At 43.0% G+C, this 71,700-nt stretch overlaps 1 protein-coding gene across 6 annotated transcripts; it reads left to right on the top strand.

The window, feature by feature from the left end:
* The first annotated feature begins 26,828 nt into the window (after positions 1-26,828).
* ZNF217 (zinc finger protein 217) lies at positions 26,829-65,461 on the top strand. 6 transcript variants are annotated; one of them, XM_057529395.1, is made up of 7 exons: positions 26,829-26,847; positions 37,141-37,220; positions 51,523-53,290; positions 57,158-57,274; positions 58,165-59,691; positions 61,171-61,302; positions 63,276-65,461. In XM_057529395.1, the coding sequence occupies exons 3-6, from the start codon at positions 51,898-51,900 to the stop codon at positions 61,278-61,280; spliced, it is 3,147 nt and encodes a 1,048-aa protein (XP_057385378.1). In that variant the 5' UTR covers positions 26,829-26,847; positions 37,141-37,220; positions 51,523-51,897; the 3' UTR covers positions 61,281-61,302; positions 63,276-65,461. The 6 variants fall into 6 exon arrangements, with proteins under 6 accessions (XP_057385378.1, XP_057385379.1, XP_057385382.1 ...); XM_057529396.1 differs by lacking the exons at positions 26,829-26,847; positions 37,141-37,220 and adding an exon at positions 40,502-40,697; XM_057529394.1 differs by lacking the exons at positions 26,829-26,847; positions 37,141-37,220 and adding an exon at positions 40,800-41,034.
* The last annotated feature ends 6,239 nt before the right edge of the window (positions 65,462-71,700 follow it).

Raw genomic sequence — 71,700 nt, 5'->3', positions numbered from 1 at the left:
CAGTAGTTGTGGCTCACGGGCTTAGTTGCTCCACGGCATGTGGGATCGTCCTGGACCAGGGCTTGAACCCAGTCCCCTGCATTGGCAGGTGGATTCTTAACCACTGTGCCACCAGGGAAGTCAGAGATTTTTTTTTTTTAATATTAAAAACTATCTGTCATCTGTCATTGGATTTTATGATTATTTAATCTGTGTTTCTATAAAGTGACCTTCCTCCAGAGTAGACTTCTTCACTAGACACTAGGCCCATGAAAAAAGTTTTAATGTCTTTTTTTTAAATTTTTTTTTTCCTTTTTTTTTTTTTATTTTATAGCTACTTTATTTATTTATTATTTATTTTTGGCTGTGTTGGGTCTTCGGTTCGTGCGAGGGCTTTCTCCAGTTGCGGCAAGTGGGGGCCACTCTTCATCGCGGTGCGGGGACCGCTCTTCATCGCGGTGCGCGGGCCTCTCACCATCGCGGCCCCCCCCGCTGCGGGGCACAGGCTCCAGACGCGCAGGCTCAGCAGTTGTGGCTCACGGGCCCAGCCGCTCCGCGGCACGTGGGATCCTCCCAGACCAGGGCTCGAACCCGCGTCCCCCGCATTAGCAGGCAGACTCTCAACCACTGCGCCACCAGGGAAGCCCCAATGTCTTTTAAAATCAGAAGAAACAAGTGACCTTTTAGGTTGAAGAAAATGTTTTAATATTTAATATTAATGTATTTATTTTTATATCAAAGCAGTCATAAAATATAATTTTTCTTTTTTTTGGCCACGCCACGCGGCATGCAAGATCTTGGTTCCCTGATCAGGGATCAAACCCGTGCCCCCTGCAATGGAAGCTTGGAGTCTTAACCAGTGGACCATCAGGGAAGTCCCTAATTTATTTTATTTTTTTTGGGAGGAAAGAACCCACGAAAGTCATATTGTGGCCCTGCCTAGTTTTAGCGTATTTGTTCAAAACATGTGGATCAAAAAGAATGACATAATGCCATTAGCAGCAACATGGTTGGAACTAGAGATTATCATACTAAGTAAGTCAGACAAAGACAAATATCATATGATATCACTTATATGTGGAATCTAAAATTTAAAAAAAAATGATACAAATGAACTTATTTACAAAACAGAAATAGACTCACAGACATAGAAAACAAACTTACAGTTACCACAGGGGAAAGTGGGGAGGAGGGATAAATTAGGAATTTGGGATTAACAGATACACACTACTATATATAAAATAGATAAACAACAAGGACCTACTGTATAGCACAGGGAACTGTGTTCAGTATCTTATAATAACCTATAATGGAAAACAATCTGAATCCCTTTGCTGTACACCTGAAACACTGTAAATCAACTATACTTCAATTAAAAAATTTAAAAACTCCCAAAAAACCACATGGGTCAAATCTGGTTGCTTCCGTGCAGAATATGTGGCATAAAAGTAGCAACTTGAATCTCAGTGTGTAAGATGTTCAGATGGTTTTCCATTAATAATGACCAATTTTCAATTTTGAAATGTAACCTAATAAAGGAAGATGAGAAATAGTTCACATCACTTTTCATAAAGAATGATGAACTTCTGGGTCTGTCCATCATCGGCCTTCACCAAAACATTGAGAGGGAAATAAAATACATACTTTTCATTTTTTACATTCCCCTTTGTCTTATTTTCATTGTGTGGCATCTTTTTGTAGGTAATAGGTGTGTTCCGTGTTCACCTCTCCCACACATTGCTTTAATGTGATATTTTTTGTTTAAAAATTTATTTCATTAAAAAATTTTTAAGGTATATTTTATTTTATTTTAACAGTTTTGGATTTATTCTGAACATTTTGGATTTTATCCATCCATTCATCCAACAAATTTAAGTGCAAGCACATTTTAAGTGCAAAAAGTTTCAGTGCAAAACGAGAAGACAGCAGCCTGGGAAGGACCATTTGGAAGGAGATGGACAGATGAGGATGATGAAAAATCATAAATTTGCAGGTTTCTTTTAAAAATTAAATATGGAGGATGAGTTCCCAGGATCAATTATTTGTAGTTGGACAGAGGAAAAAGAGAAAGGGAACAGAGCTGCTGGGAGGAGGCCGAGCTGGAAGTAGGAACACCTGAAGGCAGAGCTGAGCTGTGGAGCTGCTTCGTGCAGGTAACTTGCTTAATGACCTGCCTTCTTCCCGGGTGTTAGAACACTTTCGGTTACAGTATTGTGGTGAATCATTTCCTTCCAAGGCTCAGGGTGATCTGTCACACTAGCGCCTTCAATAGATTTTAACACATAGGAGCAGAAAAGTTTCCTTGTTCCAGAAATGCAAAACAAATTACAAAAGAAAGATGTTCCTTCTTTTTTTCTTTTTCTTTTTTTTTTAATTTTTATTTTATATTGGAGTATAGTTGATTAACAATGTTGTGTTAGTTTCAGGTGTACAGCAAAGTGATTCAGTTATACATATACATGTATCTATTTTTTCTTTCAGGCTTTTTTTTTTTTAATATATATGTTTACCTACTTTTCTTTTTTTAATTAATTAATTAATTTATTTATTTATTTATGGCTGTGTTGGGTCTTCGTTTCTGTGCGAGGGCTTTCTCTAGTTGTGGCAAGCGGGAGCCACTCTTCATCGCGGTGCGCGAGCCTCTCACTGTCGCGGCCTCTCGTTGCGGAGCACAGGCTCCAGACGCGCAGGCTCAGTAGTTGTGGCTCACGGGCCCAGTTGCTCCGCGGCATGTGGGATCTTCCCAGACCAGGGCTCGAACCCGTGTCCCCTGCATCGGCAGGCAGATTCTCAACCACTGCGCCACCAGGAAAGCCCTATCTATCCTTTTTCAAATTCTTTTCAAAGCTTATTACAGAATATTGAGCAGAGTTCCCTGTGCTATATAGTAGGTCCTTGTTGGTTATCTATTTTAAATATAGCAAGAAATAAACGTTCTTTAAAAAAAAACAAATCCACATAAAGGTGTAATGACTGGGAGGGGAAATTATGTATGGGAAAACAAATCTCAAAAAAAAAAAAAGAAGCTTGTCAAAGAAAAGAGGTTTCTCTTTCCTTGTCTAATTTATAACAGTGACATTCCTTTCTGAAGTCAGGAACCGGGGCGGCGCTGGGTATGTTTTCCTTTGCTGTGTCTGCAGGATTTCACTGGGGACAGAGTGAGTCAGGAATAGGGATGGTGTGAAAACACTGGTCCTTGTCTATTACTGCTTGCACTACAGGAGTTTTTGGTTGCCAAATCAATACCTTGGTTGTCCTTGAAAACCCCTGTAGGTCTGTTTTTAATAGCTTGCTACCTGGGTGAAATTACACTGATTACTTCACAAAGCTTCACCTTTGATCTAGTGATCTATTTAGGGATGTGTGACAGGGAGAGCCTGAGAGATCATTAACAAATTAAAAGAAGAAGGAAGGGAAAACTACAAGTTACAGAAATACAGGAAGTCTGAGGTTTGTCAGTTGTTGAAACATTTCATATTGTCTTCTAAGAGTCACAGAGCTCTGAGGGCTTTCTTTGGATGACAAAATACTGACATTTAAAAGCAACAACAACAGCAAAATCACACACACACTGTTCAAATTCAACAACAGTGGACAGATTCCAAGTTAATGACTGGTGGCTGGCATTGTTTTCCACTTCACTATCTTAAGAGATACGAACACTTAAAAATGTTTCTCTTTCCCATTTATACGGTAATGAAATGAAAAGTTATCTTCACAAGTTTTGCACTCATTAAAAGTGTGCCTTTTAAGCTTTTATTATAATTTTTCAATTAATAGACTATTTTTCAGAGTAGTTGTAAGTATACAGAAAAAAACTTATAGAACAGAAAGTTTCCATATACTCTCCTCCTGTCCCCCATACAATTTCCCTATTATTAACATCTTGCCTTAGGGTGCTACATTTGGTACAATTGATGAACCAATATTGATATCTGATTATTAACTAAAGTCCATTGCTTACATTAAGGTTCATTCTTTATGTTGTACAGTTCTATGCATTTTGAAAAATGCATAGTGACCTGTATCCACTATCACAGCATCATACAAAACAGTTTCACTGCCGTAAAAATCCCCCTTTCTGTTCCAGCAAGCAGCCTTCTAAATTTTGTACTTTCAACATAACTGCTATTTTTTCTCTTTTTTTCCTTCTCCAAGTGACATAGAAGAGAGCTGATTCTCCTTTTTGGGAGAGACCCACAGAAAGTCACTTTGTTTGGCTGCAACTTGCATTTACCTGGAAAATCTCCTCTCCTGGTGTTGGTGTTTTTGCCCATGCAGGAAAATACCAAAATACCAACGCCTGCCTTGCCAGGTACCCAAGAGGAAGCCCCTTTCCCCGAAATAGTAGAACAAACAAGGAGCTGGAAAGGGGTCCTGCCCCTCCCCTGAACTCACCTTATTTTATATCTGCACATACTGATTATCTTATATATTAAGCTGCTCAAACACAAGATTGTTTCCCGCCCGTCTCTTGAAGATGTGACATCTTGCTCCCAATCCCTTCTGTTACTGCATGCATGTCTAGTGTCGAGCTTGACTTCTAAACTGAAAGATTAGGTGGTATATTGCTGGGTGTTTGGGTAGAGTATGCAGAATATAAAAGGCAGAAAATTATCATTCCTTATCCATTCCTTTATTTAGTATTCAACAAATCTTTGAGTGCCTACCATGTGTCAGGCTCTGCCCAAGGACAAGACGCAGTTCCTGCCCTCAGGGAGCTTACAGTCTCATAGGAGAAGACAAATACTGACTATAGGAATTTACAGACAGAAAGACAAAACAGGGTGGTGGGGTGATGAGTAGGGAGCTATTTGGTTAGGTGAGTCAGGGAAGGTTCCTTGCAGAGCTGGTATTTAATGGAGCTGTAAATGAAGTGGGCTAGCAAGCATGCAAAAGTCTGCAAATAGAGTGTTCCAGGCACAAGGGGGAGCAGATAAGAGGCCTAGAAGAACGATGCAGTTAGAGCTGATAGGACTGGAGGAGGAGAAAGCTGATAGGAGTAGCAGTCAGAAAGGTTTGATTGACACTGTAGGAACTTAGGATTTTATTATGAAAAACGTGAGAGCCCACGGGGGAGGCTGTCTGTGGGGTGGGGATGCGGGGCATCCAGCAAGTTCTATTTTATCTCTTCTGTCTTTCCCCGTTGCCTCAGTGATCTCATCCAGATCTCACTGTATCCATACCATGATGACACCCAAATAGGTATCTCGAACCCGAGCCTTCCCCCTGCCTCCCACCTCCCAGATCCAGCTCTTCTCTTGACAACTTCCCTTGAATGTCTAAAACCATCTCAGGGAGTTCCCTGGCGGTCCAGTGGTTAGGACTTTGCGATTTCACTGCCGAGGGCCTGGTTTGATCCCTGGTCCGGGAACTAAGTTCCCGCAAGCCAAGAGATGAGGCCAGTAAATAAATAAATAAATACAAGATACAAATGAACAAAACCATCTCAAATTTAGCATCACCCAAGCGGAGCCCTTCATCTTTCCCCACTCAACCTACTTCTCCCACAGTCTTACCCAGCTCTGTTAAAGAAAATTCCAGGCTTCTGTTGCCTCAGGCCAAAAACCCGAGCGTTATCCCTGACTGCTCCTTTCACTCAGCTACTGTTTCTAACCCAGAGCAAATCCTGTCGACTCTACCTTCAAAATTTATTAAGGATCCACTAGATAAATCTCAGCAATTCTCTCACTTCTTTGGTTCAGCCCCTCATTATCTCTTTCGTGGGTTATTAGAATGACCTCGTAACTGTTTTCGCTGTTTCCATTCTTGCCCCACCCCATTCCACTTTATTCTTAAAATAGGGAAATCTGTTAAAATACAGCAGACCACATCACCCTTTACCACAGAACTGCCGTAGCTCCCATATCGCTCAGGCCTGGAGACAGAGTCCTTACGGTGGACTGCACGTGATGTGGACCCGTGCTTTCTGACCTCATCCACTCTGCTCCAGTCACAATGAGTCCCTTGTCCTGCCAAGAGCACATCAGCCGTGACCCTACCTCAGGGCCTTTGCATGTGCTGTGGCATCTACTTGGCTGTTCCTTCAGAGAAACGTGTGAGGGAGAAATGTTGCTCCTTCACCTACTTCAGGTCTTTCTCCTTTTCTGTAAAAAAGCCAGAGAGTCAATATTTGGGCCCTGTGGGCCACATGGGCTCTTTGGCAATACTCAACCCTTTGTCGTGCACCAGCGACCATAGACGATAAACAAACGAGCAGAGCTGTGAGCCAATAAAACTTTATTTATGGACACTGAAATGGAATTTCCTATGATTTTCATGTGTTCCCAAATGTTGTTCTTCTTTTGATTTTTATTCCAACAAGTTAAAAGTGGAAGAGCCGTTCTTAGCTCACAGCTGTACAAAAACAGGCAGTGGGCTGGATTTGGCCCTCAGTTCATGGTGCATTGACCCTGCCTTAGAGATTACTTCCCTGGCCATCCTCCCCAAAATGATATGAGCACACACACACACACACTCTCTCTCTCTCCCTTTTTTTCATATCCTTCTCTCTTACTAGCTTATCACCATCTGATTTTCTCTATATTTAACTTACTATCTTGTTTATTATTACTATTTTTTAATCTCTCCTCCCAAACCTCCACCCGTAAGCTCTATGAGGGCAGGGGTCTTTGTCTGTTTTGTGCACTGATGTGTCCCGACGTCCCTAACATCCCTGGCATGTACAGGGAGCTCAGCATGAAGCCGTTTGCTGAGTGAGTGGCCCCTGGCAGCAAAGACTGCAGGGATGTGGGCGGTTTGAACTCTCAGGCCTCATCTCCAGGAGCAGGGGGAGCGAAGGCTGCGCTTGTTAAGCACAGGCTCTGCGCAGGCAGCGGGCTGCAGGCTTCCTCTGGGCCAGATGTGGAATACCTTCCAGCTGAGGGTAGGGTTTGGCGGGGGAGACCAGATGTTTGCGGACGATGATGCAGGGCAGTGGGCAGGGATGGACTTTGGTTCCCAGACCTGGGTCTGCCTTAGAATAAACTGACAGAGTTTTCCAGAAATTGAGTCTCTCGGGCCACACGCTACACTCACCAAAGTCAGAATCCCTTGAGAGATTAAATCCAGACTCCACCAAATACTGACCAAATGACCTTGGACGAGTTACTTAAACTTTCTGAGTGTTTACTGCAACACGGGGATCATAATTACCTCATGGAATTGTCACGAGGATTCCATGAGCTCATGTAAGCGAATCGGTCAGCACGGTGCTTGGCACACTGTTTGCAATACATAGCAGCTATTATTTACTTTGTGTGAGAAAGGCATTCTCATGGGGGAATAAATAATGAAATATAGATGAGTAAAAAGAAGGCAGAAAATAAGGTCATTCTACTTCCCCAAACTAACTACTGGTAAGATTTTCTGGTGAACATCCTTCCAGATTTTGATCTCTCTGTGTGCTTTTTAACACAATACCGAGAATTGGGTTGTCTGTCCTCTTAAATGGCACCGAGGAATCAACCCTGAATCTGATCAAGGTTCTAAGTCTTGACTCCTGGCTTACGGGGAGTTCAGAGAACAAAGACACATGTTAAATGAGATGGGGGTTGGAATCAGCAGAGTTTAAACTGTGGGGATGCCTACAGGACAAACACCCCAGTTTCTTCAGCAGATAAATCGCAGGGGGAAAGATGGGTCAGGAGCATCCTACAGAGCAGTGCTGTCCAACGGAACTTTCTGTGATGACGGAAGTGTTCTGTATCTGCACTGGTAGGCACTAGCCACATGTGGCTATTACACACTTGAAACGTGGCTTGCATGGCCAAAGGACTGAATTTTTAATTTTAATTTAAATAGCCACCCGTGGCTGGTGGCTACTGCACTGAACTGCGCAGCTATAGATTGAAAGGGACTGAAAGGCATGTCCGCCGACTGTATTGCAAAGACTTAGGTTGGATTCTTAGTCAAACAAATGAACTTTCAAGAAAAGAAATCTATGAGACCACTAAAACACTGACAGGCATCTTTGGTGATGTTAAAAGACATTGCTAATTGTGTAAGGCGTGATAATGTTATTGCGGTTATGCTTTTTAAGGAAGTCCTTATCTTTTAGAGATACTAAAATACCAATAGATGAAATTATATGATATCTAGAATTTTCATCACCGTAACATGACCGAGGGAGTGATGTGTAGATGATACAAGAAGTTCCTGAGTTGGAAGCCGTATAATGGATAGATGGGGGCGCATTATTCTCTTTTCTCTACTTTGGTATTTCCTTGAAATTGTCCATAATAAGAAAACTTTTGTAAAAACTGCTTAATCAACCAGTAGTATGTGTATGTCTTTCTTCCTCAGGGAATTCCGCTTTAAGTGAACACTGACATTTATAAATGAAAAGCCATCCATTCTAAAATTATTATTATTGGGCTTCCCTGGTGGCGCAGTGGTTGAGAATCTGCCTGCCAATGCAGGGGACGCGGGTTCGAGCCCTGGTCTGGGAAGATCCCACATGCCACGGAGCGACTAGGCCCGTGAGCCACAACTACTGAGCCTGCGCGTCTGGAGCCTGTGCTCTGCAACGAAAGGCCACGATAGTGAGGCCCGCGCACCGCGATGAAGAGTGGCCCCCACTTGCCACAACTAGAGAAAGCCCTCGCACAGAAACGAAGACCCAACACAGCCATAAATAAATAAATAAATAAACAAACAAACAAAAGTAAAAAAAAAACACATGTAAAATTATTATTATTAGAGTTTTAAGTAGAAGATAAAGCAGTGCTTTTTACAAAAATCACAGCTAAGTCCATGTTACCAGCTTCCTTCAAGGGGCCTGGAATCACTCCCATTCTTTGTGGTATTCACATATCAAACAGAATTGGCAGGACAGAGACCCTAGTTGCCTCCATATCTGTATCCCCTTCTCCCTCAGCAGTAAAATCTCCAGCTTTTAGTTGGCACGTGGCCACCCAGATAAAAGAGTATGTTTCCCAGCCTCCTTTACACCTGAGGGTAGTTGTGTGACTACATTCTGACCAATAGTTTTTAAGGGGAAGTGGTATACATGACTTCCTGGAAGTGTCTTTAAAGAGGCATGTCTCCTTTTCTGACCTCCCCTCTATTCTTCCTGCTTGTTGGAATGTGGTCTGATGGCTGGAGCTTGAGCAGCCACAGTGGATCTTGAGTCAGAAGCTACATGAAAGAATGGCAGAAGAGTAAGACAGAAAGAGCCCAATTCCTGACATGACGGAGTGCCACACAGCCCTAGACTACCTCCAAATTTACTTTTCATGAAGCAGAAATAAACTCTTGTGTTTTTCTGTTATGCACCACTAATTCTGATCCTAATTAATGTAGTTGCTAAATTTTATTTTTTCAGTTCCCTAATATTGAGTATTTACTCCATATGTTGTATCATGTTAATTGCTGTGAGAGAAACAAGTTAAAAGTTGTAGATTCAATTTAGTTGAGAGAAAGATACACAAAATATAAGATGATTAATTAAGACACGATTAAATAATAATTACTAGTAAGCATATATTGAGTACTGATTATGTGCCAGACATTGTTGTAAGCACGTTACGTATATTAGCTAATTTAGTCCTCACAACAAGATTGAGAGTTATTATCATTCCCACTTACAGTTGAGAAAACAGAAGCCCAGAGAGGTTAAGTAAGTTGTCCAAGGTCAGACAGCTTATAAGTTGGGAGATAGGACGGACAGATGGTATTGATTAGGAAGCTTACAGAAGGAGAGAAAGGGCTAGAGTCAGCTGGCAAATTTTTGTAAAGAAGACAAGCTCTTGATTCATTCAACAAATGTTTATCGAGTGCTTGCTGTTGGTCAGACACCATTCAGGCTGAGAATGGAGCAGACCTGGGGCCTAAATTCTAGAAGCTGTGAAGAATGAGTAAGTTGTGTTTTGGAGGCAAGGCTGCCATGTTACACAACTCCAAGACACTGCTCTATGAATGGTGCCCCCTGGAGTTGTGTAAAGCCACAGCAGTGACCCTGAATTTGAGGCTCACAGGTTGAATGTGGCCACAGACGCATTTTGGCTGGTGTACGTATCTATTTATTTATTTATTTAAAATTTATTTATTTATTTATTTATTTGTGGCTGCATTGGGTCTTCTTTGCTGTGTGCAGGCTTTCTCTAGCTGCGGCAAGCGGGGACCATCCTTCATTGGGGTGCACGGGCTTCTCATTGCGGGGGCTTTTCTTCTTGTGGAGCACGGGCTCTAGGCTCACGGGCTTCAGTAGTTGTGGCACGCAGCCTCAGTAGTTGTGGCTCACGGGCTCTAGAGCGCAGGCTCAGTAGTTGTGGCGCACGGGCTTAGTTGCTCCACGGCATGTGGGGTCTTCCCAGACCAGGGCTTGAACCCGTGTCCCCTGCAATGGCAGGCGGATTCTTAACCACTGTGCCACCAGGGAAGTCCTGGTGTGTGGTATTTAGAAAGTTGAGAGACTTCACATAAAAACTCAGATATCTGGTTCCTTTTGGAAAAGTGGAATATTCATCAATATTAGACCAGCATTTCTACACCTCGACATTCGGTGGATGCTGAATAGGGTTGCCTCCTTCGGATCCCTCCCTTTTATGAGAGGAGAATGGTTACAAGAGGCCCCTGCGTGACATGATGTGACAGTCAATTTCATGTGTCTTGTGCTGCAAGCATGGAGTGGGATGAGAGATGAAAATCACAGTATTCACAGTTTTACTTCTCCCCTCTCCTCTCAGTTGCCAGAACAGAGTCAGTATTTTGAAACTAAAAGCTTCTCGAATATTCTTAGAATCTGACAGAAAGCTTTTGAGAGCTTTCCAAATTGTAGCGCTAGTAATGACAACTTGGCTATCCTGCCTAGCTATCAAATCTCAGCATCGGGGAAACCAAGGAAACTTCTGGAAGACAAAGAAGTTGGTTCATTCTATATGCAGAAGATGTGAATGTTTTCTTCTCCCTTTTTCAGAGGAACCCCCAGTCCCTAACAAACAAAAATCTAGATGCTTATTAGCATTAAAAATATAATAATTAAAAGTAGATACTTATGTACACTTTGCAAATCGATAAGACAAAAATCAATATATCTGAAAGTTTTATCTCCTCTTGAATGCAAACTAGGAATCAGGCAAAGGGTGGGGCGGGGGTGGGGTGGGAGAAACACACCCATGTTTTTCTTTGTTGTCTGTAAGCCCAGCATTCACTGGCCCCTGCCTCAGTTCACACTATTCTTCCCCATGCCAGAATTTCTCTAACCCTATTGTCATCTTTTAGTTCCTCACATTTTTGTGCTCTTTCCTACCCCAGGGCCTTTGCATATTCTGTTCCCTTTGCTTAGAATCTCTTCCTTTTACTAACTTCTCCGTGCTTATTCCTCCCTACACTGCTTTTAATATAGTTGATTTCTACTTACCCTACAGGTCTCAACTCAACTGTCCCTTCTACCTGGAAGCCTTAACCAACTTTCACCACCTCCAGGGCCAGGTCCCTTGTGTATATATATATATATTCCCATAGTGACAGGGCCAAATCATGGCTGTTCTGAGCCCAGGGTATTTTTGTCTTTGTGGGCCACTTCCTCCGTAAAAGGATATTAAAGATTGTATTTTGTAACTGCGAATACATAAATGAATAAAGATGAATATAATCCAGGCTGGATTTATTATGATATATTCACGATTATTATATTCTTTTTTTCTTCTGGCTTTAAAAGAAATGAAAATAAAAACATTTTTGTGGGCTCCTAAAAGTATCATGGGTCCCAGGTACTGTACCCCCTCTTCCACATAGAGAAGCTGGCCTTCATGGCACAGTGTAATTTTTCTACTGGGCACGTATTCCAACTGTTGTTAGTTTCTGCAAGGTGCAGATGAAGAACATCTACATCTGGGGAATTCCCTGGCGGTCCAGTGGTTAGGGCTCCGTGCTTCTACTGCTGGGGGCCCTGGTCGGGGAACTAGGATCTGCAAGCTGTGCGACCAAAAAAAAAAACGAAAACAAAACAAACAAAAACAAAACAAAGAACACCTATATCTGAATCCCCTGGAGTGACACTCAGAGTGTGAGACTTCTAGTGTCCCAGGGAAGGACTGGCCAAGGGGCTAAGGCCACCCTGCATTTTTAATCAAGCCTCTGATCATTCTAATGCTTACAAATGGCTGAGATCCACTAGAATTCACTGTTCAATGTCGGTTTACCTGGCTAAAACTTTGACTCCAGTTAGGACCATTTTGTGTGTGTGCAGTTCTGCATTTCTGCACCAGCATGGGTCCAGGCACATAGTAGGTGCTCAATAAGTTTTCAATGAATAAGGGGAAGAAAAAAAAGAAATGTACCTGGATGTATGTCGCAAGCCTCCCATTTTGTCATGGTTGTAGGAAAGTAACTATATTTTCAAGGACCTTGTGTATCTTATATATCAATGTACCCCTTTCCCCTAAAATGTTGCTTGGTAGAGTAGGTCTACAGTAGATGTATGTTGTTGAATGGTCATCCATGGGTGCAAAATTTTCATATATTGCACACTTCCATGATTTTACCCAGATTACAGATTAGTCATTTCATAAAAGTCTCTTTTTTTTTTTTTGGCCGCATCTTGTGGCATGCAGGATCTTAGTTCCCCGACCAGGGCTCTAACTGGTGCCCCCTGCATTGGGAGCATGGAGTCTTAACCACTGGACTGCCAGGGAAGTCCCATAAATCTCTTTTTTTATCTATTTGAATTCGAGATTCGTAATGCCAAAGACATAAGAAATCCATGGATTTTACATAGGTGATTCATTTGGCTGAATTTTTTTACTGTATTTTCTTTTAGTTGAGGTTTGGGTGAATGGAAAACATCCTGTCTAAGGTGGAGAGAAAGAAGGCTACTTCATAGAGAGAAGGGATTGGCATAGCCTTTTGCATTCATGATGTTTGGCTTTAGCAGTATAACTTTCTTACACGCAATAAGAACTTAAAAGTTCACTGAACTCTTTAATACAATGAAGTCATTTCAACTTTCTCTTGTGGGGTTTACTTTGAGTTCACTTTAAGATGAGAGCCTTCAGGTCTTTTCATTATCCACAGAATGGAGAGCTTAATTAAATTATACTTGTCAGAGCATTTTTATGTGTTCTTTAGTGGTTAGCAACTTGATAATAATGATAAGTTTTAATGACCCGTATAAGTTCTGTATATTTCAGTTGTGTCCCAGGGATAGCTTTTCTTCCTCTTGTTAAAATTGCACTGCAATATCCAAAGAGTGTGTGCTGCATTTAAAAACATGTGTGTGTCGGACTTCCCTGGCGGTCCATTGCCCTTCCAATGCAGGGGGTGTGGGTTCCATCCCTGGTCAGGGAACTAAGATCCCACGTGTCCATGCAGCGCTGCCAAAATAAAATTAAAAAAAAAAAAAAAATGGTGTGTGTGTGTGTGTGTGTGTGTGTATAAAAACAGAGGCCTTTTATTTTCTCACTTCCCCTTTAGAAGGAGGAAGAGATAAATCATGAGAACAGGACTGATATTAGGAATTCGGTCCAAAAAAGGAAGGTTCCAGCGAATGCTGTGAAGTCCATGTAGGTAAAACTCGACTTAAGATGCCTTCTATTTCATCATAAGTGATAAGGCAGTTCAGAATGAGGGCTTTGAAGACTTGTGAGTTATCCAAGAAAAATGATACTTGTTTTCTACTTCTGGTTTATTTTATTGATATCCAAACTTGTTTCATAAAACATGACATATTTCCCATATTACATGTTTAAAGATTGAAGAATATTTCTTGTATATTTAAAAATGTACAAGAAATATTTATATACATATATTTCTAATATGTGTTTAAAATATATGAAAGCTGAAAGAAAACTTTTATTTGTGGACATCCGAGTAACTAGAAAATATAAGCAAAATACATTTTTTCTCAAGCATTATGGCTAGATCAAATTCGTTGTTTGCTTGGTTGTATTTGTTTTTTCTTTTTGGTTTGTTTCTAGTTTGCTTGTTGATACCGGTTGTTTTGTTTTGTTTTCTTTTCTTTAAGATAGTAGAGTCCTTCAGCTAGTGAATAAAATTCTCCATGTTTTAACATTTTATGGTTTGTTTTATAAGCATTTAAAATGAATTGAAATGCATCTGCTGGTTCAAAGCTAAGGTATCTAGCGCTTACTCTTCAAGGCATGTCTTATTTTCTAGCTGATCTGACTTAGCTAAGGAACCACACCTTGTTGGTGTTGCAGCAAATGATTTGACTCAAGGGTTTAGAGGAAATATTAACGGGTAGAAATAAAGTGTTGCTGCAGATCAATGCCACACCCCTTCTCTTTCTCAGTGGGTCCCAGCTGTCTATTGAATCCGAGTCTCTGCAGTGAGATTTCCCCGACTTTCACCTACACTCCTGTGACTTTAGGGAAAAAATCTGCCTCTGGGACAAAGGTCAATGAGCTAGTTTCATTGAAGGTTTGCAGGCTGCATTAATGTCTGGAGGCAGCAAAGAATAATGGGTCTGATCATGGCGCCTAGCTGTGCAGTCTAGGGCAGGTGAGTTAACATTTCTGTGCCTTTTTCCTCCTCTGTAAAATGGCATCTGCCTTACAGGGCTGTAGTAAGGATTCACTGAGTGAAGAGATATAAAACGCTTAGAATAGCACTTTGAGACGTGGTGAGCAAGATATACAAATGTTTGCCATTATTGCGATGTGCGTTGGTGATAACCCCCCTCCCCCCAACGGCTACAGCCCAGCAAATAAGAGTCTGCTCAGGAGGGAGGGGGCTGGAACCGCTGGGGGAAAGTCATTTACTGAAAGAACAAAGTTTTCTTTTATGTATTTTGAAAATGGAATCCTTCACAGAAGACAGCTCTTCTGCATAGTAAAAATGCCAGTGAAGAAGAGAAAATGCTGGTTTCTCCCAGCCTGTGGCACCAGGGAGGAGGGACTTTTAGAGCCAAAGGGACTTTTAGCTGAGTAATAAAGCAATATTCCTCAGGAACACCACCCTCGTCCTTCTCCCGGTGATTGTAAAACTCTGTAACAGAATGTTCAAGGTCTTCTAGGTATTTTACAAAAATCACTTGAGAAAGACTGCTCCTGAACCATCAATTTTTAACCAGTGCTTACCAGGCATATTCTAAATAAGTGATACCCAAACAACTGTTTAATGGTTCATCATGAAACTCTGCAATTGTTTTTTCTACTGGTGTTAGCAATAAACATCCATTATGAGAATTACAACATGTGAGTTACACAAAAACGATAAGATAGTTTTTAAAACTAATTTTTTTCCCCTAAATAACAACAAAAAAATCACTGTGAAAAAAATGTGAAAAATAAACACTCATACACAGAGGAAATTAAAAATTACCGGTGATTATTAATAACATCTTAGTGGATGAGAATGGGTTTTTAAAAAAATCCCTCACATGTGGTGCAGAATCTGGGATTTTTTTTAGACGTCGGGATAAAATAAGACCAAAATAAATTCAAGGAGAAAAAGAGGAAGCCATTCTACACGAATACCAGAATGGAGACCACTTCCTTCTCAAATAGGTACATCCCCCTTTGCGAAAAATGACCAGGATCTTCAAAGTAGGGAGGAGAAACAAGAATATCCCTTGGGAATTCTAGGAGTTGAAAAGCACAGGCTTAATGTAAAAGCAACAAGCACAGGAGCTGACAGAGTCTGGATGTACAGAAGGAACATGCAGACTCAGGTTACAGGGGACAGGGTGTGCCGTGGGAAGGCCAGTACTCTTTGCCAGAAGTCCTGGATTTAAGTTTGAGCTGTGCAACTGACTAACTTTGTGACCTTAGGAAGGTCACGGTCTCTCGGAACCACGGTTTCCTAATCTGTGAAATGGGACCATACACTTCCTCTTTCTCCCTTGCCGAGTCATATTAAGATAATGTGTCTGTGAGATCCTTTCAGTAGTACAATGCAAACATGCTGTTCCTGAGGCACAATTCCAAGCTTTTCTGTATTGTTTGGATCAAAACATTATTTCCTTGTCTGCATTACTTACCTACATGGACTTACAGTTGTTTGTAAAGATGAAATGAGCTGCTTCCCCAGAGGCTGTTCAGAAACCTGGGTGGTTGAATTCTTTGCAAATTTATCTAAAGTCATGTTTTTAAAAATAGGTACCTAGAAATACGCTTCCTCAGCTGTCCCGAGGTTAAAACCACCTCACTCACAGTTTATTCCTGACTCGGAACATTTGCTGACTGTTTTTGGACACCGGTTAATGGCCTAAGCTTAAGCACTCTTGATAAATGGATCAAGAAGTCAGTGTTTCCTCGCCAAACACATTCTCATCCTGTACCCCATCTCTGGCCAAATTCTTAGGGCTCCGGCCATAAATATGTAATGCCTCCTAGGAACACGGGCCTGCCTATCTGTGGGCCCACGCCCATCTGCTGTTCCACGTGAAACTTGGAGACAGGCCAGGGTATGGCCAAATAATGACTGTGCCAGAATGAGTTAATCACAGGCCCTCCAGAGCAGGGCGGACAGAGACCCCTCCATGCTGGACCCAGGCGGGCTGGGGACGCGCTTCCGAGCCTGCCATTCTGGTGGAACAGTAACCCTTCCGGGCAGCAGGAGCCTTCGTGAAATTACTGCAGTGTTGAGCTAATTGGGTGCCGGCTCTCTGGATTTAGGCCACGGTTACTGGTTGGCTTTTCTGAGCCTGCTTTTGGCAAGGTGGGAAAGGAGGAGAAAAAAAAAATGGTGTAAGCAAGTTTCGAAATCTTAGATCATTTCATGAATGACTCAGTGTTTCCTTTTGGAAAAGTGCAATAATTGACGTTCATTAATAAGTTAGCTACAAAAAAAAATAGTTCTAAATATTGAGGAGCCTTTTGGGCTATCTGAACACAGCCATCCTCCAATCTTCATTTTTATAGCTTCCAGAGGAATCTCATTCACTTGATAACGTGTACTTGTTGAAAAATAAACTGTCACATACTTCCTTCTTCAGGCTTCCTGTTCTTTCTGAGAAAAGCATTGAGGTTGTCTTTTTCTCTCTTTCTTTCCTTTTTTTTTTTTTGATTTGAAAATGCAAAATATAATGTATCAAATTAACACGTACAGTTTAAACTTACATAATGTTATGTGTCAATTATACCTCAATCGAGCTGGAAAAAATATTCAAAATATAAAGCTATTACCCTTCTTTACAAGACTAGTTCTATTCAGACAAGAAGAGAATAGCAACTTCTTTATCTCGTCACAGAATGAGCAGGTCATACAGTATATTTCTTTAGTGTATGAAATAAATAATGAAGTATGTTTCAAATATTATCTTTAATTCATTTGGGCATATTTCAGTTTTAGAATTAAAAAAACAAAACAACAAAAACCTCTCTTTCTGTCTCTCTCTGGACAGAAAAAATCCTGAAGTTGTAACGCAGAAGACACCCATTTTTCCGGCATTAGTACTGTAGAATCCAGCTAAAGAGCTATAAACCCTGAGGATGTCTCCAATGACTCATTACTGGAATAAATGTTTCTAATGTTGAAGGTATGCAAATAGAGCTTAATCGGCGAAGGAAGACTCTGCAATTCAATAAATAAGGTTGAGAATGTTACTGTGGTTACCGTGGACTCTATTTGCATACAGGCTTATCTTGTTTTTAAAGCAGTGGGGAAAAAAAAGAGGAGGGAGAGAAAAATCCCAACTTTCACCACAGGTTCTCAAAGTACAATCTTATAAGGCACCACAGTTCAGGCCCCATTAACAAGCAAAAGAAAGAAAAAAAAAAAATGCTTAGTGTGGAAGAATCCAAAACCCATTAGAAACATTTTCTAGAATGTAGAAGGCAAACAAGACACTAGCCTCAGGTCATCTTACCGAGAAAATTACACAATCAAACTTTTTGTCACTCACGTCTGTGTTAGATCGGGGCGGATTCCGTGACTGCTCTGGTCTCAGGAGTCTGCCCTGCTCAGGCTGTGGGCTCATCACTACGTGTGTCCTTGGCTAGCGCTCCAAGCCAGACAGAGGCTCACATTGAAATAGAATAGAAAAAAGACAAAAAAGGAGAGGGGCCCCATAGCGGATTCTCACGCTATATATCAAATCACAAATCTTGCCTCGTTTAATACTGTGAATTAAGCTGGAATCACTCGTCCTCCTTTTGCAAGAAAAGCTCAAACTGTACATTTTTTAAAAATTAATTAATTAATTTTTATTTTTGGCTGAGTTGGGTCTTTGTTGCTGCGCTGCGCATGGGCTTTCTCTAGTTGCGGAGAGCGGGGGCTACTCTTCGTTGTGGTGCGCGGGTTTCTCATTGCGGTGGCTTCTCTTGCTGCGGAGCACGGGCTCTAGGCCCGTGGGCTCAGTTGTTGTGGCTCGCAGGGGCTTCGTTGCTCCGTCGCATGTGGGATCTTCCCGGACCAGGGATCGAACCCGTGTCCCCTGCATTGGCAGGCGGATTCTTAACCACCGACCACCGCGCCACCAGGGAAGCCCAGACTGTGCATCTTTGTACCTCCGTGTGAGCACATCTGATTCACTTTGGGCTCCAGAAGAAACTGCGCTCCCATGCGATAGCTCGTCCGTGTGTGGTGGAAGTATTTCAAGGAAATAGACTGGGCAAAGTCCACACTGACTCAGGAAGGGAATGGATTTAAAGCTTCAAAACTTGTCTAAATTACTCATCCCCCCGGTGGAGGAGCAGGAGGGAACGGGCAAAGCGCATCACAGGCAGATGCCCTGCTGGCGTGTGGCGCCCACGACAGACAGCATCTTACACTGTGGACGCCAGCAAATCCGACATCCGTTTTGCCTTCCAGGAGGGGATTCACCGTCTTCCAGGTCCGACGTGCTGGAGAAATGCTGAAAACGCTTAGAGTAGAAACAAATACACATGCTCTAAAGATTCATTTTATAACCATCTTTACGTGTTTGTATTTTATATAATTAGATCATCTAGCTTTGGGGGCGTTGTCAAGGCTGCTCTGACAATTAACTCACGGACAGGACGGAACAGGTGTCCTATTTTTAGTTACTGCGCACCACCCCTCCCCAATGAAGTCTGATTCTGAAGTGGAAAGTGAGAAAAGGGCGCAGTGGTTAAGAACCTTAGGCACGGAGAAACAGAGATGGTGTGCCTTTATTTAAGGAGCTTGGTCCCTTAAGATTGTAATACAGCCATAAGTTTTACTGGACTTTGAAAAAATCTACGGTCGTATTTTTCTACCATGCTAATACCTGCCTCTCATATCAAATTCCAGAGGTACAAAGGGGACACAGAGAAAAAGCCTATCCCCTGCCCACTATGCTCCCCCCGCCTCCAACCCTTCCCAGGTCCCCTCCCTAGAGGTCTCCACTATGACCAGGGTGAAGATTTTTTAAAGGAGATAATTACCCTGTCAATTTGGTTCTCCTTTACAATGTGAATACCTCTTTTGTGGTCTTTATTCCTGGATAGCTTGCTCTGAAATATCTTAAGATACAAAGGGAAAAAAGAGTTTCAGTGGTATGATAGTCTTTACCTATTAGGGTTTTAATTCAGCTGTCAGTGAAACCTTTTTCTTTTTTCTTTCTTTTCTGTTTCACTTTTCGGAGATATTCTGCACCATTCTGCTGACAGAAAGACCAAAAGGAGTTGGGGTCAGGGGTGTGGTGGAGGAGTGCATAGCATTTGTGTTTTATAAATATTTATATGAGAAAGAAAACAAGGCGTGATTTAAGAAGCTGACATGTTTAACACATGAGAAAAATCATCGTTGTAAAGGATCAGGTGAAGAAAAGCAGAATAAAACCAAGTACTATGCCATTTTTTAAAAGCTGCCAGGAAACATACCAATTTAGGAACCATGGTTGTTTCTGAGGGTCATGTGTTGGGTTTATGGGTGTTTTCTTCAGTTTTCAAATTTTCTGTAGTGAACATTAAGTCCTTCTAATCATAAACATTAAAAAGTGTCTCTTAAGCATTCTATATTGTGCCTAGAATGTATCCTCTGGTCTTTCCTCAGTGATACTGTAAATTGTGTAAACTCTTATAATTAAAATATGGCAGGTGCATAGACCTAATAACAATATTCTTCTGCTTATTGTGGACTTATCCTGAATAATTCTGATTCATCTACTGTGGCCTCTACTGTATCCTATTTACATTTGTTCAACATATATTATGTATAGTTTAACCATATAGATAACATTTCAGCAACTATCCCTACAGTTTGGAAGTTGGTATTTTTAACACTATGCAGGATATTCTGTATCAGGTCAATAAATAGAAATTAAACTTGAATATTGAGGATCTGGTCAGCTTTTCTTAAAGAGTTGGTCTTGACACCTACAACAAGCCTGAGAATGGATTACAGACACTATAAAGATCTCTGGCGGTAGCTTCTTGGCTTGATCAGCTTAATGATTCATTTATATTGTAATGTTATTTTTCAGTTGTATGCCTGTGTGTGCTTAAAGTAAAAAGGACAAAAATAAGTTTGAGGGGGAAAATACATTTTAATTGCTTTCAAATGTTCCAGTAAACTCAAACCCATATACTCTTGCTCAAGAATTTCTTTGCCAGATTATTACGTACTTGCTTGCCAAATCTCTCTAGTTTTCTCTTATTTTCTTCATCTTAGGAACCAAAGAAGATATTATGCTGGCTGGTCAGAAAATGTAAATATTTTCAAAAAACTAAAACATTCAAATGTCATAGGAAAGAGTAAAAAAAAAAAAAAAAAAAAAAAAAATCAGATCTCTACTCCTAAAAACAACTAATAGTAAGAATCAGAAAATAGCAAAACCAATCTTAAGCCCCCAAGAAGAAAGAATATATAATTTTTTCACATTCATGTTTAATTTTGTTATCTTCAACTGTAGTTCCTACTGCAAACATCCCAATAAACGGCCAGTCTCTATGACTAAGGAAATACTCCAACTTATGATCCACCGATAAGGCGAAGAAGTATCAACAAGTCCAGGAGGTCGCCTGAGTCGCTGTCTAACAGATGGTAGCACCAGCAGCAGGCCCAGCTAAATGACAAGGAGCCGTGGTTGTGCCCAAACCATTGCAAGTTTGCTAAGATTATTTCAGCCCATCGAACAACTCCAGGTGGGCACCAGGCACACTGGATTCTGTGTGACCGGAATACAATAGAATATACGTGAATGGTGGGTGCCCGTTGTTCAAAGAAGTTTTGAATTATTACAGGTTGAAATTCCAGTGTTTCTCTGATGAATTTACAGTATTTAGCTGCATCCTTGAAAACTCAGAAAGACATAAAATCTTTCATAACTTGGAGAAATAAAGAGGAGGGCACACACAGAGATGGAAAGAGACAAAACTTGAGAGTGAATTCAGATATCATCTTTTTTCACAAGCAAAAACTCAGATATAAATAATATCCCTAAAATGTTTATAAGAACAGTTTTATTTCAGTCTTGATTTCTTTTTTTTTTTTATTTAATTAATTAATTAATTTATTTTTGGCTGTGTTGGGTCTTTGTTCCTGTGCAAGGGCTTTCTCTAGTTGCAGCGAGCGGGGGCCACTCTTCATCGCGGTGCGCGGGCCTCTCACTGTCGCGGCCTCTCTTGTTGCGGAGCACAGGCTCCAGACGCACAGGCTCAGTAGTTGTGGCACACAGGCTTAGGTGCTCTGTGGCATGTGGTATCTTCCCGGACCAGGGCTCGAACCCATGTCCCCTGCATTGGCAGGCAGATTCTCAACCACTGTGCCACCAGGGAAGCCCCAGTCTTGATTTCTTTGAGGGTGAACGGAGACAGCTTCTTGGGTTCAGGATTCTCTTACAAAATGCTGTTTTCTTTCTTTGTTTGGGTTTTTTTTTGGCTGCGCCTTGCGGCATGTGGGAATCCTAGTTCCCTGACCAGGGATCGAACCTGTGTCCCCTGCATTGGAAGTGCGGAATCTCAACCACTGGACCACCAGGGAAGTCTCCAAAGTACTATGTTTATTGTATTTATTTTTAAAAAATTATTTATGTATTTATTTTTATCTTTTGCTGCGTTGGGTCTTCGTGGCTGTGCGCGGGCTTTTCTCTAGTTGTGGCGAGCGGGGGCTACTCTTTGTTGCGGTGCGTGGGCTTCTCATTGTGGTGGCTTCTCTTGTCGCAGAGCACGGGCTCTAGGTGCGCAGGCTTCAGTAGTTGTGGCATGAGGGCTCAGTAGTTGTGGCACACGGGCTTAGTTGCTCTGCAGCATGTGGGATCTTCCTGGACCAGGGCTCGAACCCGTGTCCCCTGCATTGGCAGGCGGATTCTTAACCGCTGCGCCACCAGGGAAGTCCAAGTACTATGTTTATAAATGGTTATTTTCAAGACAAAATATCTATGACATCTTGATGTCTCCAAAAAGGCAATATTGGACTTCCCTGGTGGTCCAGTGGTTAAGACTCCGCACTTCCACTGCAGGGGGCACAGGTTCCATCCCTGGTGGGGGAAGTTCCGCGTGCTGCGTAGTACGGCCACAAAAAGACAGTATCATGCTCATGGGGCACTTTTCTTGCACCCTCCTAGTGTCTTGTGATATAAGTAGGGAAACTGAGTCAGGGATAGAGTCAAACTGTAGCTCTTATATGATCCAAGAACAGCAAAAGCCCAAAGTCTGTTTAATTTAATCCAGTGCCCTTGGCTCTCAGCTCTACTTGACATCCTTGTTACTTAAAGCACATGAATTTTAAAGAACAGTTTTCATCATAATTATCATGTAGTGTTAGAAGTAATTCATTACTCTCTGGGGTCAGAAGGAAAGGCTTTCATTCTTAAGAGACCCAATCAAAGGTTACTTTACTCACTAAACAGCCTCAGACGTTCTCAAATGCCAGAGGATGTCTTCAGAAGAAATAAAATTCCTAAGTAGGCCTTCTTTGCTCCCTCTTAGACCCCTAAGAAGGCAGGTTTGCCACTAAGGCAAACACCTGCTTTATCTTGTAGCCTAAGACTATGAGCTTTTCTTATCTGTCTTCTTATTTACTGCTAAGGTACTTAATTAAAAACTAAATATAAATCTATCAACCTGATGGGCAAAAAGAAGGAGTCTTTGAAAAGACACAGATTAAGGAAGAGAAGTCTGAAATAGAAAAATGGAATATTGTGTCATAGAGCAGATTTAGGATCCCTCAGACTGCAAAATAATGTTTTCCAAATAGTTTTTAAGTGTCTGTCAAATCTATCAATTACCTGCTTTGGGTTATTTTAGATTTCTTCAAAACCTCTGAAGTTCAAAGTAAAGAATGGTGACAATGGTTAAATCCAGCATCTACAAGGAGACTGTTTCCAGGGAATTTGACATTTCAATTAAGGTTGCAACGGTGATGCCCCTCCTTTTCAAAGATGATCAAGTATGTCACCTTGGAAAACCATGTCACCTTGTTTGGAACCCTCCCTCATGCTCCTGCTCCCTCTAAGAGATCTGCTAGAGAACTTTAATACAAACCAGAAACTTAATTTAAGTAAATGGTACTAAAAAAGAAACTTCTGGCCCAGTACTTCGAATCTTTGGACTATTAATAACCAAGAGAACTGTATTTTCAAGTTGGTGTATTGTTCATCTATTCTGCTCCCAACTTTGATCTCAATATTTACAGGGTGTCTGTGAAGTCTGGAAACAAAGAAGGAAATGCATAATATCATCATGAACCTCTTCAATCTGCAAAAAATTAGAATACAACAGAATAGACTAATAGAATGGTATAATCGAATAAAACAAAACAAAAAAACAGAGTAAAGTAAATTAATAAAGTAAATGAAATAACACTATCTAATGTTTCCAGACTTTATGGAAATCCTCCCCGTGAACTTGTGGGGTGTGTTGAGCCATGAGTAGCTTGGCGAAATGGGAAACTCCACTGCAGGAAGTGGTGCTTTTCTGATGCTGCTAATTAAGGAATGTGGAACCCTTCCTTCTGAGTCAGCTTGGCGGTATGTGGATCTCTGTGCTGCTTGCTGCTTACATGATTATTGCATGAAACTTTGGAAATAAAACCAGAGTATCTCACCACTTAACACTTAAGAGGCAGGAGGTGGTATGTGTGTGTGTGTTTTTTAAATGGTTCCTAATCTTTAAAATGGTTCGCTGCAGCTGGCCTTGTTATCAGCTGATCATATTTACAGCATAGTCTCAGACAGTGGTGCAACCCACAGAGAGGATTTGGACCATTTATGAGCTCGCATTTTAAGGTACCTAGGTTTATCAGAGCATTCTGAGGATTCACTACTATTACACAGCAATAAAAACATCTCATGGGACTGTCAACTCTTTTTAATTTCTTTTTGGTAAAACAAATGTTAATTTATTTTATTTCAAAGGTAATACAGGCATATAAGAGAAAATATTTCGAGAAAAATAGGAGGTAGAAAAAGGTCATGCATATCCCATGATCAAAAAACAACCATTTAAAAAACTTTAATAGAAATTTTGAAATGAACATAAGAATAGAGAGAATAGTGAAGCCCCCATGGCCAACCTCAGTTCTGCAGTTTCAAGATGTAAACCACATTTGCTTCAATTCTCCTTTTTAAAGTTTGCTAAATATTATAAACTCCAACATACCAGGCCATTCGTCTCCTATACTCTTCAATATATATCTCTAAAAAATATGTAAATTTTTTCCTAGTAACTCAAAATGCCATTATCACAGCAAATGAATGAACAATAAGTCCTCAGTATCACATGATGCACAGTCCGTACTAAAATTTCTGTGATAAGAAAACCAATTTCAACAGTTTTACATATGCTTATATGCTCTTTTTGCTTACTAATAAAAAGACATAGTTTATTAAAAATATGATTTTGCATCTTGATTTTTTTTCCATTTGCTGTTTTAACTATTTCCCAATGGCATTATTTTTTAAAACTTTCTAATTTCAAAATGGCTATGTGCAAAAGTGGGGCATAATTTGGATGATTAGCTATTATTCCTCTGTGTGTTTCCACATGTATGTGGAGAGAGAGGGTGTGTGTGTGTTTTTCTTCCCCTTATATTAAGTCTTGTTGCCATGAATGTCTTTGTTCATAACACCTTTTCCTTGATTAGGGTTATTTCCTTGGGATTGATTTCAGGAGTGTTATTGCTGCACCCAAATGTATGAACATTTGTAAGGCCCTTGACTTGTCTCACTGAGTTGTTTACAAAAGGACTGTACCAATTTACACTTCCACTTACAAAGGATGAGAGAGCCTCTATTAAAATGTTTAAAGGCAGTGCTTTTCAGAGCTCTTATAAATCATTGGCTAAGGCTAGCTCATGTGTCATATGGTCATAGCCATCTCAAAATAAATAAATACACATTTTCTATAGCCATAAAAACCTGGCAAGCGCAGACTGCCAAACAACCACAAACTAACTTTGATTAAACAAGGAAACCGGTCTGCTTGTTGAAAATGTGGTAATGAGATAGTTTCCACCCAGCCGGGAAGCCCAGTCGTGGAGGGGGAGGGGAGCCTGCATTTCTTCTTGCCTCTCTACCCATCCTGGAGAAGGTAGAAATGAACAGGTCAGCAATCTCTTCCTCTACGTTTTTTTTTTTTTTAAGCTGAGTGTTTTATTTGTGTCCATATGGCTGAGTTGATGATGCAAAAATACGATTGAAAGCGGGTTGAAAACTAGCAGAAAACTTCTGGTGGCAGGCGTTTCCTGTAAACGCAGCCCCATGGTACAGGGTAACAGAGGATTAAGGCAGAGCCATTTTAGCTTGGATTCCAAATTCTACTTTGTTTCCTTGGGGACACGTTGTTGTTCTTATTCCTTGACTTTGGATACAACTGCTTCAGAAACTGTTTATTTCTGTTCATAGCCTTCTTTTCTTTAAAGGACATAGCATATCAGTTACAAATCATTATAGCAAATTCAATTGTATTTGTTCGGAGAAATTTATGTGACAGAGTTTTTGGTTTTTTTTTTTTGAAAGTAGGGAGAAAGAAAAACTATCTCGTTACTGTTGTGTTTGTGGGGGAGGAAAAAAAAAAGAAGGAACTTGGTAAGAAAATACTTAGCAAGATGGTCTTTAAAAGCCCAGGATCTGAATCTTTAATTCTTTGCTTTTTCTTTTCTTTTTTTTTTTTTGAAAAAGTTCAGGAAAGATAGTCCTATTATCCTCATTTGCTTTTATACTGTTTTCATCCCACTCAACGTAGCTGAAGCTGTTCCTCAAAGCAAGTGGGAACAAAACATAATCTCTTAAAATATTTTTAAGAGGACATGCAGGCTTGGTATTTGTAAAAATATGTCAACAAAATGTGCTAACGACGTTTGAAAAAAAGTTGTCAAAGAGGCCAAGGAGATTAGTTAAGTAGAAGGGCTGATTTAGGACAGGGAGAGGGATGGCTAATGTCGTTTTGGCTGACATTTACTGAGTCAGTTTTAAGGTTTTTAAGGTCTCATCACCATCAGCCCATTTAACCCTTAAAGGCGCCTGATGCATTGGGGACTATTATTCCCATTTTACAGGTGAGGTAGAGAGGCTAAATCATCGGGCTGAGGTCCCCTAGCAGCTGAGCAGTGGAGTAGGATTTGGATCCAGGAAGCCTCTGGAGACTGTATTTTATTCAGTTCCGGTTTCTGGGAAAACTTGCTGTGTTCGTGTTGGGAGCTGCTGAAAGTGAAGTGGTGAAGTAGCTGGTTTGGGATTAACTATGCTCCAGAAATTTAGGGCAACTGTCTTATCTTTAGTCTAGACTCAGGGATTTTTTTTGGTCACCCTATGCCTGTCAAGGGTATGGCTCTGACCTTAATCTCCTCTCCAGCACTTCTCCCAAATCCCAATATCCTATTGGAGGGCGTGGCTTGAGAGGGCACACCTAAAGTCAGGAGATTCTTCTGTTCCACATCCTTTCCTGCTGCCACTAACCTCTGACCTCCTCCTTCAGGGGTTGCTCAGGCCTTGCTTGACCTTCAGTTTGGAGAAGATGCCCAAGGAACACTGAAAGGTGGGTTGTCTCTGAAACTTCCTGGAGGATCACCCAGATTGAGGTATGTATCTTTTTTTCCAGGGAATTCCACTTACTTAGTCTACCTTGGGTGGGCGCTCAGATGATTGAAAGTGACTCAGGTCTGGAGAGGACAAATCCCTCACCTCTATAAACACACTTCTCTTCTCCAACCCATGAATAAGTACCCTGGCAGGGTCCTGCAGTGGGTGAGCTTCTGTGACCATGGGCAATAATCTTCATAATAATAGTGTGTCTTAATTAAATGTTTACCATGTGCCAAAGTCTCTGCAAAACATTTTACAGGTGAGGATTTATTTATTCCTCTTAAATACACTTGTCAGTGAGTATTCTTACCTCCATCTGTAAAATGGGGAGAACAGAGGCAAAGAGAGCTCAAGTGAGGTGGCAAAGGCGGCACAGCTGGGTAGTCCAGAGTCTTGGTTTGAACCCAGTTTTATGAGCTCAGCCCTTTAACCACTATCCATATGACTGCTCGGAGTTGCAGGTTTCCAATCTGGGCGAAGGGGGTACTGACTCTGCCTGGGTATCCAGTAATGGTGCATACAATGTGCTTGGCCTGTAATAAGTACTTAATCAATGATCCCTATTATTACCCTCTAGTCTCCTAAGGCCAAGGTCAACAACTTAGGGTAAAAAAGAATGGCATGTGGCAGCATGGGGTTTGGAATTAGACGGGGTGAGAATTTCACTTTATTTTTGTTGTAGCACCTCAAGGAAGTTAGAGAAGTTAGTAAGTCAGAAAGCAAGTTAACCTCTGATGGCTATAGTTTCCTCATCTGGCAAATGAATTTAAATATACTTAAATTTATATATATATTTACATAAATATAGATAGGTTATCAGGAGAACTAAGTAACAGCTTGATTGGATACATTAGGTGTGGAGTCAAGACTCTGGCACATAGCAGGGGCTCAATAAATTATTTTATTTCTCCCTTCTTATCCTTTTTATCTCTTCTATTGCTATTGTCCTCGTTTTTGTTGTTGTTATTGTAAAAGTAGCCTGAAAATATGAACACACTTAAATATCCGAGTGATTTCAGCAAAGGAGACTATCTGCTTTACTACTTTAGAAGTGCTCTTAATTTTATCATCTGTTTAATAAGCCTCTTAATACCCCAGCCAGGTCATCATTCCTCTGCTCAAGCCATTCCGTGGCCCTCAGGCTCATTCAGATAAAATCCTGTCTCTACAAAGTCCCAAAGGCCCCAGGCACTTTATATGCATCCCCCGCATTCTCATTTTCTGATTCGTCTCTTCTTACTTCACGCCAGCCACTCGGCCACCGTGCTAGCTGCCTTGTAGTTCCTTGAGTCACTGGATACACACTTCAAGGTATTTGCAGGCCAACCTTTTAGCCTCTTTCCCCAGAACCCCACATGGCTCCCACTGGAACCCTATTCAGATCTTTACTCAGATGTCTCCACCTATGAAGTCAACCTGCAGTAGACTTTTTTTTTTTTTTTCTTTTGGCCACTTCTTGGCATGCGGAACTTCCCTGACCAGGTATCGAACCCGCGCCCCCTGCAGAGGAAGCTTGGTCTTAACCACTGGTCTGCCAGGGAAGGCCCAGACTAGCCTATTTAATATCCCCCCGCCTCCCACACCTACCCCTTCCATTTCCTGACCCCTTCGCTCCCCTTATTTTTCTCCATAGTACTTAATTAACACACTAGAATGTTAAATGTTAACTTTGTGAGGATAGGCGTTTTGATTGGTTTGCTTTCCTGCGGCATTCCCAGCACCTAGAACAGTGCCTGGTACACAGTAGGTGCTTAATAAATGTTTGTTGAGTAAGAGAGTAAATGCATGAGTGAATGAAAGAATTCAGGGAGCATATTTATTTAATTAAATAGAACAGCTAAATATTGAGACACTTCCTGTGTGCCAGCAACTGTGACATGGAGGAAACTGGCCTTCCCTTCAAGGAGCCTGTGATTTATTCAGGTGGGCTGAGCATAACCCAGCAAATGTCACAAAGGAGGGGTGAGCAAACAGTGACTGAACAAAGAGAGGGTGTGGCATTTGGCGTGGTCCTTGGGGGATGGGCAGGATGGCTACAGATTGACTTTTGCACATACATGGCACATGTATTTGGAGAGATTCAAAGTGACAGTGGGACGGGAAGCCATCACAGAGCAAGGAGATAGGTAAGCAGAGAATGGTTTATCAAATGTTTATCAGAAGGCAGTAGATGGAGATACTAAACATTTTATTCCCTGTTTTTTTTTTATTTCTCAGTGTATTCAACACAGTTTGGAATTTCTTTTTAGTAGGCATATGAGTATGCTTTACATGTAAAGAAATTAAAATATTTAGCTATCACCAAACTGTCCTGGATCCTTGCCCACACTTGAGAATTAACCAGCTTTTATTTGTGTATTTCTATATATATATTTCTTATTTATTTATTGAGATATAACTGACATATAACATTATATTAGTTTCAGGTGGTACAATATAATGATTCAGTATTTGTATATATTGAGAAATTATAAAAAAGAGTAATTACTGTAATTACTGTACTGTAATTATATGCTTTTCTGTTTATTTATGTTTTGATTTGTTTAATGTCTATTTCTCCGATTAAAATGTAAGCTCCATGAAGGTAGGAATGCAATTTGTTTTGTATCTCATTCTTTAGTTACTATCTAGCCAAGTGCCTGGGACAGAGGAGTGCTCCCAAATAAATATTTATGGAATGAATCTGGCTGAAAGCTTGGCTGGGGCCGTAGTTTTGTATCCTAAGAGAGGGAGGTATGGCTTCTTTCGGTAAAATTGGAGATTTTTGCACGGGACAGTGGCAGGATGGTTATTTGTGGGGTTCGGGAAAAAGTATTCTGGGTTAGGAGGAAGACAGGTACAGGAGGACTGGTTAGGAGATTACTGCACAGATCAGAATGAAACAAGAAACAAGGACTGTGGAAATAAGAAGGAAAAGGGTGCATTGAGAGATTTTGAGACGATAGCATCTGTAAGATTTGCTAGCTGCTGAGCTCTGACAGGCAGTGTGAAGGAAGGCATGGATGTTTGAGACCTAGTCTAGGATATTTTCATCTTATAAACCTATATTGCTTCCCAACTCTGTGAAAAGCACTCTGCTAATTGCTGTTGGGATATACTTTGCATGACCTTTCTCCCCTACCTTCAAAGGAGATTTGCAGACTGTTGGGGAAGACAGGCCGAGTACTCAGGGACACCAGGAACGCCAGGGAGTGACTGAGGTGGGAGGGGACTAGCCCCGGGGCAATGGAGTAAAATATGGCTGTTCCAGAATGGGGGGAGGGGAGGCACATTGGGTGAGGAGGTTTCAACCTTGCCCTGGAGCCGCACACAGCTGACTGGTGAACATTCAGGAAATAGGGTGTCAAGCCATGTGCATCAGTGCTGATTTTTATTCATTTATTTATTTATTTATTTATTTATTTATTTAAATAAGTACCTGATTATTTTTTATTTCATTTTTAAAAAATATTTATTTATTTATTTATTTATTTTTGGCCGTGTTGGGTCTTCGTTTCTGTGCGAGGGCTTTCTCTAGTTGCGGCAAGCGGGGGCCACTCTTCATCGCAGTGCGCGGGCCTCTCACTATCGCGGCCTCTCTCCTTGCGGAGCACAGGCTCCAGACGTGCAGGCTCAGTAGTTGTGGCTCACGGCCCCAGTTGCTCCGCGGCATGTGGGATCTTCCCAGACCAGGGCTCGAACCCGTGTGCCCTGCATTGGCAGGCAGACTCTCAACCACTGCGCCACCAGGAAGCCCTATTTATTTATTTTTAATTTATTTATTTTATTTATTTTTGGCTGCATTGGGTCTTCGTTGCTGCGCGGGGGCTTTCTCTAGTGGCGGTGAGCAGGGTCTACTCTTTGTTGCGGTGCGCGGGCTTCTCAGTGCGGTGGCTTCTCCTGTTGCAGAGCACGGGCTCTAGGTGCACGGGCTTCAGTAGTTGTGGCACGCGGGCTCAGTAGTTGTGGCTCGTGGGCTCTAGAGTGCAGGCTCAGTAGTTGTGGCACACAGGCTTAGTTGCTCCGCGGCATGTGGGATCTTCCCGGACCAGAGCTCGAACCCATGTCCCCTGCATTGGCAGGCGGATTCTTAACCACTGCGCCACCAGGGAAGCCCCAGTGTTGATTTTTAGAGGTGAGGAAATTTAGGTTGGTGACAGAGTTGAGGTTTGACGTTGGGTTCAAATGGCCCATTGGCCTTAGTCTGGAAGATAGGGAATCAAACTGTTAGCTGTGTGACCTCAGTCAGCCTACTTAATTCTTCTGAGCCTCAGTTTACTCTTTTTTAAGGAAAGGCAGTAATGACTCGAGGGGTCACGATTGATCAGATTACAGCTGGTGCCAGGCACGGCGATCCGTGACTGCTTTGATTCTGTGATCCTACCCTTGGCACAAGGAGAGGAAAATGGGGGCTTGAAGTAAGAGAACTGTAACTTCTTCATGTTTGCTGTGGCCTCTTTGTTTAACCAGGATGAGATCCTTCAGGAGATAATCTCTCAAGGAAGAAACACTTGAAGTTCAATAGTTCTTTCGGTTTTACTACTATTTTTTTTCCCCCGTTGGCATCCCATTGCTTTTGGAATAAAGTCCAAAGTCTTCACAGGGCCCACCAGATCCTGCCAGAAATTTTGTCTTTATTTTCAGAGACGTTGGGAGTTTGGGGCAGGGCCCTGATGTGATCACACTTGACTTTTGAAAAGATCAGTGCAGATTGTGAAGAGCTCAGTGTGACAGAGATGTGATCATCTGCATCTCTCCTGGATTGGCAGCTGCCAATCAGGGAGCATGTTTATTTAATTAAATAGAACAGCTAAATATTGAGACACTTCCTGTGTGCCAGCAACTGTGACACGGAGGAAACTGGCCTTCCCTTCAAGGAGCCTGTGATTTATTCAGGTGGGCTGAGCATAACCCAGCAAATGTCACAAAGGAGGGGTGAGCAAACAGTGACTGAACGAAGAGAGGGTGTGGCATTTGGCGTGGTCCTTGGGGGATGGGCAGGATGGCTACAGATTGACTTTTGCACATACATGGCACATGTATTTGGAGAGATTCAAAGTGACAGTGGGACGGGAAGCCATCACAGAGCAAGGAGATAGGTAAGCAGAGAATGGTTTATCAAATGTTTATCAGAAGGCAGTAGATGGAGATACTAAACATTTTATTCCCTGTTTTTTTTTATTTCCCAGTGTATTCAACACAGTTTGGAATTTCATTTTAGTAGGCATATGAGTATGCTTTACTCTGCAAGCTCAGAATCCACTTTCCTCACAGCTGTATCCCTGGTATGTGGGAAAAATGCTGGGCCCATTACTAGGTGAATGTAATGAGATAGTAGATGGCAGGCACCTGGCACACAGCATTCATCCTCATTTTGCATCCGGTATTTTAATGAGCAGCTACTATGTTAAAGGCGTGGTTCAAGGTCCTGGGGATACACCATGAGGTGTTGGGGTGAGGCTTGGCCGGTGTCTGCACAGGAAAGGAGGCCATTGTGATGAAGGACAGTGAGGGAGGGGGGAAGGGGGGGAGAGGAGCCGAGGTGGAGACCTAGGCAGGGGACCCGGGTATGAGGAAGGTTGTGTATCTGTAGGTAAGGACAGAGGCCTTAGAGGCAGGTGCTGGATTTAGACGCCTGGCTCTGCTGCTTATTGCCAGCTACTTAATCTCTTTGTGCCCACGTTCTTTGTCTATAAAAATGGAAAAATATAGGCCCTGCCTCGCAGGGTCGTTAGGTGGATTAAATGAGTTACAAAATGAAAAGCACACATGAACTCAATCAACGTTAGAGCTTATCAGCTAAGCCTTTCAGCACGCTGGCCCTGTTTCTGGCATAGAAGTTTTTTGAACTGTCAGTGGTTTAGTCCACCCAACCCATCCCAAGGCAGAGAAATGCAGGAGGCTCTGCTGGGTGTGAGTTTGGACAAGTCCCCACTCTTGATGGAGTTAACAGTCTGATTCAGACCAAAAAATGAAAGAAAATAAAATTCCTAACCAACCAATTATATAAACCATTCACTACACCAGTTATCTCATCCAAAAGGGAGAGAAAAGTGAGTTCAAAGACTCTGAATGCTCTTTTAGCAAAGTGCGGGACCTCTTGGGTTTCAGGTCTGATGTAAAGGTCATCAGGGGAGCTGAGTTCCAGGTGTACCCAAAGGTGAGTCCAGACACAAGCAGAACCCCCTGCCGAGTTGACACTCAGCAGTCAAGACAAGAGTCATGGTAAAAACGACCCTTTGCTGTTATACAGCACGGAGCTTCCCCGTGGTATGACAGGGGGCAACCCCACTATCCAGTGAGGCAGGTCGAACAGAGCTTGGAAGCCTCATTTTACAGATGAGAAAACTGAGCCAAGACCCCAGTGACTGGCCTGAACACCCAAACTTCAGGTCCCTTTTGGCTGGATCTCACTGCGGCTGAGTTCTATGCATTAGTATTATTTCTATATTCATTTGTCTTGAACACATTTATTGATCGCTGCAATAGACAGACATCATACTAAGACTTGGAGATACAGCAGAGAACAAATCACAGTATCATGTATTTCTATGGAGTTTAGACTCTAGTGGGAGGAGGACAGGCAGAAATAATTACTATAATGTGTGATGAGTATAATTGCATTGGTTTGAGCTCGGGGGGTACCTGGCAGGGGTGCATGATCCAATGTCGGTGGCTGACCCAGCTCTCTACCCACTCTTTTCTTGGCTGACCCAGCTCTCTACCCACTCACTCTTTCTTCTCCATCTACATTCCCTTCCTGGAGAGTCTCATGCAATTCTATGATCTTATGTATTCATTAGTGGTGGAGGACTATGGGAGAAGGTCTGAGGTTGAAATCTAGAAATAATTTCTGGACGTCTAAATGGAGCTGGAGTAGACAGCTGGAAATATATTTTGGGGTTTGAGGGGAGAGGTCTGGGTGGGAAATATATAAATTTAGGAGCCTTATAGATGGTATTTTGAGCCATTGGACTGAATGAAATACTTAGGGAATGAGTAGGAAAAAGACCAGGCTCCAGCACTGGGCCCTGGGGCACTTCAGCGTCTGGAGGTCAGGGGAAGAGAACCAGCAGAGGGGACAGAGAAGGAGCAGCCAGTGAGGATTGGTGGAAATCAGGAAAGCGCAGTGTCCCAAATCAGGGGGAAAAGTGTGTCAAGGAAGAGGAAAGGGCTGACTGTATCGAGGGCTGCAGATATGGCAAATAAAATGAGAGCAGAGAATTGACCATCTTTGATATCCTACTGCTACCAGAGTCAAAAACGAGTCCTTGGGACTTCCCTGGTGGTCCAGTGGTTAAGACTCTGCGCTTCCACTGCAGGGGGCACGGATTCTATCCCTGGTCTGGGAACTGAGATACCACATGCCTTGTGATGCGGCCAAAAAAACAAACAAAAAAACCCAGTCCTTGCCTCTGTCTTTACAAGGTCCTGCCCTATTATTTCCTTGCTCCCCTGTCCTCACCCGCTGGGCCCCGATGCGCTGGCCTCCTTGCAGTGCTTTCCCCGGGTCAGCCTGTCTTCTGCCCTGTCTTCTGCCTTCTCACCTTGTGCTCCCTGCCTTAGTGTGCTTTGCCACCCGACTTCCTGGAGGTCTCTGCTCCTCAGGGAGCCCCAGTCCAAAAAACAGCAGGCACCTTCCCCTCGCCACTGAGCCTGTGTGTTGTCTGCCTCCCTCTAGAAGGTAAGCTCCAAAAACGGAAAGAACTTCGTTTGCTTTGCTTACTGTAAGCTCTAGCTCCGGTGCCTAGAACAATGCCAGGCCTGCAAAACTCTGGGCTTACAAGCTTTACACAGTGTGCCTCAATTTTCCCAAGAGTCTTATGAAAACAAATACTATTTATATAAGTAATATAATTATATTATTATATAGTTCTTCCAGTTTTATTGAGATATGATTAACATATAGCATTGTATAAGTTTAAGGTATACAATGTAGTAATTTGGTATATGTATACATTTCGAAATGATGACCACAATACATTTAATTAACATGAATCATTTCACATAGTTACAAATATTTTTTTTCCTTGTGATGAGAACTTTTAAGATCTACTTTCTTCTACAAGAATATATTGATATTATACAGCACAGGGAATATAGCCAACAATATAATACATTTTTTTTTAAATTTAAAAATTAAAAAATTTTTTTTGGCCACGCCACATGACATGGGATCTTAGTTCCTTGACCAGGGATGGAACCCATGCCCACTGCATTGGAAACACAGAGTCTTAACCACTGGACCACCAGGGAAGTCCTTATAATAACCTTAGAGTACAATCTACAAAAATTTTGAATCACTATGTCATATACCTGAAACTAATATAATATTGTAATACTGTAAATCAACTATACTTTTTTTTGGGGGGCCACACCAAGAGGCTTGCAGGATCTTAGTGCCCTGACCAGGGATTGAACCCACCTTAGTGAAAGTGCTGAGTCCTAACCACTGGACCGCCAGGGAAGTCCCTAAATCAACTATACTTCAATTAAAAAAAAAAAAAAAAATTACCTCACCCTTCCCTGCCTCCTCCATCTTCTTCTTCATCACACCATTTTATGGATCAGGAATTGAAACCCATGGAGATTAAATAGTATTCTAGGATTAATGCAGCTGTCAAGAGGTTGGAGCAGGAATGTTTGAGCCCAAGATTGGATTATTGGAGAGAAGACCTTCCAACACCTTGTCAGAGGGCCTCCCCCCAGAGAGCCCAGAGTTTAAACCTCTCAGGAGGAATAGAAGCTGATTTCCTGAAAGACTGGAGAGATAGAACTAGGCAAAGGGAAACACAGGGCTGGAGCCTCCGGGTCAGAGAGAAGGCCTTGTGGCTGGAGCTTAGAGCTCTATGCAGAGGGCTTGCCAAGACTTGAGGCTGGAGACTTAGGCAGGGGCCAGATCTACAGGGTTGGCAGGCAGGCTCTGGAGTTTGTTCTTTTTCCTGAGGCAATAGGAAGCCATTAAGCAGGGTGGTGACACGATCTGATTTACACTGTAAAAGATCTCTTGGGCTATGGGTGAAGAACATAACCAAGGCAAACCTAGAAAGGAAGAAGCTTGGAGACACCTTGGTCTATTTGGAGGAGTGAGAAATCGTGGTGCTGTGGAGTAGCCTTGTGTTAGGGATTTGAGATGTATTACGATAGAAATTATAGGCCCTGCTGATGGATTAAAGGTGTGTGTGTGTGTGTTTGTGTGTGTGTGTGTTTGTGTGTGTGAGAGACGGGGGTGGGGCTGGAGATGAAATATCATAGTTTGACTTCCAGGTTTTGGCTTACATGGGTGGATGGAAGATGGTTCCATTTACTGAGATGATGATGAAAATTGCATTTCAATAGATGTTAGTTACTTTCCTCTTCCATCACCTCCCCCTCACCCCACAGCTCCCCATTTGGAATATTAGATGAGAACAAAAGCTTTAAAGAGGTGCTCCAAAAGTTACGTCGTGACCCATGTAATTTATTTTTATTCTAGTTTTATTGCGAAGTATTCAACATATGCCATTGCGTAAGGTTAGGGCGTACGGCATAATGATTGACTTTTCACAATCACGAAATGATGACCATAGTAAGTTTAGTGAGGATCCATCATCTCATATAGACACAAAATAAAAAAAAAACAAACAACTTTTTCTCCTTGTGATGAGTACTCAGGATTTACTCTCTTAACGTTCATATATAAAATACAGCTGTGTTAATTATACTAATCATGTTGCATATTGCATCCCTAGTACTTTATATATATATATTTTTAATTGAGGTATAGTTGATGTACAATGTTATATAAGTTTCAGGTGTACAACATAGTGATTCACAAATTTTAAAGGTCCATTTACAGTTACTATAAAATACTGGCTCTATTCCCTGTGTTTACAGTATATCCTTGTAGCTTATTTATTTTATACATAGTAGTTTGCATCTCTTAATCCCCTCCCCCTATCTTGCCCCTCCCCCTCTTCCCTTTGCCTACTGGTAACCACCAGTTTGTTCTCTATATCTGAGTGTTTCTTTTTTGTTATATTCTCTAGTTTCTTTTATTTGTGACCCGTGTAATTTTTAAAGAAAGTTTACAGTGACATTTTGAGTGGAGTCAGCCTTGGAAAACCATCCAGGATATTGGAGAAGATGCACAGAAGTTGTGCTTGTAAAGTGGGGCAGGGTACTCACCAAACTTGCCAATGGGGCAGACACAGCCATGATTGGTTAGTCAAGCTGGGATTGCATCTAAACCTCTATTTATACTGAGCCTTATTCTTGGCCCCTCCCTTTTTTGGTTTGCTTATAAAAACCAGCAATCACATCTCTTCCAGTATTGTTCTGAGTCAGGTGGACCGGCCAACTCAGGGAGAGAAAGCCTCCTGGTTCCAGACCCTGCCTCTACTTCTGCAAGGTAATTTCTGCTATTTATTTTTATCATGTATTATTATGATGTTTTGTAGGGCGTTTAAAATTGTGAGATGACTTGAATGGGATGAAGAAACTTAATAGGAAAGAGAGAAGTTTGGTGTTCCCTGGAGTCGCTGGTGATCCCTACTTCATTTAGTGCATTCTGTCCTGTTAAAAGAGCTGCCCTTCTTCATTTCCTTCTCAAATGTCCCTTGTAGTTTGCAGAGCTGGCAGGTTTGCCTAACTTTTTCATTTTCTTTTCCTGCTAACTCCTCACTGCAGTTTTTCAGGTTTTCCTGCTCTGAACACTGAATTCTTTTAAGTCTGTGTTGGCTCCGTTTCAGCTCCAGGGATTTACATACAGTTTCCAAATCGTTTCTCTATAATAGTTCCACAGTAAAATAAATACTTGCGAAAATAAGAAGATCATAACGGCACCCTCCTCTGCTAATGAAGGCTAATTCTCAAAAGATGATTCCAATGAATGTTAAATATAGCAAATTAGAAGGGTTTTTTGTTGTTAGATCTGAGAATGCGGTGGCAGGCAGGAGCTGGAGAGAAAATCAGAAGTTAACTAAAGCCAGAGGGCTCCTATCACTGGGATTAGATCAGAGATAATGGTGCGATTTTATAAGCATACACTGGGAAATATATCTTAAGGAGGGCTGGTCTGTTTGGATAATTGTGAAAAATGAGGTGTAGGTGATGTGCGTCGCATTAAAAAGAGGTGAAGTGGGGTCTTTCGCTCTCTCCCCGAATAACGTGTGCCGAGCATGAGCTCACATTTGAAGGGACATTTCTGGTTCCATTGTTTGTGTCGCCTGCGTCTCTGCAGCACCTGACTCCTTTAGAGATAGTCTAGCTGGGGGGGGGCGTGGGGGGGGAAACAGGATTATGCGTGGGCGGAGCTAAGTATATGGAGACCAACGTTCGATTTTCGATTTTCATTTCATACGATAATAGTGAGTTCCTGGCTTTACTACAAAACCGAATGTTCCTGGCGTCCTCCTGTTGCTTTTGGAGTTTTCATTCTTAATTGTTTTAACTATACACGCTTTCCAAGTAAATCTTAAGTGTGGGTCTCCACCTTCTAAGGGGCCGAATGTGTCCCACAGACGCCCTTACAGCGCATTCAGATCACTCTATGTCCATTTAAAAACACAGTATGTGTTTGCAACCCAGCACTCAGCCATTGGCAGAATTTTTCAACGACTTCCCAGTTTTGTTGGCACGTCTCCAGGAATAAGGTTCTTTGTAATTCTTTGCTCAAACGTTAAGATTGCCTATAAAACGCTTAGCGGATAGATCAGTTAATAAAATTACTTTCAATTTGAAAATCTACAAGGTAATACGGTTTTTTTGTTGTTGTTCTATTTTTTATTTTTTGCCGGGCGGGGGCGGGGGGAGGAGAGAGAAACAGTAACTAACAAACCATATGATGCTATTATGCTCACAAAGTGGTAGTTTTGTGAGGGCATAGGGAAAAGTACCATTTTTTGCTCAGAAAATAATTCAGTAGCAACAAGGTCTGAGAGCCAGGAGCCTCATTGTTCTTAGTGAAACGATTATTTGTCAAAACATTTGATTGTTTCCCTATTCCGACTGAAAAGTTAGGACTTTTCTTTTTGCTCAATTTTGACACTAGGATTTTTAACTATCAGTGCTATTGTGTTTACAGCTTTCAAGGTTTCAGAGTTCAAAGGTTATCTATTAACATGTAGAGTGAGGCTACACTTATGTGAAGACTCAATTTGGTTTCACTTGTTCATAGTTTCTTTGTTTTGTAGCAGTGCCCGAAGTCATTTGTTTTGGTAAGTTAAATGAAGTTTCTTGTTTAGGAAGAGTGTGTCTATGGACTGTATTTTGGTATGTGACTATAAGACTTTAAAAAATATTTTAAAGAAAGATATTCATCTTCCCTGAGAAAAGGAACTCTAGTACTAGAAGTGATCAATATCAGTGTACTTGAGTGAGGAAAAAAAAAAGTTCTGGCTTAAGAATCTACTTTTGGAACTGCTAATTAATTAAGTGTGAGTAAGTAATTGGTTCACTTCCTTTTTAAAAAAGACTAACCAGACCATATGTGGGGTTAGTAGTTATATATAAAATGACAGCAAAACATCACACTTGGCAAATTCTTCCCCTTTGCTGAGAAACTGTCTCTCAAGTTCCATTTCCTACTTATTAAGGATTGCACTGCTCACCAGCGGAGCATTTATGTAGGGCTTTTTTTGTCCTGATTTATTAAATATATACTTTAAGGGCCTTTCTTGATATGTTTTAAGTTTTTCCATTTTGGATACACCGAAGGCCAATAAAAAAAAGAAACACAACAAGACAAACTTGGCTATTTTGTGGTGACTTAACGTAGCACCCTTTACTTTTGCATTCGTTTGCATCTTGGGGCAGAGAACTTGGTGGATGTGATTGTTGCTTCTTTGGTTCTTCCTTGGGGCTTACTTAAAATGGGGGAATATCACTGACCTTCGGAATCATAACCTTTTCATTTTTAGTGAGCAAATAAAAAGAATAGTTGGGAAACGCTTTCAATTAAGGGGAGGGGGAAGTTCCCCCCCCCCCGCCCCCCAGTTTTAAGCCTGGTTTCATCCACGTGGATTTCTATCAAAGCCAAGTGGATTCTTGGCATCTAGGCCAAGTTTAGAAACCTCAAGTTATAGCAGCGCAAGCTCAGCCCTTTCAGAAAAATAGTAACAAAAGTAGCTTTACGAAGATACTAATTTAAAAAATATTTTAATCATCTTATCTTATCGACCTTTCTCATGCTTGAAGAAAATCTGAAAAAATGTTGTTTGTGCACAGTTGCCTTCTAACCTACCCAAATGGGGGTAAAGGCTTTTCGTTTGTTGGTAATGCTGGATGACCCAGGAGTTCGGGCGACCAGCCCCTCCCCTAGCCTGGGCACACCTTGCATGGGAGGGGGAAGCGGCGAGGCAGAGGCCTGGAACTGCGCTTGCGCGCTGCCCTCGTGGCCCCCTCCCCGCGTACCTGTCACTGGAACCGCCGGGGCGCGCGCGGGCCACGTTAAGCCGGATGGCGGGAGGGGGGAGATGTGGGGGTGGTGAAAGGCGCGCGCGTGCGCGGGAGTGGCAGGGCGAGAACAGGGAGTGCGCGCGCTCGACCGTTCGCTCGCGTCCGGGAGGCGGGGGTCCGTGGCGGTGGGCGGGGCAGGGGCGCGCCTGCGCAGATCACGTGGATGCGGGGGCGTGGCCGAGGGCGTGGCCGGGCGGCCGGTGAAGGCAGGAGGCGGGGCGTCTCCGAGCGGCCGGGCTGAGGGAGGGCGCAACAGCTGCTCCCTGAGCACTTTCTGACCCAACAGTCCCCCTGCGCCTGACGCGCCGCGCCCCGGCGGCTCTAGGGACCCCCCGCGCCTGCACTGTCCTCGCGCGGACGAGTAGGGGGCGCCCGCGCCTTTGACCCCCGTGAGCACCCCCGCCCCGCTCACCTTAGCCCCGCGCCCGAGGTGAGCCCGGCCCCCAAATCCTCCGGGTGGGGGTGGGGGACGCTCCTTTTGGGGGGTCTTCAAGGCGCCAAGCCCCGAGGCGCCCTGGGGGATGGCCTCGCCTCTCGCGCAGTGGCCCCCAGTCTCTTTTGGGGGGCCGGTGCGGGCGCGGAATCCGGGAGGTGTCCGCACAAAAGGCCGAGAGAAACTCCTCGTCGCCTCCCCTCCCTCTTGCCTTCCCCGCCCCCTCCCCTCCTCGCCTGCTCCCTCCTCATTCAAACCTCGGCTCGCTCGTGTGGTGTCAGTTCAGTCCCGGCCGCCGCTGAGCGAGGAAATGGCCGAGGAGCCGGAGCCGCAGGTAAAGGGGGCGCGCCCCCCGCCCGCGCGGGGCCCCAGGGGGCTCCTCGTCTCGCCCCTCTGGCGTCCCCCGAGCCCGCCCTCGAGTTTCCCGTGCTCGTTATCTCGCCCTCTCCCCGAACGGTTCCCCCGCCTCGCCGGCCTCCCCCCATTCCTACTCTCTATTCCGCTCCTCTAGGGCGCCCCCTCCCCTCCCGGCTTCTGAGCGATTCCAGTGGCGAGAAGGTGTCGGGCGAGCCCCCGGTATGCACAGACTGTGTTTGACCATCACACTCACTATGGGAAACAGTCTAGATGGCTTGGGGGCGGAGGAGTGCCCCCTTCCCTGGGTCGGGAGCCAGGGGCCCGCCGGAGGGAGCTCGGGGGCTGCGTGGGGGGTTGCGTGGGGGGCTGTTCCTGAAAAGTTGGGTGGCTCCGTCGGGCAGGTCTCCCCGTTTGCCCACTCTGCCGTGGGGCGCGGGCGGAGGGGAGCGGGCCGGCGCGGGGTCCCCTGCTATGGCCCGAGAGGGGCCGGGGCAAGTTGGAAACAGCCAAAACAATGCGTCCTAACAGGCGTCCCCCGCAAACAATGGCCGGGACCGTCCGCACGGGCCGGGCGGAGGGCGCGTCTACAGGGGCCGAGGGAGGGGCTTGGCCTCGCCGCGGACCCGGCCACGCACCCCAGCCAGCCCCCCGGGCGCCCCCAAATACGTCCCCGGGAGCCCCGGTCCTCTGCCCATCCCTGAGCAGGCGGTGCACCGGGCTGCGTTTCCTGGATGTGTGATAAGGTGTTTTTTTTTCCCCCCCCTTTAATTTTAAAATATTTTTTTTAACTTTTTTTTTTTAATAACCCTTAAATGCTTTAAGAATATGTTTATCACTCAATTCTAGTGGGAGACGTAAAGCCAGCTGGAAGCAGAACTAGGAACTCTGAAGGGCAGGAGGGATTGAAATGTTAGCCTAAAAGTGTTTCTTTTTTTTTTTTAAAAGGGAAGTTTCTATCAGGAGGCGCTGAGGGGCGAGACCGCTCAGTTTCAGATGTAGAGCTCTCTTCACTCTTGATTTGGCCCCAAAATGCGAGCCGCACGGGATGGGGAGGGAGAGGGGGAAGAGGGCGCTGCTGGGGGCCCCGGGAGGCTGGATTATGGGATGGCCCGGGCGGTCTTGCTCCGAGGGGGCCAGAACTGGCCTGCGGGGTGCGCAGGCCGCGGTACCTGCGCCCCGGGGATCGGAACAGAAGTTCAAGTCCCGGGTTGGAACCCACATTTTAGGATTCAGGGTAGGGCCACCGAGAACGGGAAGCCACATTCTTGGGCGGGTGGGTGGGGGTGGGGTGGGCGGGGGGGCAGTTTCCCCCCAGGGCTTAGTAAAGAGAGCAGGAGAGGGCCACCAGTGGCCACTTCTGGGACCCCAAGCAGCCTGTTAACACTTGGAGCAGTGTAAACTTTCTTTTCTCTCATTTTGTTGCTTTTTCCAAGAAAAGGATAGTCACTTCAGAGTTTGAGGCTTTGCTGTGTTGTTCCCCTTTGAAATTCCTTGAGCCTCAATTTATCTTTCTGAATCAGCCTATAGGGCTTGGAGCGTTAAGCTTGAACATTCCTTAACGTGTATTAAAGACAAGGCGGGTACAGTGGTTCTTTGGCCGGTCTGGGGTCCTATGTTATTGACCGCCGTGCAAACTAGCAGGTTTCCTAGTTTTCTAGATCGTTTGGAATCATTAAGGTGTATGTTTTAAGAAGCCTAGGTCTGATTTAGTTCAGGTTGATTCAATTATGTCTTCATCGCTTTTGAGTTGGTTGAATGAGTTGACATGAGATTAAGCCCAACAAAAGAAAAGGCAGGGTAACAGCAGCTGCCAGCCAGGCCTGGCCACTAGGTAGGGGTCCTTAGGAGGCCTTTACCTTCTCTTTTGTATGTGTCAAGAAGTACATTTAAAATGTTTTCGACTGTACTTCCCCCCCCCCCCCGGAATGAATGGACTGTCTTGATTGATACCAAATAAGACTTAAAATAGTGAATTTTGTAATACTTTGAGAATGAGTAATAGATCTAGATTTTCTAAAAAGCCTTCAGCGCAGTAATGACAAGTGTAGAGCAATAACCTAATTGCTTTTTGTCTGAAAAATATAACAGTCAAACCACTAGTTTGTGCTTGCTTAGTTAATGTGTGCTAAGAACTTTTAAGGTGTGTCCTTAATGGTAGATGACTTTTTCTGAGAAGTCCTGTTTATTTTAGATACTGTTTTGTTTAGTATTCTAAAAACTGTAGTAGTGTGTGCGCGCGCGCGCGTGAGTGCGTGCGTGTGTGTGTGTGTGTGTGTGTGTGTGTGTGTGTGTGTTTTAATCCTGGTGTTTTAGTGGAAGTCGACCCCCACCCCACATTGCTGCCATTTTAAATCAGTTATATGAGTCCTGAATTCCAGAGGCAGGGACTTACTTAAAAATTCAGTTGTCAATAGCTACAGGCCAAATTTATCATTTATTTGGCTTGTTTGGTAGAATAGGGTTAATAATCCGATTGTTTGGAATTTTAATTATTTGGCGAGATGAGGGAGGTTGCTCCTGTAGAATTGCACATTGATTTGCGTGCTGGAGGAGGGAGTAGGGGAAGATTATGATTTTTCTAGGTAAAGGACACAGACTTTTTTCTTTCGTGTCCAACTTCTTTCAGTCCTTCTATCTTCACAACACCGTCTAACACTGCCGTTTGACCTTTGCTGTGTGTTTTTGTTTTTAATAACTTGTGAGATCGAAGTTTAGTAGTTGTCTTGGGTTCATATTATTCCCTTTCACTTCTTAATCAAAAAAAGGAACTAATACACCACTTAGATAAAACTTGTAGAAAATGTTTTGCTCCTTTGTCCTGAAGAATCGATTTAGATAACAGCTTGATTTTTTTTTTTTTTTTTTTCCCCAAGTAGGGGAGGAAGAGGGAGGGGTGAAGGTTTTGACTTTCCCAGTAAAGGTTTAAGGTGGAGGTTGGTCTGCCTTCTCTTAATAATCCTCCATTTTTGGCAGTGGAACTTCAGGGAGGAATAGCAGCCCCTGTTTTAATAAAAACCCCTTCCAGTGATCCTTTTCAAGAGGAAATCTGGAAATAAGACTCAGTCATCAAGTCACTTACAAACTGATGAAATAATTAAGGAATATAATGGCCTGGCAAGGACAGAGTCCCTCTGTCTCCTCATTTCAGATAAATGCTAATCACTTCTCTCTCTTTTAACAACATTTATGATGAAATGGCCTGTTTTTGCCACAGCAGGGTTGCTTTGCCAACCCAGAGCACTCTTAATTCTGATACGCTTGATTAGAGCCTCAGGGGTCCCAAAAGATGTGCTGTTTTCCCACTTTGTAAAATTACATTCTTTTCTCACAGTTGTCCCAAACATGATATTGGTTGATAAGAACTTTTAAGTAGTTTTCATGAGTCTTTACTGCTTACAGTCTACTAGTTTAAAAAAAAGATAGACTTTTATCTCTCAAGACTATAAATGGACCTTTTTTATGTTTTACATGAAGCTTTGTTTCCATTTGCTCAAAAAAAAAAAAAAAAAAAGAAAAAAAGTCAATTCAGATCATTCCAGTTCACAGATGCCACTATGGCCTGTAAGGGTTTTCTAGGTTGCTGGGTATGACTTGTTTTAAATGGTTCATTTCTAATTTCAGTTTAATTGTGTAATAGTGTGTTTAATAGATGAATTGGAAAGGTGAGGTCAAAGAACTGAACAATGGCTATGTATTTTCAAGCTTCAGAATTACACAGTAAGAATGAAACACATGAGACAGTTAGATAAACTGAGGAGTATTCATTCCCGTAGAATAAAATAAATGTAAGGAGATTTTAAGTTAAATGACTTTATTTGGAATATACTGAGTAGTTTTCAAATTGTTGAGGTGTGCTGCAAAAAAAAAAAAAAAAAAAAAACCTGGAAGGTATTTACAGAACAGCCACTGAAGTGGACTTAGAGGAATCCAATCATATTAAATATTCTAAATAGTGAAGAGTTTAGTTACAGCATGTAAATGAAAGTCGTGACAGTGGAAGAGTCTTGATTTGTATGCCTCATCTTCAGATCTTTGGGGGAGGGGTGCTGCCTAGTTTAAATGCACATGGAAGAAAGAATGAGTTACACAAAGACAGCAGGAAATTTCTTAAATCTGGGGGAGGGAAGCTTGATCATCATAGCTGAATGGCCTCATTTGGGGGCAGTATAAAACCTTCTGAAATGTTGGTGAAATGTTGACTTTCGGCAGTAAGGTGATCTGGATGATTTTTCTCCAACTGATACTATGGTTAGGCAAATTTGCAGTGGTATGTAGGGCAAAGGGTTGGGAATTGAGACCATGAGGGCAGATAGAAATCTGACTTTGAGGAAGTCGGAGGACAGGGACCATCCTTTCCTAAAATCGGCAGCTATTGATAAGTAAGCTCAATTCTTGTATAAATCTATCTTCCCAGTAAATAGAGGGGCAGCCCCTGTCAGCCAGGTGCCACCACACGTTGCTCATTTACGCTTTGGGTTGGAATGCTCATTAGAACACTTTATATTTGAACATTTGTGGACGGACTCTTCTGAACATCCTCATAACTTCCTGCCCAGGGTAACAACATAACTGAGTTACTGGAAATTTGGGGCCAGTTTGGTAATTTTGTGATAAAGTTGAGAAATAAAATTACTAAACCCAAAAAGACAGCTGAATAAGTTGTATGAGAGAATTAGTTTAATTCTTTAGCCTTTGTCCTCGAGCTTTACCAGAGTTGCTCTTGGCCTGCAGGTCCTCCACTTGCTATGGGAGAGCAACCCTGGAGTGAGCTGCTAGTTTTTTAATGGGTTTGTGTAATGTTTTGTGTGTTGGTGTTCATTAGTTTCTAGTGTGTCGGGGAACCTTCTGAATTTAAAATACAGTTCTATGGACTGGAAATGGAGAGTTCACATACGTTTTGTTCCTGAGTCAGTATTAGGAAGAACACTTTTTATATTTCCTACCTGTAACAAATCAGGATAACCTCAGAACAGTTCAGTTATACCAGAAGAAGTGTTTTTGTGTTTTTTAAATTAGTGGATAAGTTCTTTTCAGTTCAGTATATAAGTCTGCTGAGTAGTGACTGTATTAATTGAAGGGAGACTTTTTTTTTTTTTTTTTTGAAAGCAAATAGGTGATTTGAAAGAGCCAGACATACAGCTTTAGTATTTACTCAACAGAGATGGGGAGGGGAATATTTAAATGTGGCTAAAGAAAGATCTCATGCCTTAAAAGGCATTGCCCTTGTTTATATATAATCTGAAGTTGGTTAAATTGGCTATAATTAAGAACACTCACCATTAGGCACTGTGGAAAAAGAGGTGTAGTTGTGTAGGGTAATGGGTAATATAATGGTTATAGTGATTCGTATATCTGTGTGTGTGTGTGTGTTATATACACACAGATATACAAATATATATACACACACGTGTGTGTGTGTGTGTGTGTGTGTGCAGTGTTTTCTTTGTAGATAGTTAAAGAATACAGGTAGTTTTTTTTTTAGTTCGTTGAAATCTCTCTGAAGTTAGTCCTGTCCAAAATCTTTGCAAAATACTTAAGGTAGTACTGGTTAAGTGGTAATAATAGAAACTCACTGATAGCAGTGCTTAATCTTGCTTAAGTAAAATTTAAAAAATTTCCCTTATAATTCTTTTTTTCACGTCAAGATGGAATTTTTAAAAGCCAGTTTACAGGCCACAGTATCTTAATATTGATAATACTGAAACTAAAACTTAATATGTGGTGCTTTAAGTTCATATTAAGATCATTTATCAAGCTTAATTAATTTAGGAGGAATCAGGCAGAGTTCTTAATCATGACGCTGAAATATGCTAGTAGGAATATATTTTTATCCTACTTTGGTCTCTAATCCCATGTAGCACCAAGCACCTACACAGAATTTCAAGAAAATGAGCCTTTATCCCATCGGATCTTCCCAAGCTTTGCCTTTGAACAATCATTTGCTTTCAAATAGATTGTAATGTTGAATGTAAACTTTGAATATTTTAGTCTTTCTCTCTCGCTGAACTTTTAAACATCTTTCCGCAGCGATGTTAGGAAAGATGGGCTGGCCGGCTGCTCAGTGGGTGTGACCTTGGTGATTTCCTTGCAATAGTGTTGAAGGATTTAAAGTTGTAGGTTTTGATTGCCACTGTAGATTACTGTGTAGAGCTCTCTTCACTTGTCAGATTAAGGAAAAAACAGTATGTGCAAAATAGAGAAGGAAAACCTATAGAAAAACCGGCAGTTTCCTAACCACATCTTGGAGATAATTTTGAAGTTTAAAGGATACAAATGAATTGGCTGGAGACTAGTAGTTTGTTTAGACTGAATGTTTTAGTGATCATTTATTTGGACGCTTAGGTAACTTGGGTGGTGGTAGGGGGAGTAGATTTGTAGGAATACTGCAAATTACTTGACTATAAATAGAATTTTTAAGTGTTTTTGACAGGTTTTGAGGACCCTGAATACCTTATTGCTCCATACTGTGGTAATAAATATTCCATGCCAAGACATGTCAGATAACCTGTTCAGCCGAAGTAGGGATGTGGGGTCTCTAAAGGCGACAGTTTGAGTACAGCTGTACATTAAGAACAGTATTTCCAAGTTACATTGTCAGCAAGGTGGCATTCACCTCTAATTTACTGTGCTTAAGCACAAATTATGGTGCTTTTCATTAAGCGTTGTATACTGGGTAGTATCAATATTTGCTAATTTCAAGGTCGATAGGTATTGGCAGAATTCATAGGAAATTTACTCACAGATGAATATCTGCTTTAAAAAGAGATAAATGACCTAAAGAACACCAGACTTATATTCCAGGTGGTTGTAGCAGTATGGTGTCTATTCTTGTCAAAGCTTATGTTGTGGTGAATTAAAAAAAAGTATCTACTTAAGTGATCACAATATAAATTAAACCCTAGTATTCACTCAGAATATTAGGTTATACTGAATAACCTCTTGCCTTAGGTGCCTTAGGTGTGTCTGGCTGATGGTCAAGTGCTGTCATTAACCTGAGTAAAGGTTAAGAAAACTTGTTTTAGACGTTGAAAAACATTTTTGCTGAGTGCCTTTCAATAAGCTTCGCCTGTTCAGAATGCTCACTTTTCTGCAAACTAAAAGCAGTTAGACTGTAGGTGTTGGTTTATAACATCTTCCCTACCCCCTCCATCTCCAGTTCCTTGTCGAGACAAGACAATTCACTTTATCAGCAGTGCCACTGGCGTACTGTTGGCGTCCGTGTGCTCCATACGTGAAACGCCGAAAGTGCTGGGGAGCCTGTGTGTGCACACTTCCCTCAGTTGGGATGGTGACCTGTTGCTGTGTTACCAGTAATTAGGTTACGATGTCTGGTTTCCTTAAGTTCTGTTATTATTAAAGTCTTTATTATTGCAGGCACTCTATAAAGATTTTTGATTTTTGTTGAGCAGACTGATTTTGTGTGTAGTTATTGATTTATAGTTTAAGGAAGTGTTTTGTCTGCATTTAGTTTTCTAAGTCGAGTTGAGGGTATTTGCTCAGAGAGATGTCCCTAGCAGGCCCTGCATTTTGGGTTTGGTAGGTCCATAAGGAGAGTGGTTATAAAGCCAAGTGATGCAGTTTTGCTTCTACTAGTTAACTTTATGGTATGATTATATATGATTCATTTTTTATTATACTCTTAACATTGCAGAAAATGGCAATTAGATGGCAGCCACAGATAGCCGTGTAGAAGTCTTGATGAACATTCAAGTTAATTTTAATATGAAGTCAGTTACGGTTGGTGACTGTGGCCAAAAATACACGTACTCATTCTCTACCTGTACTGATTTATGTGGTGTTTCTTGAGAGCCTCACCCTGTGCCAGGGACTCTTTCTAGGCACTGGGGGGCAGCAGTGAGCCGGGCCAACAGGGTCTCTGCCCCTGGGATCTTACTTTAAAGGAATGGCCCATAGTTTTTGTATCTTTTGGGAGAATAGTAAGGATTGCTTGTGACCCTAGTGCTGGGGACAGCTGGGCACAGTTAATGACCATCAGAATCTGTCCCAGAAGCTTCCTTGGAGGAAGAAGTCCTTGGGTTTTGCCTGGGAGGGTCTTCTTCCCCATCTGACTGCACCCGAAGATTCCCTGGCCTGGGACATCCTTCCCTCCCTCCTATTCACCCTCTTGGGCAAAACTGAAGCTCTTCTTTCTCCTAAGGTTTTTCCCACTACCCTCCTTTACCAATCCTTTAGGTCTTGTGTTGGAAGCTGATGATGACTTACTTAACCCAGATATTTAACATTTCAGAGATAGAGTTGAAACTGAACTGTCTTTCTAAGACAGGAATTTCCAGTATATGCTGTTACCCCACGTGGGAAATAATAGGGATGTACACACATCATGTTTAATCCAGATACTGAGTTTAGGATTGGTGTCTTTTGGGGAAAGATTATTTATAGAAAAGTGGAGTTCCCCCAAACTTAAAAATGTCACAGACTAGTCAAATTTCTTAAAAAAAAAAAATAATAATAATGTTGAGGTCTGACCTGGGGGACTTTGATTTTGCCAAATTAGGACATTAAAAAAAAAAAAAAAAGCCTGCTATTGCCACTCTTTCGTTTTATGAAAAGGGTATTTTGGCACCACAAAGTAGAAAGGACCTCAAATAAAGGACAATCTTTATTCAAATTGGAATTAATTCACATAGCTTTGTGCTCATTGAGCAGTTTTTCTATTTCTCATTCAGCTGTTGGCCAGTGGAAACAGTGTTGTCGGGTTTGAGAACTGCTTTTCTAGAGTGTGTGCTGTTACTTTCTTCAGTTAAAATATTACCTGGGACACTAGCACTCAGTAAATATTTGTTGAATGAGTAAATGACTACACAGAAACCTGAATTATCAATCACAGATCCAAATATCATTTAACATCTTGATTAGCATAATCATTAAATATTCTTTTGAGTATGTCTATCCACAAATGTAGATCTAACCCCAGGACCACAGAGTTTTGGAACCCGGCAAGTGGTCCTGTAATTTAAGCACCCTCATTAAGTAGACGGAGAAAGGTGAGGTACGTGGTGGTGCCAGCTTCCAGGCTGTGACTTGGCTGGGACTGGAACTCGGGTCTCTGGAGAGTTCTGTTCTGTCCTGCCCAGCAGCCGGTAGGCAGCCCATGTGTTCATCCTGCCCTGTGATTGCAGTAAAAGACTAAGAAATTAAGAGAAAACACTTGAGTCCATTCTTTCTGTACCCTAAACTTTGATCTGCAGTCTTATTTAGAAAAGCTTCATGTTAAAGATGTAGTTTACTCAAAACTAAAGATAACAGGGAGTATGAGAATTTTCTTTCTCTGAGCGTAAAGAAGTGGAAGAAATGTTTCCTCCTCTTCTGAGCCTACAGGCCCTTGCTCTTTGAGGAAGTGGAGAGAAGGAAAGTTGTGTGCTTTTTTTAATATAACGTTGACTGTGGTGGGAATAGTTTGCATGTCTTTTTGTTTTCTTGGGTAGAATTAACTGACTTCAGTTAAGGGGGGTTGGGACTATTTAAAAACAATTCCTGTGCTTGCGGTAAAGGTGGAGGGCGTTGGCTTTAGAGGTTAATTCTTCTCCAAGAGTGAAAATTAGCTTCTAAATCGGACCCTGTAGAGTTAAATCAACTCATGCATTTTTTACCTGGCTAGTGCATATGTGAAAGGTGGATTAGAAATGAGAGGATCTATTTTCTGTTGAAACACTAAGCCATGTTGAACCAGCTATGTTGAGGATTTTATTTTAAATGTGTACATTCACAGAGTAGCTTTGTGTATGTATTTCCTTATTTGTTGTTTGGACAAGGAAGCCCTACCCTGCCTGACGCTGTTAAAAGCAAACTGGGATTTGGGCAGTGGAATGAGGGCCAGAATATCCAGTGAACCAAAATACATCAATATCAAGGTTCTGCTTGGCCAGGAGGAGCAACGGTTCTGAAATGTGTTTCTTGAATGGGGATTTTAGGAAAGGTTCCCATTTTCTTGTGCTTATGTTGTTGACTTAGGTATGGCTAATCTTTGAGTGTGCTTTTAGGCATTTGTGTTTCTTGTATGTTTTGTCTGTAAGACAGTTTGAAGCTCTGGCTTTTGAAATTTTACCTAAAGTGCTTTTATTGTTATTTTTTACAGTTCTTATAGTCTCTATACTTATACAGGTTGTTTGTAAGGATACATTTTAGTGGCAGTTAAAACATAGTCAGCTGAAATGGACAATTTCTGTCCTGAAACTTTACATTTTAGATTTAAATCATTAAAGTACCAGGTTTTGAGTTTAACTGCATGAATTTCTGGCAGTTTGATAAGGGTACTGATTGGATAAAATGCTAATGATTTAATTAACGAGCACGTTTGTTTAACAGGATGCGCTGTATTAGTTAAAAGCGAAGCAGCTGAATTAGGTACATTCTGTGCTTCGTGGGAAGGACCACTGTGAGTCATCGGCCAGCCTTCTCTTTTCTCTGACTGGAGCTAGCCGTTTCTATTTTTTTTTTCCTCTAGGTTTTGGAAATCCCTTGTCTCCAGGTTGCTGGAATTGACTTCTTGCTCAACTGAATCACTCACTTGATGAAGACAAAGAGAACTCATGCCTTGTGCTGACTCGTCTCTGAATCTGAGCACTGGGGAGTCTGTCTGCCTGGTTTGTGGAAAGATCCAGTGATTGTTTTTATCACTGAGCTTCCTGAGACTTCTGAAGATAAGAAGTCAGAGGAATATACACTTTCTTTTGAATTTTTATAACATACTTGCTCTAGTTTTGAAGCCTCGGGCTGCTGGGCGTGTGAGTGACAAGTCTTTACAAGTGGCCTTATTCCAACTCCAGAGATTCCTCACCCAGATTCTAATTTTATATACAATCCTCAAGAGACAGGAAACATGCCAACTCAATCCCTCTTGATGTATATGGATGGACCAGAAGTTATTGGCAATTCTCTTGGCACCCAAATGGAGATCGATGATGCCATGACAATAAAAGGGACCGCCGCTGTTCCTTTCAGAGCCACGCAGGAGAAAAACATAATCCAGATAGAAGGGTATATGCCCTTGGACTGCATGTTTTGCAGTCAGACCTTCACACGTTCGGAAGACCTCAATAAACACGTCTTAATGCAACATCGGCCTATCCTCTGTGAGCCCGCCGTTCTGCGTGTTGAAGCAGAGTATCTGAGTCCCCTTGATAAAGTTCAGGTGAGAACAGAACCTCCAAAGGATAAGAATTGCAAGGAAAACGAAGAACTTAGCTGTGAGGTGTGTGGGCAGACGTTTCGAGTCGCCTTCGACGTTGAGATCCACATGAAGAAACACAAGGACTCTTTCACTTACGGGTGTAATGTGTGTGGCAGAAGATTCAAGGAGCCCTGGTTTCTGAAGAATCACATGCGAACGCACACTGGCAAGTCGGGGGCCAAGAGCAGACCGCAGCCAGGCCTGGAGAGCCCGGCGACCATCAACGAGGTGGTGCAGGAGCACGCGGCCGAGAGCGTCTCATCTCCTTACAAGATCTGCATGGTTTGTGGCTTTCTGTTTCCAAATAAAGAAAGTCTCATTGATCACAGGAAGATGCACACCAAAGACACTGCTTCCGGTACCCGCAGCTCACAGACAGACACGCAGCAGGAGGGAATGCCATCTCCGGGGGAAGAGTTGCTGCAGTTCTTAAACCTAAGACCCAGATCTCACCCTGAGATCGCGAAGAAGCCGGCCAAATGGATACCTCAGCTGGACCCGTTCACCACCTACCAAGCCTGGCAGCTGGCCACCAAAGGGAAGGTCGCCGTGTGCCGAGAGGTGAAGGAGCAGCCGGGCCAGGAGGGGAGCACTGACAACGATGAGTCCTGTTCAGACAAAGAAGAGCTGGGGGAAATTTGGAACACGAATAAAAGCCATCCCGAAGGTTCTGGGAAGTCCAAGACAAGTAAAAGCGGCTGTCCAGGTGTCTCACAAGATAAGGAGAAGCCCAGACACCCCACCGGTGAAGTGCCTTCCGTGGACGCGGACCCCAAGTTAGCCAGTAACAAAGAGAAGCCGACGCATTGCTCTGAGTGTGGCAAAGCCTTCAGAACCTACCACCAGCTGGTCCTGCACTCTCGGGTGCACAAGAAGGACCGCAGGGCCGATGCCGAGTCGCCGCCCATGTCAGTGGACGGCAGGCAGCCGAGGACCTGTTCTCCGGACCTGCCCCCCACCCTGGAGGAGAACGGAGCCATCGATCGAGAAGGTGGCTCTGAAGACGGGTCCGAGGATGGGCTTCCAGAAGGGCTCCACCTGGGTAAGCTGCTGGGTGGTGCACTGTTCCTCCTCTGCTCGGTGCCAGAGGACACTGGCCGGTTATCGGGGTGGGGAGGTGGGTTTGAGTCCTGGCTGTGTCTGGTGTCATCCCCCTGTTGTAAGTCCCTTAGCCTCTCGGGGCCTTCACTTTCTCATTTCTGTAACGATAGGGTGGAGTTAAAAGGCTCATCGAGGTTTCTTCCTGTTCTAAAAGTGATGTGATTTCATACTTTGCTAACAAGAGACACACATTATTTTATTTTATTTTTTTAAACCAATCTTTACTTTTTAATTAATTAATTAATTAATTTTTGGCTGCGTTGGGTCTTCGTTGCTGCGCACGGGCTTTCTCCAGTTGCGGCGAGCGGGGGCTACTCTTGGTTGCAGTGCGTGGGCTTCTCATCGTGGTGGCTTCTCTTGTTGCCGAGCACGGGCTCTAGGTGCGCGGGCTTCAGTAGTTGTGGCTCGCAGGCTCTAGAGCGCAGGCTCAGTAGTTGTGGTGCACGGGGCTTAGCTGCTCTGCAGCATGTGGGATCTTTCCGGACCAGGGCTCGAACCCGTGTCCCCTGCACTGGCAGGCGGGTTCTTAACCACTGCGCCACCAGGGAAGTCCCAGGACACACATGGTTTTACCTCGTGCATCGGTGCTGCTTGGCTGGGGCGATTTTGCCCCCAGTGGACATCTGGCAGTGTCTGGAGACAGTCTTGGTCATCACCACTGTGTTGCTGTGTGTGTGCCGCTGGCACCCGGTGAGTGGAGGCCTAGGATGCGCTACACGTCCTCCCAGGCACAGGGCAGGCCCCCCGTGCCAGTAGTGTCAGGGTTGAGAGATGCTGGCCTTCCCTTGCAGTTTCCCAGCATTTCTGATCTTAATCTATAAAAACAAGTTATCCTTATATGCAGTGCACTTCCCTTTCTATCAAGGGCCAGCTTTCACACGTTTATTCCAAACGGATATCTGTGGGCACAGATCAGTACTGGGAATGGTTGTCAACCAGAGAAAGAGTATTAGGCCATTTGGTGCTGCCTGGTCCCCTGTCCTTCGTGTCTGGGGGCAAGTATTCATTCACAGTCAGCTCAGTCACTGAAATAATTTGTAAAGGAAAGAGAATGTGAACACACCAAAGATGATTTAAAGATCTCACTTTTGCTCAGTCAAAATTTTAATGTACTGCTGGCGTTTATGGGAAACGGAAGCCATCGCTGAGGGCCTGTTGACCTATCTCTTGAGTCCTGGTGGGCATCATCTAGGGCTCTTGAGTCCTGGTGGGCATCACCTAGGGCAGAGGATTCCACCTGTGGTTCAGGTCGTGCCCATCTTCACGTAAGCCACAGCTTCTCTATCCATTTAATAATATTTTCTTTGAATAGAGGATTTTGCTGCTGGAGAACAGTGAATAAACCCCTGCATAATCAACACGGGAATGATGAGAACATGAATTAGTCTTAGAGAAACAGTATCGTTTACAGACTGGTCTTGGGTTTAAACATATGCTGGCCTCTTGCATTGTAACTTGACTGTGTTGATGTCTCTAGGAACCCCGTGTGTGAGATCCAGGGTGAATGTGACCAGATAATACATCTTCTCTGAAGCCGGTGCCCAGTTCTTTTTCTGATCACAGGATGGGTGTGAGAGCAGCAGTTTTCATATCAAATATTTAGCATGTTTAGAGTTTCCTGGGAGACAGGAAACCTAGCACTTAGCATGCTTACAACCTTCATTTTTCAGAAATCTAGAAAACGCATTATGGTGTCTTAATGACATCATAAACATGACTTTAAACCAGCCCTCCAGTCTTCTAAGTGATTCCTCTTAGTGGCAGTGCAGTTCGTGGGCCTGCAGTAATGGGGAGGTGATTAGGCCTGTGAGATAGATGCCCCGGTGCCCTGAAAGACATGAGCTAGCCGGTCACATTCTGCCAGTAGGTGGTGTGGGCAGAACTGGGTGGAAAACTTGGGCCCAGTCGGCAGGCAGATAGAATAGCCCATGATAGCTGGGAGCGCCAAGACTTGCACTGAGTCTGGTTCTACCACTGCCTTGTTCTGTGACCCATTTCGTGTTGCTTAACCTTTCTTTGCCCTGATTTCCCTGTTTACAGAATTGGTTCATTGACCCTTGTCTTCCACCTCCCAAGGATGATTTCAACTGCCTATTTATAAAAAGTCCTTTAAAGGGCAGCACAGCAAAATCACAGGTGGTGCTAAAGGAGCAGGAACCAGGTAGATGTGGAGGTTTCATGCCCTTTGTGTTAGAATAAAGGCGTTTCATAACGTTTTGGATATGATGCAACATACTGTAAATCCTGACACATAGCTGGAAGTAGGAAATTGCAGTGAGGTGCAAGCCCAGCTACAAAGTTGGGTGTGATTGTCAGAAAGAGAGCTGGGCATTCTACGTTAGGGAATGGACTTTCATGAATTAATATTATGATGTGGTCTTCTAGTCTAGATTTATTTTACTGTTATTTACTATCAGCCTGGCTTTCTTTAGATTTACTTTTAAGATCAGAAAGCAGAGTAAATAATTTACTTTACTTTACTTTAACTTTAAGCTATAAATAGCTTTAATAATAGTTGTTCATGTAAATTATTTTTAAAAGTCTTCATGACACCTTTTTAGATCAAGGGTTGTCTCTGCTGTCTTAGAGTGTCTGGAGGTTTAGAGGTGGCTGCATTGTGTTCAGGGAAGTTTAGGGGTGACAGAGATTTTATAGTCAGTCCTGTCTTTTTTTTTTTGGCAGTGCCTCGTTCCCCGACTAGGGATTGAACCTGGGCCCTTGGCAGTGAAAATGTGGAGTCCTAACCACTGGACTGCCGGGGAATTCCCTATATAGTCCTGTCTTTATTGTACCTGGAGGCTCACCGTGGTTTACTAATAAGTTGCTTTTTAAAATCAGTGAAATCTATAATCTAGACTGCGGAATGTGGAAGGAGCCAGGAAGAGGCCATTTAGTAGGGAATTACAGTTTTTCAAGGCAAAAGGACAAGTTATGCTAAATTTAAAGAGATGACCCGACTTCTGTTGTAGTCATACTGTGATGTATGTAATATGACATAATTTAATAATATAAGAGGAGGTTTATCTAGAACTTAACGCCCACATTTGGCGAGCCAGTACTTTAACTGCAGCACGACTGTCTGGGAGGGCTGCTGTGTCCTCCTCTCATTAGCGGCCCCACCAGGACCTTCATTTACTCCCCTGTCCTGATCAGGCCTCAGAGAGTGAAGTTTAAAGTTCAACCCCGTGTCATCTGGGGACAGATTTTGAGTTGTCAGGTACATTTTGAGTGCTTGTGGATAATACAACCTGCTTTCCAAAAACGTTGCTAAATTTTGACAAACTTTCCTAGGTGTTTGCCCAGGGCCAAGCTTTTTTATTTTCTGTAAAGATTAAGTTGTGCTCACTGCCCTCTAGTGGTAACTTGCTTAAGCTTAAGATAAAAAGCTTTTCCTCTGGTGGTCGGCGACTCGGTTTTCTAAATTACTTATTCTGAAGAAGCTGGTTATTCCAGCCCGTGTGCAGGTCCACCTTGAGTTTGCCAGGTTCTGTGTGTCTCAGACTTGTTGGGAGAGCGGACAGCTGCCCGTTGGTTTCAGTCTATGATGAAATGGTCCTGTGATCGAGGCAGATGAAGAACTGAATCTTTAACAGTGAACTCTGCTGTGCTCAGAAAAAAAACTGATGCACACGTGCTTTAATACTGCAGGCAACCTCAAAGCAACATTTGGCATGTTTTTAGCCAACACCTAATAAAAATTATTTTATACTTTCCAAAAATGTTTCTATCAAGAATCTTTAAGTCAGCTCGCCCTATTCACATACTTGAGCCATCTTCTTACATGAATTATTTTTGTTTCTGTTTTAAGATAAAAATGATGATGGAGGAAAAATAAAGCATCTTACATCCTCAAGAGAATGTAGTTATTGTGGAAAGTTTTTCCGTTCAAATTATTACCTCAATATTCATCTCAGAACACATACAGGTAAGGAACTTCTTAGATTTGTTTACAGCATGTATTAGTTCAGAGGATTATGATGTAGTTCTGTGTCTGATTTTTTTGTTGTTGTTGTGTTGTTCAGATATTCTGCTAGATCCTTGGACTAGCTTAAGAATATATGTGTAGTCTGTTGATTGTAGCTGTCATTTTGATTCCTTTAGTGTCATTGAACTGTTTTTGTTGTGAAGTTAATTTCTCACTCCTTTATCCTAACTCTCATCTTATTAAAACCTCTTTAACGTTTTTTAATGCCACAGCTCTTTCGCATTAATTTTTATGATTTAGAATGCAGTGAATATATTTAATAATCATTTATTTATTTTTAAGTTTATTTTAATTAATTAATTTTTTGGGGGCCGTGCCACATGTCTTGTGGGATCTTAGTTCCCCGACCAGGGATTGAACATGCGCCCTCGGCGGTGAAAGCGCGGAGTCCTAACCACTGGACCGCCAGGGAATTCCCAATAATCTTTTCTTTAGGTTGTAGAAGCAGCTGTAACATAATGGTTTAGGACGCTGTGTGGACTTGAATTTGCGTCTCTTCTGCTCACTGGCATACAACCTTAGGCAAATTACTTAACTCTTCTGCGCTCCCATTTTCTTAGCTGTAGAAGTGGGATAATATTCACTCCTGTAGGGCTGTTATGAAGATTAAATGAGATAATTTTAAAGTGTGCTTTTTAATTTTTTAAAGACGTGTTCACGTTTTCAAATATTTGGGGTAGAAAGCGTGATGAAGCAAACAACTCATGACAGATCCTGGATGTGAAGATTAATAGACAGGAAGGGAAAAGGAAAGGACCCCATTTTCTCTGTCTTATTTGTTTCGATGCCTTTCATAAACTTCTGTAATAGAGTGACATTTCTTGTTTTAGGTGAAAAACCATACAAATGTGAATTTTGTGACTATGCTGCAGCCCAGAAGACCTCTCTGCGGTATCACCTGGAGAGACACCACAAGGACAAGCAGGCTGATGCTGCTGCTGAAATCAGGAACGAGGGGAAGAACCAGGAGACGGAAGATGCACTTCTAACCGCCGACAGTGCGCAAACCAAAAATCTGAAAAGATGTTTTGATGGTGCCAAAGATGTTAAAGGCAGCTCACCTGCAAAGCAACTGAAGGGGATGGCCCCTGCCTTTCAGAACGTTCTGGGCAGTGCTGTCCTCTCAGCAGTACACAAAGATACTCAGGATTTCAGTAAAAACACAGCTGATGACAGTGCTGATAAACTGAGCAAAAATCCTGCCCCTGCTTCTTTGGACGTGTTAAAAAAGAGATCAGCAGTTGAACCTCAGGCACACAACCTCACCTGCAGAACAGAAGTGGACGTGGCCCCTCACCCAGACGGCCGGGCGGCCCATCACGTCCAGGTCGGCCACAGAGAGAAGAAAGCGGAGGTCGACGCAGACTGTCAGGAAAAACCCTTAAACTTATCCCTCGGGGCTTCCCACTGCTGCCCGGCAGCTTCTTTGGGTAAAAGTGTGACCACGAGTACCACCTGCCCGTTCTGCACCTTCAAGACATTTTATCCAGAGGTTCTAACGATGCACCAGAGACTGGAGCATAAGTACAACCCTGACAGCCACAGAAACTGTCGGAACAAGTCTCTGCTTCGAAGTCGACGGACCGGATGCCCCCCAGCTTTACTGGGAAAAGATGTGCCTCCCCTGTCGAATCCGTACAAGCCCAGGCCCAGGCCCGCCTTCCCAGCGCAGCCCAGACCGCTGCCGCCCGAGAAAGCGAAGCCCACCCCCGCGGGGCCCGGCAAAGCCCCTCTGACTTCAGGGATCGACTCCAGCACTTTAGCCCCTAGCAACCTGAAGTCCCACCGGCCGCCGCAGAGCCTTGGGGGGCCGGGGGCCGCCGCCCGGCAGCCGCCTTCCGAGATGTTCGCCAAAGCCGGCGCGACCCCGGCCCCGGCCGCGGATAAAGCCAAGCGGCTGGAGCCCAAGCCCAAGCCTCAGCCTCCTGCCGGGGCCCCGGCCCAGCCCGCCCCGGGCGCCGCCCTCAATGGCTGCAGCGACCACACCCCCAGGAATGACGGCCCCTGGGCACCGCCGGCCCGGGACTACTTCTGCGGCCGCGGCGCCGGCACGGAGCTGGGCGAGCCGCTCCCCAAGCGGCCGAGGGTCGGGGCGCCAGCCCTCGACGGGGACCAACCCGGCCCCCACTACCGGCGGCCCTTCGACCTCCCCAAGTTTCATGTGGTGCGCGGCCTCACGTCGCTGCTGCCCCCCGAGTGCGCGTGCCCGCCGCCCACCGCGCTGCCTGCGCGGCCCCGCTTCCTGACCACCGGCGAGGCGGACGCGGCCGTGCTGCCCGCGCAGAAGCCCTTCGCTCCGGCCGGAGCCCTGTTCCCCTGCGGCCCCGTGGGCCCCGCGGCCGGGCCGGCGCTGGAAGGTGGGCATCCTTGAGGCGGGGGCTTCCGGGAGGGCGAGACGTTCCGAGGCTGGGCAGTGGTTCGGGGCCCCCAAGCTCAGCCCTGCAGGACGAAAGCTTATTCCCCAGTGTTAAATCTCGCTCTTTTAATTTTCTCCCTGGTTGGGAGGATGATGAAAAGCGCTTGAGGACCCAGGAGTCTGATGTCAGGTGTCATTTACGCCCGCTCACCTGACTTCATCACGGTCTAGTTTTCTCCTTTGCGCATGTGTGTGGCGTCTAGCGCTCCAGCCCAGCCCAGCCTGGGAGATGGGAGCCCGGAGGTGGGGTACTTTTATGTCCATGTCTCACCACCCCTATTAAACTGTGAACTCACTCAGGGCAGAAAATGCGTTTTATATAACTTTGATACGCAGCCCTGTCAGGTGCCCGGCACAGGGCGGTGCAAGGGGTGCTCGGTAAATACCCGTGAGGACCCTTGATCCGCCAGTGCAGAAGGCTAAGAACTGCTGGTTAAAGCATCTTTTGAACAGCTTTGATGCTCAGGCTTACAGAACTGTACTGCCTTCTTCAGCCTTTGTTAAGTATTTAAGTGAATTGTAAAAAGCACGGTTTTTCCCCGTATTGTCCATTACGCTCATTGATACTTTGGTGTCTTTAATGCCCTTGCTAACTCATGACAGTTTCATAGAGGTGTCTGACACATACCTGTGCCTGCAAAAAAGTAGATCAGAGTGTCGTGGGGACCTGTCCCCTTTGGAAAACGTGATGAAACCACCATGCCTTCCTTTGTCAGACATAAGCTCTGCAGGTTTGTCCGCCCCACAGGGACAAATCCATTTTGAACCTCTCAGTTTGTATTAATTTCAAATTAAAGATTGTGTGTGGTGACAATGCTCTATCAAGGATGGCTTGATGCCAGTTGATCTGGTAGGGACAGCAAATTAAAAAACAATTGCTTTCATACACTCCAGTGACTTTTATAAAAATTCTGATGAAGAGATAATTTTTGCAGCCTTTTGATTAGAAGCGTCCCTTTTTTTTCCCCCTCCTCGGCACTTAAAATGGACATGAGTCATAACTGTGTCTTTACTTGAAGAGAAAAGGCTCTGTGTTGCAAGTAAATCAGTCTTTTTTTCCCTCCTCCTCCACACAGTTTTGGTTCATGCTACACAAAGGTTTAAAATACTTATGCTGCTGTTTCCTTTTAGCTTTTTAATTTTTACTAATGACCACCTAGCACTTAGATAATTTTAGCTTTAGTGACTTAAAATTCTGTGCTAAGAAATGTCCTCATGGCATTTAAAAACATTTCACCTTGTAAGTAACTTTTTTTTTTTTTTTTGTAAGTAACTTTATAACATGTATGCGTCTTATGTGTTCTGGTCGCATTATCAGTTAGGAATTTTGAAAATTGACTTCTAACAACCCACACACATCTTAACTAACTGTTGAACTTAATTCTAAATGCCCTTTTATGCTTTTTTTTTTTTCAATCAGGAAAAAGGCCTGTGTCCTATCAACACTTATCTAGCAGCGTGCTACAGAAGAGGAACTATGAGAATTTTATTGGGAATGCACATTATCGACCAAATGACAAAAAAACTTGATTTCCTATTTTGGGGATGAAAGGTGAGCACATATAATGTATTGATTTTACTTAATTGAAAATAAACCATCTAGCTTATCCAATATAATAATACGAAGTAAAATTGCTTTGAATTTGAATTTTGAAGTGTCTTAAAACAGAGTCCTCCCGGTCTCTGCATATCAGCGGCGATGACAATGGTGAAAACAACAATAGCAACTGGAAGTTACTAAGCATTTGTTTCATGCCAGGCGTTGAGTGAATTGTTTTATCGCCATGAGCTCATTTAATCCTTCTTACAGCATCAGGTCAGGGGTTAGCCAACTGCCCGCCACCTGTTTTTGTCAATAAAGTTTTATTGGCACACAGCCACATCCATTCCTTTACGTATTGTCTGTGGCTGCTTGGTGCCACAGCAGCAGAGGTGGGTGGTAGTTGCGACAGGGACTTCATGGCCTGCAAAGCCGAGAATATTAACTGTCTGGCCCTTTACAGAAAAAGTTTGCTGATCCCTGGGTTAGGAGGTCCTGTGCCCACTTTACAGATGTGGAGACTGAGACTTGGATTATGTAACTTGCCCAGCGCCTTATGCTGCCTACTTTTGGTCGTAGGTCTGCACAGTCCAAGGCCTGTGCCCCAACCCTCCAGTTTAAGAGCTTGTTCAAAGCCTTTATGAATCCTTATCTGTTGGGGGAGGGGAGTGGGACAGAGCAAGTAGGTTTATTTCGACTTTTTCGTTCACATGGTAAATGCATCTAACGGTAGCTACCCCAAAGCCTCAGTGTTCTTGGAGTTGTACACGTGTTAGTTTAGTTACTTCCAAGTTTGGGCAGAGGGCATGATGTCTGTGTGAGAGTCACACTAGGACGCTTTTAACAATAAATTGAATGGAAAGATTGGGGCTCGTGGACCGATTTAGTTCCCTCCCAGATAACTCTTGTCCTGTCAAACCACCCCCATATCCCCATGGAGCAGACTCTTGACTGAGCACCTGCTAGATCTAGGTACAGAGATAAAGGCTCATGGACCAGGGCAGAATTTCTCCTTCTGTTTTCACTGGGACACATGGGGCCCATCAGCCTCTGCAGCTCTACATCCTTCTCTCCCGCTCAGGTGATGCCAGTGGTGTGAGACTGGTGTCATCACAGGAATGAGATTAAATCCACTCTGCCTTAAAACATGAAAACAGAAAATTTATAGGTTGTAAGCAACAGATGATTTGCACTGCACGTAACAGCAGATGGGAACCGTCCTGTTTATCCAGCTCCGGCCTCTTCCTGCGGCCTCTGGGCTACTCTGCTTGCATTTCTCTCTCCCCGGGAACATCCTTCCTGCACCCTCTTTGCCAAACAACCTCGTTCTGAGATTTCAGGACCAGCTCACATATCATCTCTGCAGAATGTTTGCCGGGAACTGGGGCTTCCCTGTTTGTCTTCCGTCTGAGCTGTGGTTCTTACCCGTTTGTGCCCATCTTACCTGTGCGTCGGGCTTCCACTCCGAGCTAAGCTGAGGAGGAGCCTCCTTCATTCAGTGGCTGGCCCATCGCTGGGAATTTCAGCCATAAAACTCAATAGATGTTGGCTGAACAAATATTGTTACACATGTTTTATGCACCATCCTTCTCATGGAGGAGGTTATTCTAGGTCATTTGTTTTGTTAAACACCCCTGGTCCGTGCCATGAATTTCCCTTTCATAGGGTATAAACTTCCAGAGTTTCTTACAGGTGGCAGTTGCCTTTGGCAACTGTGTCTGATATAAATTATGGTTCTTGGTTAAATCATCTTCATTAGACTACTGTTAAGTATATATTAGCATCCCCTGAATAGTGCAGCTTTTATTTATTTAGACTTCTGAGACTTTGGTCACAAAATTTAAGCTTAAATGGAACCCATTGCATTTCTAGATCCCGTTAGTTCTATTTATTTATTATACTTGTTTTTTTCTTTTTTACGATTTTTGTAAACTGTATTTAGTTTCATCCTAATCATTTTTAAACCTTTCCCCCCCCCCCCTTAGGTCTTGATGGATATAAATGTACTCTCCATGAAATTGAATTAGTTCATCTTTTGAAAAAGCAGATGGTGAAAGCTACTGAAATAAGCTGTGATTGTACTGTACATATAACATATAAGGAACACTACGGTTTTGTAAAGTTGTTCTGTTAACTTTTGTACCAAATAGCAATAAAAACTATAGTTGGAACAGTTGGGTTGTACACAAATGGAGACCAGACATCTCTATTTTGCCCTGAATAATATTTTTTTTAGAATTGACCAAATAAGAAGTGGAGTTTTTTTGCATACTTGAGCGCTGCTGAAAAGAAATCATTTGGGCTGGGGGGTGGGATGGGGAGAAAGTATATAACGCTTGCACCTCAGGTAAAACTGTAAATATACGTTGTAAACCTGCTTGTTGAGAACTGTGCGTGTTCTTTCCTCTGACGTTGCTCCTCTCTTTGAGCATGTTTCTGCTACTTGTCCTCTTTTCGTTCAAAATGTATGTTTTTTAAAAAAGAATTTCTCAATGATTTGTATTATGTGAAATCCTCCGCAGTCTGTTGTCTTAACACAATTGTTAACAGAAGCGTTGGCCCCCCTATGAATAGTGCTGCATGTACGGAGATCAGCCATTCTGAATTGGGTGCCCTTTTACTGCAAATTTCAGTATGTCATCTGAGAAGGACCCAGATCCACAGCCCTTTTCTGAGGGAATGGCATGGTTTGTGGGGTTTTTAAGTGCGTGTATCTACAGGGAAGCATTTCCTCTGTAGGCCAGCCACACATTCAGTAAGCATACCAAGTCGTATGTGGAGTTACTGAAATTTGTTTTCTATCAAATTAATCATTTTTGTTGGACAGTTCCTGGGTTTTTTTGGCATTTGCCTAAATTCATATATAAAAATATAAACACTAAATTGTACATGTGAATTATATATATATTGGAAACAATTTTAAAAAATGAAAGTTTGGGGGTAAATTTTAGGTTTGCATTTGGAAGTCTTGGTGTGTCTGGCATTTGGGTTAACTGTGGACACACTCAGGTTAATTACAGACACATGGATTTTGCAGGAGTGCTGGCTGAGTTTTCTGGTACTCAGGGGAGAGGTAATCTGTTTTGAGACCTCAGTTGTCTTCCCATTTTTGGTTGTTTTGAAGCAGCAGCGTTTTTCTCAGTGTACATGCAATTTGGGTTTTAATGAGAGGCTAGCCACCAGCTGGCTTACTAGATGTTTTAAACTTCTGTTCTCTTAATCCGCTGTCCATGGCTGAGTGTATTCTGCAGTACCTGGGTTTAGCGACCACAAAATAGTTTATTAAGAAAACTGTTTCAAAAGTAAATTTGCACTGTTAATTTTTCTTGCCCTGCCCTTCTCCATTAGAGCAAGGGTAATGTCCTCAAAGAATCCTGATGTTTTTTTGTTTGTTTTCATTATGCAACATGACGCCTACTCAATAGAAAAGTCTTAACTCCCAGGTGAAAAGGGAGACCTGGTTTGAGATCAGTCTGCTGGCATCGTGATGAAGTGCTTTGTATCAGGAAAGTGTACACTATTTACCTTTCTTCCTGTTCACAAGCTGAGCCATATGTACATAATCTAGATGTTTGTTTTCATAGTTTTGCACTTTTATAGCCTACTTTTGAAGATTAACACATTTGCAAGGTGATTGACCTGATCCTTACCTAATCCAATGAGTGTTACAGAAAGCTTGCTGTGATGATAAATATAAATCTTAAAAGGGGATACATGATAATCGAGGGCTGAAATTTAAACCTGTATTTAAAAAAAAAAATCACCAAATCTATTTGAAAACAAGTCAATTTGTGTTATGCTGAAATTTTTGGGGGCTTTCAGATTTCTCCTTTTTAACCACATTTCTGAGTGCATAAAAATATCAGTTTTTTTTTCTTTCCACAGCCCTTGTACTCCAAAATATTTTTTTTTTTTTTTTTTTTTTGTCCATCAGTATTAACTATTGGGATACTACTGGTTTTGTGTTTTTTTTTTTCCTTTGAGACAACAGTACATATAATAGAGGTACAATCTGTTGGATTTTTGTTTATGTATTTATTTCATTCCAGTTTGATTTATTTTAATTGTTGATACTTAAGTTGTCAAACCGTAGACATTACTTGTTTTATTTATGATATATTTCAGCTTAAAGTTATGTTATTATATGTGGATGTAAATATAGATTTGGTGTTTCGCAGTCTTGGGCTTTGGTCTTTATTGTGTCCCTGCTTTCTGATTTGTTTTAACTTTTTATAAATGTAGTTTTAGGCATACACAATAATAGATTAGTATAATGAGTCCCCATGCGCTCGCCAGCGACACTTTGCCAGACTCCTTGTGATTCCCCACCCCTTTCCTGAGTATTTTAAAGCAAATCTTAGACATGATTTAATTTCATTCTTCAGATACTTCTAAGTATCTCTAACAGATAAGGGCTTTTCCTGATCACACCTAACTAAACGGAAAACGATTTCTCATAACTGACCTCCATGTCTGTCTGCATTCCCTGGTTGTCTCAGAAACGTCTTCTGACAACTGGTAAGTTGCAGTCAGGATCCAAACAAGATCCACTTACTCGGTTTAGTTGATAAGTTTCTTAACCCAATTTTAATCTTAACCTTCTACCCCTGAAACACACACACACACACGCACACACTCTTCATGACATTTTATTTATTGAAGAAACTGGGTCATTTGTCCTATAGAAGTTCTCACTTTCTTGTTTGGGTTTATTGCATATTTGTGGTTTCGTCTAACCTGTGTCTCCAGCCTCTATATGTAGTCCTATAAACGGGTTAATAAAAGTCTAGAGGTTTAAAGTAGATCTCAATTTTGGGGAGGCGGGGGCTTCTTCATCCCATCGCACTTCTACTGCATCACCTCTGGACACGTACAGTGTGTGACTGTTAACTACTTTCATGTATTCAACCCTTTTTTTCTGTACAGTTTCTCAAATAGCTAAAGTTCAAAATTTTTGCATGGATAGGCTGACCATATCTTAGCCCGGCTCAGGCAAGTGCTGCAAAAGAAAGAAGGCAAGAGCCCTCCGTGGCTGTGTAATGTCAAGAGGGTGAGAGAGCTGAACTTCCAGAGGCTGCACTCGACCCCATCCTTGGGGAGGAGCCCGAGGTCCCCAGAAGGCCACGTGTGATCCCAAGGCCAGACAGCTTTGCTGGGCGTTATGAGGGAGACATCTCTTCTGTTACACTCGGCTCTCTTTCCAAGGGTCAGAGAGAAGTGCAGAATCTCAGGTTCATTTTCAGACTTGGTTAGACCTAAGTCTGCCCTTCCTTCCTCAGAAGTTGGCCGTTTGTGGTGCCCGGGTGACATCTCTGTGCCAATGTCTGGGACTTGGGCACCTGATGTTAATCCAATTGTACAGCCTTTCAATGAGATTCTACTTCCTAGTATGAATGGGACATACTCATGTGACAAAAGATTTCCAACCTTTTGTCACATGTGAGTTTATGAAAAGTTATACCAAAGAAGAAAAAAAAAATCACATTTCTTTTCTGCCCTTTACCCTTATTCATCACAGTGAAATTGCATCCTCACTTTTGCACACACATCAAACTCCTGAATGTCTATGGCTCCTATGGACTGTAGCCATAGAATCAGAATCACCTGGCATGTCTCCCAGTCCGACCTCCCCTGGATTCTGGTTGACAGGTCTGGAGCAGGGTTGAGAAACCTGAATGCCTACCAAGCACACCAGGTGATTCTTATTTACTCCAAAGAGTGAGAAGTTAGCTAAGGTTCCTGGATGTTCTGTTTGGGCAGCTGTAATCTCATCGTAATGATGGTTAAAGTGTCCCTGAGCTTCTGCCTCACAAGCATCATCGTCAGTGGACTGATTGCCGTCCTCAGCGCCCCAGGGATTTTCACTTTAACCTGCAGCAGCCCCAGCAGGGATTTTAGGAACAGGTGGATCTTTCCCTTGCATGCCTCTTGACATGGCAGGACCCAGGGTTCAGGGCTCTGTCCGCATTGGTCCGGCCTCAGGACTGTCCACGCCCTGGCCCTGCCCCTGAGCCCAGATGTGTCGCTCACAGCTGCCTCTTGCACATCTGCACCCAGGTCCCCAGCTGGCATCTGAGCTCAGCATGCCCGGAATGATGGCAACCCAGGGCAGCCCATCTTCCTCACTCTGTGGAAGGGACAAAACCCTCTCAGTCACCTTGGGCTCCTCTTTCTCACTTCCCGTCCAATCTAAGAGCAAACTTGTTCCCTCCATTCCTTCAAAACACATCCGGACACATGGACGTTTCCTGTCACCTCCGTTGCCATCACCCTAGACCAAGACACGAACTTCACCTTGATGACTTCACCTTTTCAGTCTCCCCTCTTCCCTCTTTAACCTCTTCTTCCATCTAATCACATGGCTGCCAGAACTATCTTTTACAATAGAGGCCATTTTACCCCATCCTTGCTCAAACCCTGCAATGATCTTACATGACTCACAGTATAAAACCCAATCCTGGCCATGGCTTTGCTCACCAGGTCTGACCCCTGGTTTCCCCCATCCCCTCCTCTCATTGATTACGGCAACCACAGGGGACTTGGTTGTCCTTCTGGAACATCTTAGGCACCTTCCTCTTTCAGCAGTGATGCCCTTGCTGTTTCATGCCTGGTACCTCCTTTACTTTGGATAATCCACGTTCAAGTGCTCATACGTCACCAGCCCCCAGGTCTCTCCAGCCCTCTCCATCTCTGGATCTGGCATTACTTTTCTTCCTAGCACTCAGCACCACCTGCCATTATAATGTGCATTTGTTTGGTTGGTCTTCCCCCAGTTGCAGGTGAACTCCCTGAGGGCAGAAATTTGTTATCAATGTATCCCCAGGCCTATGCAGAGATTGGCACTCTTAATATTTGTTGGCAGAATGGATGGATGGATGGATGGATGGATGGATGGAATGATGGATAATATATGTGGTTTATTCTAGCCCAGCGATTCATTAAAGACAGGTGTTTGCCTAGAATTATGTCAGAATAACCTCATACCTTTGAAATTAATTACTGAGTTCCTTGAAATAAGCATTTCCATGGCAACAAATGTAATTCACACTCACCACCGGTTAGTTTATTTTTGCTTATACATCAGTATACCAAGTGAGAGGAGTTTTACCGAGAGGATGATTGTGGATGGGACTGGTATTTTAGAGGAATAAACGGTAGCTAGGATTGAGAGAGCTTCAGTCTGGAGTACTTGAATGATTGCTTTTTTTACTGGGTGTGCGTGTTTGTGAGGGTGAGGATGTGGAGATGGCTTGAGGGCAGAATTTGATAATCAGGTTGCAGGAGAGCAGAGATAGAGCCTGGAAAAGGGTATTATTCACATCTGAGAAGTTTAGCCATTCACAAATCACCGATATATATGCAGAAAAAGTTTTCCTTGGTCTATGCCAATCCAAGCATCATTTGTTGTAGGAAAGGTTGACAGAATTCGGCCATTCTGAAGACTTTTGGCTTCAGAATCCCTTTACACTCTTAAAAATTCTTCAGGGTCCTCGAAAGTTTTTTTTTATGTGGGTTATGCCTATTGATATTTACCATATTCTGGTTTGAAACGGAATTAAAACTTTAATTCATGAGGAAAAACAAACCCACTACATGTTAATGTAATTAACATATCTTTTCATGGTAGATAACAAAATTTCCAAGGCAAAAACATTTTATGAGAAGAATGGCATTGTTTCACTTTTTTGTCACCGTCACTAGTGTCTTACTGCCCTGCATTCAGTCTTTGGGGACATCCCACACCATGTGGCCTCTGGAAAACTCCACTCGAGAGAGAGTGTGAAAATCAATTTCCTGGTATTAGATCTTTTGACCCTTGGACCCCCTGAGGGGTCTTTTGGACCCGTAGGAGGTCCCTGGACCACACTGTTAGGACTTTTGGAATAATACAGTTGACTGAAGGCTTTACAGAAGACAGAGGTATTGCTTGACGCCTCTTGTATACTCCATTAAAAAACCCTGATTTTGCACAAAAGAGCAAATACTGCATGATTCCACTTAGAATAGTCCAGTCCACAGAGACAGAAAGTAGAACGGTGGCTGCCAGGAGCGAGGGGTAGTGGAGGAGGATGAGGAGTTCAATGGGGACAGAGTTTCAGTTTGGGCAGATGAAAATGTTCTGGAGATGGAGGGTGGTTATGGAAGCACAACAGTGTAAATGTGCTTAATGCCACTGAGTTTTACACTTGAAAACGGTTAAAATGGTAAATTTTGTGTTATGTGTATTTTACCACAGTACAAAAAACCCCGTTAATTTTAAAAGTACAAGCACAATATGTCTTTATGAAGAAGCAAGCTTCGTGTAAATCTATAACGTAGGAAGTGAAACTTCCTCCTCTAAAATAACCACCTTTAATAGTTCAGAATCCATGTCTTCTGATTTTTCGTTGAGCATTTACTTAATAGAAAAGCATGAAGGGACTTTACATGCATCATCTTAAGGCGGAGAATTTATTCTCACCATTTGACAGATGAGGAAGCCGAGGCCCAGAGAATTTAAGTAACCTAAAGGGGTTGAGCTAGGTCTGTACTTTTAACATAGAGATGGGTAGTTGGCTATAGTTTCTACGTGAGTTTTTGTCAAGTGTGAATATTTCTGTGAATTAAGCTGAAGCAGTTACTGGGGTTTGATTACATTTGGGACCAAACCAGTCTCTAGTCATGAGGAAGGCGATGAGCACAATTCACTTTTGCCAAATTGCATTTGAGAGGTGCGTTCTTAAAGACAGTCAATAATCGAACACTTTGAATAATTCAAGACTATTTTCCCCATGGAACTGACCAAGACCCCAGATATTTTAACCCTGGAAAGTGCTAAATAAACTACACCACCAGGTGGCGCTGTGGTAAACAAGTTTCGTTTACTCGTCCAACCAGCTTTGCTATTCAACTATTTGGGACAAAATTTCCCAAGACAGAGCAATAGTGATTTGTGTTATTGCAAATGCTGCAGGAACTATGAGACTCTATTAATATGATTTTATTGAAATATTTAACATTTTTGTAATTCAACATCCCACGAGCTAGCCTTTATGTTCATTACTCAGTGACTATAACTCTACAGTAGAATGACACCACTTCTATTTTGATGTTTATTCCCAGGAATGCCCCAAACCCAGTTTAATTAAAAAAAAAAAAAAAAAGGAAGAAAGAAACTGGTTGCCATCGTCTTCTCCTCTTTGCCTCAGATGCTGGCTTCAGAGAGAACCAGGGGCAGGATGGAGATGCCTCTGCGTTCTAGTTTACAGGGAGGATGTGGGGCAGGAAAGTCCAGGTTCAAATCAGTGATCCTGGAAAGCGGGGGGAGGGTGTGGTGAAGTCCCAACATTAAAGGAAATCTAGTCCTGGAGGAAGGAGCCTCTTGGCTCCAGGGGGAGCGGGTTGAGCCTGTGCCCTCCCGCCCTCTTCTCTTTCTCTACGAACCCATCCTGCTTTCCTGTCTCCCTGCTTCTCTTCCCTCCACCCCCTCCTCCCTTCTAAGGTGACTTCATCAAGAACTTCCGGAAGTAGATCTGGCTTAGTGTGGCTCGTGCAAAGGTCCTGGGTTACTCCAGAACAGTGAGAAGGTGCAGGCGGCCGGCTGGCCAGGTGGCTGAGGAGAGAGGAGATGGGGACCTGCTGGCTGTTGGAAGGATTTGACTTTTGCTCTGAGCGTGATGGGGAGCTACTGAGGGCTTTGAGCAGAGGATTAACATGATTGGACTTAGTCACAGCCGTATTCCAGCTCCATGCCGGGACATGGTCATTGAGTCACTGAGGTTACCTCCAAGTGGGGTTGAGCTTTCATACAGTAGAGACCCTGTGGGGCTGCTCATCCCACCATGTTGAACTTGATTCCCATTCCTGGAAGACCCCACCTGTTGGTGCATCTGAACCCCATAAGGAAGGTCAGGAGGGCTTCCTGGAATGTCACCTAATCTGAGACTTGCACATGGATCTGAGAGGGTTTGTGCCTGCTGTTCCCTTCCAACTTCCCTCTGGAGGTGGAAGGCAGAAAGACCCACTTCAGGGATCATCAGTAGGTGGGATCCACTTGAGTAAGAGAATTTTCTGCCAGGGCAGGGTTTGAAGAGGCTGCAGAGGTGCTGGTTAGCCGGTTAAGGAGTTTCCATTATCATGTGGCCAACAGATGCAGGGTGCAAAGCTGCAGAACGACAAGATCCATGGTTTTATTGACCAGAAGCAGTAAGGCAATGTCAAAAATCAACAGCAAGTCTTGAACTTTTGGTTGAACTTGTATTAACTCTCCCTCATTATTATCGGTTAGTTTTGAAGGTGAGCAGGCAAGTGTAGCAAATTGGAAAATGGAATCCTCTAATGACTCTTTTTATTGCCTTTTGCTGATCCTTAATATAAAGCAAATAATCGTAAATCACAGCCAACTCGATGGCTTCCTTTCATCTACAATAC

The sequence above is a fragment of the Balaenoptera acutorostrata genome, chromosome 15 (genome assembly GCF_949987535.1).
Source record: "Balaenoptera acutorostrata chromosome 15, mBalAcu1.1, whole genome shotgun sequence".
In the NCBI taxonomy this organism is placed as follows: Eukaryota; Metazoa; Chordata; class Mammalia; order Artiodactyla; family Balaenopteridae; genus Balaenoptera; species Balaenoptera acutorostrata.
This window is presented reverse-complemented; position numbering and strand designations above follow the sequence as displayed.

Coding starts and splice junctions, on each gene's coding strand:
- ZNF217 (XM_057529395.1), top strand. CDS start 51,898: ATGCCAACTCAATCCCTCTTGATGTATATGGATGGACCAGAAGTTATT. Junction 57,275..58,164: donor TCATCTCAGAACACATACAG/GTAAGGAACTTC, acceptor TTCTTGTTTTAG/GTGAAAAACCATACAAATGT. Junction 59,692..61,170: donor GGCCGGGCCGGCGCTGGAAG/GTGGGCATCCTT, acceptor TTTTTCAATCAG/GAAAAAGGCCTGTGTCCTAT.